The sequence below is a fragment of the Lepisma saccharinum genome, chromosome 9, assembly GCF_977018435.1.
Source record: "Lepisma saccharinum chromosome 9, izLepSacc3.1, whole genome shotgun sequence".
Classification (NCBI taxonomy): domain Eukaryota; kingdom Metazoa; phylum Arthropoda; class Insecta; order Zygentoma; family Lepismatidae; genus Lepisma; species Lepisma saccharinum.
In genome coordinates this window covers 58735403-58807491 of record NC_139237.1, presented here as the reverse complement: position 1 = coordinate 58807491, position 72089 = coordinate 58735403, and the positions used below count along the sequence as shown (strand labels likewise).

At 39.6% G+C, this 72089-nt stretch overlaps 3 protein-coding genes across 4 annotated transcripts in view; 1 reads left to right on the top strand and 2 right to left on the bottom strand.

The window, feature by feature from the left end:
- The window catches only part of LOC145992684 (microsomal glutathione S-transferase 1-like), an 11247-nt gene extending 3257 nt beyond the window's left edge, over nucleotides 1-7990 (bottom strand). The window contains exons 1-2 of the mRNA XM_083129064.1: nucleotides 7764-7990; nucleotides 1789-1877 (exon numbers count right to left, since the gene is read on the bottom strand). Of these exons, the coding sequence (XP_082985190.1) occupies nucleotides 1789-1877; nucleotides 7764-7892 (218 nt within the window). The 5' untranslated portion in view covers nucleotides 7893-7990. The remainder of the gene's footprint in view (nucleotides 1-1788; nucleotides 1878-7763) is intronic.
- Nucleotides 7991-15070: 7080 nt separating this feature from the next.
- LOC145992068 (microsomal glutathione S-transferase 1-like) lies at nucleotides 15071-42579 on the bottom strand. Of its 2 annotated transcripts, none has more exons than XM_083128238.1 (3): nucleotides 41996-42579; nucleotides 19112-19191; nucleotides 15071-16105 (listed from the first exon to the last, which is right to left on the bottom strand). In XM_083128238.1, the coding sequence occupies exons 1-3, from the start codon at nucleotides 42077-42079 to the stop codon at nucleotides 15862-15864; spliced, it is 408 nt and encodes a 135-aa protein (XP_082984364.1). In that variant the 5' UTR covers nucleotides 42080-42579; the 3' UTR covers nucleotides 15071-15861. The 2 variants fall into 2 exon arrangements, with proteins under 2 accessions (XP_082984364.1, XP_082984363.1); XM_083128237.1 differs by lacking the exon at nucleotides 41996-42579 and adding an exon at nucleotides 32483-32882.
- A 27839-nt stretch (nucleotides 42580-70418) lies between these two features.
- The window catches only part of LOC145992067 (uncharacterized), a 91346-nt gene continuing 89675 nt past the window's right edge, over nucleotides 70419-72089 (top strand). The window contains exon 1 of the mRNA XM_083128236.1: nucleotides 70419-70839. The gene's annotated coding sequence lies outside the window, so the exon portion shown is untranslated. The remainder of the gene's footprint in view (nucleotides 70840-72089) is intronic.

The window sequence follows — 72089 nt, the reverse complement described above, 5'->3', positions numbered from 1 at the left end:
AGCCATTAGCTCAGACCAAACGTTCAAATGCATCATCCAAAAAGATGCAGGAAAATGCATCAAGGTGCATCTCGACTGAAAAAAATCCTCACTTGAATCAAATGATGCACTTTGCTGTTTCTTTCACGACATACAAAAATGCACCAAAATGCATCAAATGTCAATCTGATTCTTTGAAGAAGCCATGAAACACACTTTAGTGCATCAATCGATGGATTCTGGTGCATCAATAGATATGATGCATTTAGTTTTCTGTGTGTACTGTTGCCTCGGCTCGGCGAAATTGATCAGTAGAAGCAGAACAATGCCCTTCTTTAATCTATAAGGCTGCATACTTTTCAGCATGAATATCTTTGATGACTGGACGTGAATGATTTTTCAACTGTGTTTCATAGTTAAGAAATAGTATATATGTTTTCAACTCCATTTCCTTAGGGCAATAAAAACATCCCTGGCAGGGATAAATACTCATTTAGTCTTTGCTGGGATATTTTTTGTGAGGTGGAAATCCCCTGCATCCCCCCCCCACCCCCGTTAATTCGCACACTGCTAGCAGCTATCATTTAGATAAGTACAGTGGGATCAATTAGTATTGCTTGGCAAGTTGTCCATGACTATTTTCATTATTTTTTCTCTTACATCCTATGTGCTTTTAAGCGATGGATTATTATGTATGCTGGTGCAGAAGTTGTCGACAGCTTGTATTGACTTTTCTTTGAATTCTTGAAGCTCTTATTGGGTCATATAAAGTGCACGAACATGGTGATGGGCAATTTGCACGGTAATACTCATGGATCCCACTGTACAGCTTAGCCCTTGCTCGAGCTAAGAATGTACAGGGACATCTTAAGAGGAAAACACTTTGTGAGGGTGGAGGTCTTTTTGTTATTTCTTTTTTTTTGTTGTTGTTGTTATTTTACGTCACTTTAATCGCGACAATCAGAATAATCGATGATTAGAAGGAATTTATGAAGTGGCACACGAAAATCTTGTCTGTACCTGGACACGAACCGTGATCGTCAATTGTGAATCCAACACACTGTTGTGCTAGGTAACCAGTGATTAGAGATGAGAGAAATCAGTCTTCTGTACGGAACACGCTTCTAATTCTCTTTGAAACCTGCAGTTGTCCATCAAAATGTAAGTGAGTATTCGTGTAGAAAGACATACTCGAAATCTAGACGACTGTGAAGCATAACATTTTCCTTGTTGATCATAAGAACATGAGGGAACGATGAAGTGCTCGTAACGAAAGAGTGAGAGAACAAATGCAAATGATTATTCGTCCCTTATGGCCTTGTAACCACTAAACTACAAGACGACTGTTGAATTTGTATTAATAAATTTATTTCATGCATCTTCTTTTCTTAGATTTTCAGAAAGGAAATGCCATTGACGGACAAAAATATCACCTGTTTCATGGATTATAAGCTGCCAAAAAATATAGGTATAAAATAATATCAAAAGAGCCTCCAGTAGATACGCGAATGAAGTGGGTTTTACTAAAGAATCAAAGCAAGGAGTGGAGATCCACCAAGACATTTGAAACCCTGGCGTGGAGGCAGTGACGCTAGTGTCGCTATGATAAGTTACGGGGAAGTATGTAGTTCTCATATTTTCCGAGGTTTCAGAAAGCTTGGTGGATCTATAGTTTGCAATCTAGTATCCACAATGAAAACATATACGCCACTGAGCGTTCATGGTTCATCCTTGTTTTATCTAAATACATTGCTTGTGAGCATAGAAGACTAGGCATTTTAACGGCATTGTTACTCAGACAGTACTCACCTCCTAATACGTTCTATATATGGATGATCGTATCTGCAAACTCCTTTCTTAAATAGGAAATTGTGGACATCCTCTGGGCTAATGAACACCTGTAATTGTTGAAGAAAACCGTCATTATCATGACCACATAACAGAGGGCATAGATGGAATACCACACATGTTGCTGGTAAAATAAGTTAATAATGTAAGGTAATATTTACTCAATATATTTCTTGATTAGCTTTATTTAAAATGTTATTGCAGTGCTAGTTTAAAACAGTGCTGCATATATAGATCTTTTCCTCCCTACAATGGAAATTTGAATAGTGTGCAGTAATGGGATTCCAGTTATGTCGCAACTCATCATAGAACGAAATTTGTCGCCAGACATCACTGTTACGGGCCAAAGTTTAATGCCGAGTCTTTCTTAGAGAACCGTAATTCTAATTCCTCTCTAATTCCTTCTAATATGCTTTAGCCTCTCTATATACAAACTGCACTGCAGGAAAATTCCATGAAAATGAAAATTTAATGACTGTCCGACACATTACTTTCGGGTTCATATAAATCCCTCATTAGAATTCTTCAAAGCTCATCCGACAATTTTGTTTTAAGATTATTTAGAGTCAGGTTTCAAAATGCTCTCTCTAATTCTGGTTTAATTAACAAAGGTGTACCTCAATGATCTCCATTGGGCCCTCTTTTGTTTATTTTATTTCAAAATGAAATATAATGTGTTGTGAAGTACTCGAAATGTCTTTCTTATGCTGATGATTTCAAGCTGTATGCAGAGATCAATGATGTAAACGACCATTTAAAACTACAAAGGGTTATAAATGCAGTCAAGAAGTGGTTAGATGATAATTAACTTTCTATTAACTTATCTAAGCCAGACGCAATGACTTTCTCACGCAAGAAACAGCACTCGTCTTACAATTATAACATAGACAATGTAAATTTAAATCACCTAGAAAATGTTAAGGATCTTGGAGTTTTTCTTGACAGGAAACTTAGCTTTAAAAAGCACTTTCATCATATATCAACAAGTAGGAAAATGACAGATTGAGTCATAAACAAATGGCCAGGCCTTCTTTTATTTATGTAGGCATTCGTCAGACCCATTGTATTGTGACATGGAAATTTTCCTGTGGCATTGTATGAAGTGATATAATTGAATATACAAAATAAATTTCTTTCCTACTTATATTTTAGATTTGAATTGTTTAAATTATTTTATAGCTATGACAATCTGCTGAACAAATTTAAACTTGAATCCCTCTCAACTAGAAGAAACAAAAATGATCATAAATTTGTTGCAAAAATCGTAGAAGGTTCTTTTTCTGTCCCCAATACATCTATACGAGCTACGCCGTATCGTATAAGACCATAAGGAGCGTCATTAACATGTAAAGATTATAAAATCAATGATTTCCTAAACTCTATTTTCAGCAATTCCAACGATTTTAACGAATCCTAAAGATGGTATTTTAATGTATCTATTGTGTATATTTTAATGTTCTTGATAATGTATTTTGTATTGCTCTTTTATATTGTATCAAAAATTTATACGTTTTGTATCCTTACATGTATACGTACTGCTGTACTAAGCCTCGTCAGTTGTTTTTCAGCAGGATAATATCAGCATAAATAAATAAATAAGTGCATTTTATGCCCAAATAAGCTAATCGGGACTGCACTTACAGTTTAAAGTGCTATCCGGAGAATTGTGCAGTGTACCTCCAATCGGGATGCATCCCGGAACCCCTTTATTACAAGGCAGCGGTATTACCACTACGGCATCCGAGAGGCCGAAAGAAATCTCATTCGAAGATATGCAACCAAAACCATGGTACGGAAGACATGGATTGGTTTTGGGGACCATCCCCCTCTCCCAATTTCATCATGGAGAGGCATTTACCTACTCCCTCCCATAATATTTGCTAAAAAAAATAACAGTTTTTATTTTAAAATGGATGGAGAGAAATCTATGTAGAACTAAACGTTGGGAATCTTCCCCTTCTTAAAGTATCATAGATTAGAAATTCGTTTAGATGAAAGTTTCGTGACCGCAAGAGATTGATTCCTTCCACAGGGAGCAGAGTACTCAAAGATATTCCTTCAGAGAACTTATTTTCATAATAAATGTTATTATTGCACTTACTTTTATACTTTCAGTATACAAGTTTATAGTTTACAAATACAGGGTGTCCCAGTTAAAAGTAGCCCGGCCTCCGATCAAAAGTTCCATGCCAGGGATCATGAAAGGAAATTAAGTGTGTGTACCTGATAACCTTGAGTACTACCTACCACGGTTCACGTTACAATGGACTATTCCATTGTATTGGTGCAATGTAGCCGTCATTTGCCTCATATACAGGGTGTTTCGTAAGTTCGTTTACAACGCTTGGGAGGTGATTGTACGAGTGAAAATAAGGTGGAAAGTTCATGTAACGAAATTCCGGGAACGGCTTTGTTACCGAGTTATTGACGTTTGAAAACGTGGGAAAATGATTTTCCGAAGTGAATAATGGCAAAACGGGTGGAGAAAAGTCGTCGGTGTTGGGCGGTCCACTAAGAAATTGGGTACGCTCTTGTCAAAAAATCACGAGGCAATGTTGTACAATGTCGGCGCAAGGGATTCCCCAAAGGACGCGAACGAAGATGTTGACGGGAGTGGGGTGGGTGTGCGTTCTGCGTGAGCTGGTATCGACGAAAATTGGCATGTGCTGAATGGCACCAAAAAACAAAGAAAATTTCCTGAGAGAAGGGCACCATGACGTAAAAACGAAAAAAATGAACTGTCATACGTTGCATACCCTGAAGGGCACACAGTATGCTTAATGGAGATGTGAAGGGAACCTCATCAAAGACGGTTTTCAAAGTGTCCACCATGTACTTCCAAGCAGAGGCGACAACGGCAAATCAAGGATTGTCTAGTGCGACCCAACAACACCGGCGTTTCTGCTATCGATGCTGCAGCTACATTGATACGGGCAGCGAGGTCCTCGGCTGACACGACAGGTGTTTCGTAAACGAGGCGTTTCATCTCTCCCCAGAGGAAGAAATCCAGGGGCGTAATAACAGGCGATCGATGTGGCCATGGCACAGGCCCTCCCTGCCAATGCACTGGTTGTGGAATACGGTATTGAGGAAATGGCGCACATTCCGATCGAAATGTGGGGGTGCACCGTCATGTTGAAACCACAGTCTTTGTCTCAGTGCCAAGGGCACGTCCTCTAGTAGTTCAGGCAAAACCTCACTGAGAAATGCTTGATAAGTGGGTCCACATAGGCGAAAAGGGAGAATGTACGGTCCAATCAAATGGTCATGCAGTATCCCGCACCACACATTTACTGCAAATCTGTGCTGATGATGTGCCACTAGCAGTGCATGTGGATTTTCATGTTCCCACACATGACTGTTTTTACTATTGAACACACCAGTTTTCGTGAAGATAGCCTCATCAGTCCATAGTACCGTATTCTGAAAATTGGGGATACTTTCAATTTGATGAACAAACCATTGGCAAAAGTCCTCACGTGGGCCAAAGTCCCGAGGTAAAAGATCTTGAACTTTCTTCAATTTGTACGGGTGCATCCCCTCTTCTGCCAGGACTCGCCACACATTCACATGGGAGGTGTTTCGTTCGTGGGCTAGTGCGCGCGTACTGGTGCCTGGATGATCCATCACTGCAGTTAGCACATCTTCCACAAACCGCACACTTCGCGGTCGTCCAACTTCTCGATGAGGATGCAACACTGATCCTGTTTCCCGAAGTCGAGTGTCTACAGTTTGAAATAAGGTGTGCGATGGTAACACCCTATTTGGAAAACGTGCCCCATACAGACGCCTTGCAGCACGGCTATTACCTCCAGCCTCCCCATAAATCAGATGCATGTCCGCCAGCTCTTGGGACGTGTATGCAGCCATCCCTTACGCCGGGCTACAAGTGTTTATGGCCTTTGGGGAATCCCTTGCGCCGACATTGAACAACATTGCCGCGTGATTTTTTGACAAGAGCGTACCCAATTTCTTAGTGGACCGCCCAACACCGACGACTTCTCTCCACCCGTTTTGCCATTATTCACTTCGGAAAATCATTTTCCCACGTTTTCAAACGTCAATAACTCGGTAACAAAGCCGTTCCCGGAATTTCGTTACATGAACTTTCCACCTTATTTTCACTCGTACAATCACCTCCCAAGCGTTGTAAACGAACTTACGAAACACCCTGTATACATTTCTCTGAGCCGGCTACTTTCAACTTGGACACCCAGTATAGAAGCTCTAATAAATAACAGAAGCTTATATATTAGTCTGATAGAATTCAATACGCAAGAGCAGGCATCTGTGACGTAATGGTTAGCACACCGCGCTAAGTCGCCGGGGGTCCCGGGTACGAATCCCGGCCTTGGCATGGGTGTTCGTGAGTGTCCCTTGATCAATTTCATCAAATCATCACACATCCCCATCTTCGCGATTAGTCAAAAGTGGCAGAAAAGCAAATCAAAATCAATCGATTCAATACGCAAGAACTTAACGAACATAACAGTTGGTGAATTTGCAGATTAAGAGATCCATAATACCCAGGGGATAGATCAATATAATTGACAATAAATATTCAGTGAATATATTAACATGAGGAAAAGAGGTAATTAATGTCATCTGTCCAACCACATCTCCCCCATAAAGGCTTTGGCGATTAAGAACAAAGGGATAGCTTATGTTGTGGAAGGTTGAGTTTGAATATCTGTTTTTGGAGGAAATGGCAATAAATTAACACTTAGGAGAGCTAATATGTATAAAATATATTGAAAATATATATTCTCCAACTTCTAAAATAATGAAGTAGTGACCCCCCCCCCCGTAATAGTCTTGCCCCCTCAAGAAACGTTTCTTCAGTTTGAAGTTATCATGTTCCTGCAATGCTCGTTTCAATAATAAATATAGGCTACAGGATGTTACACAAAGTCCGTGAAATATTTCAAACAGACTCACTCGCTGACTCACTCGCTGGATTATGATTTCCGACTCCACGTCCCGTTGTAGACTCGCTTACAGCCACCGGCAGAGTCTACCTGAAACGCAAGTCCAATATGGTGTTGACACAGCTCGAGAAAAAAAATTGTCTACCTAGATCACCAGACTTGACCCAATGTGACTTCTTCAAGTAAGGATATGTCGAAGGAAGGGGCCTAGATACAAACCACCCCTATCACAGAACCTCCAGGATCTCCGACGCCGCCACAGCTGCGTCGAGAATGGAGTGAAATGGACCATGGTAGACGTGTGGACACAATGAACATTTGTAAGATATGAAATCATTATTCGGTGGGTTCGTCTTTGATTTTGTAACCATTTGAGAGCATGTTTGTCTCTCGCTGTGAAAATACAGGCGTTTGAAATGTTTCATGGACTTTGTGAACACCCTGTGTATTGAAAGGGGCGTTGCAAGGACATGGTAACTTCAAACTGAAGTAACGTCGTGTGCCTTGATTGTCCCCCCACTCCACTGGAAAAAATACTAACTTCCTTTCCCCCCTCTGGAAAAAAAATCATGCACGTTCGAAACCTCGGAGGGAATTATGAATGACCATGTATTATATTCTGCTTGCATTATCTTATATAAAGCGGTGTTTCGTACCCCCTTTGTGTTTGACATTCCTTCACACTCGACTAACTATATATATTTTAAACGTTTCACAGACTTTGTGGATACGGTGCGACTGAAATGAAATTATATATGTGAAACATAATTTTTGCTTCATTTTCCAGGGAGGCGTGGCCCCCCCTTTCCGGATTATAACCAGGACTGTAAAACTGTTAAACAATCGCTAAATTTATGAACTGCAGATGGATACAAACTTGCACCGCTCAAAAAAAGACCAACTTCCCACCCTGATATGAAATCATGAATGCGCCATAACAAATTAATAACACAGGGGGGGGGGGAATATTAAAGATAAGTATAAAACAAGGAGAAGGCATCTACTTACTCTATTCATCACGCGGATTAACGATGTGTAAAGACCCACAGCAAACATTTTGAAAACCAGAACAGCAGAATAGAAGGCGTATCCTCTAAGAACAGGATTGTCGAACGAAAGGATATTATCTGGAATCATCTTTCCGTCGTTCTCTTCTCCAGCAACAAACCTAGCCGCCACAGATCACAGTGATTTCACCTCTGAGCCGAACACTGTTTAAAATCTTGCTATCGAAATAGCTCTGTATCTCGTCTTACCAGAAGAATAACGGTGAAGGACAGGTGGAGTAGTCTTCTTCCTCCTCTCTCCCCCCTTGATTGGTTACCTAGCGGCTTTTTAACCGTTCGGGTCATCTGTGACAGGCAAGCCAAGTGTTGCAAGCTGCCTGTTGCTCTGAGGCCATCCATGGTTTCGTGTGAAATATTCTCAAGAAAAAGATGCTTGTGTGTCTCTCCCTCCGCCCTGCCATCTAAGGGGTTTATCCAGAATTTATCATCTGGGTCATTCAGTTCATATTGGGGGGGGGGGGCAAGGTCTCCCGCAGGAAAAATCCTGGGGGTCAGCAGTGCACATAGAGAGGAAAGGTTGAGTGATGCTTTTCCCCCAGTTAAGAAAAAATCTCGTAAACACTCCCCCCAATTGCATAGACATGCCCACACACACTGCATTTTCTCCATCTTGATCAATGCAAGCATCCCCCAATCTTTCTATTTACTGGGCAAAGTATTCACCCCAGGCAGGAATTTTCACTTCAAGCACTGGGGGGCAGAGTAAGATTTCATATCTTGCCCTTCAGTCTTAAAAAGACTCATATTGTACCTTTTATTATTATTATTGTTTCACAAATCATAAAATTGACATTGAATTGAACATACCATAGCGTTTTTGTGAAGTTCAGACTTGAATTAAAAAGAAACTGGATTGGACTTGCTTCCATTCCATAAACATCACTTTGTTGATGAACAGTTCTTTGACGTTCTGTACTTTTTCACAATGCACAAACAGATTGGGTGCCAAAACTTGGGGGGAGGAAGGTGTTTACTTTTAAAGCCCCCCCCCCCCCAAATCACTGTGCACAAATATCAATCAGAGACCACTTGATATACTGTCCTTTATGTTTTCAAGCTACACATTCACTATTCGAATTATATGAAGCTTTCCAGAGCTCCCCACCCCTCTGCTGGTGCCCTTGAGGGGACATGCAAATATAAATTTAGAGCCGAAATGACGATAAGTCTGGCCTTTGTGGAAAATTGTAGGAGGATGAGGACATTTTGGAGGAGGAGGTGGTGGTGGTGTGTGAATAAACTACTGATGGTAACTGTGTGTACTGTATACACATGAAGCCATTTTCTATAGCTGAAATGAATAGTATGTAAAAAAAAAATAATTACAATTTGTGTCCTAAAGAAAATATATCATTTGTAGTTCTGGAATGAAATTCATAAGGTAATGCATGAGAAATCAAGAAATGCAAGAAGGTAATATACAATACATACTATGTGCCAATAATTACATACGGAGCAGAGACTTGGACAATGATACAATGACAGAGAGAGACAAAAGAAAGATGCAGGCAGTGGAGATGAAATTTTTAAGGAGTATATTGGGGAAGACTAGAAGGGATAGAATAAGGAATGAGGAGATCCGACAAACAGTGGGTGTGGTGAAGCTTCAGGACAGGTAGATCAGGCACAGATGAGATGCTTCGGACACATGAAGAGGATGGATGCAGAAAGACTAACAGTAAGAGCTTACAATGCACGAGGAGTGGGAATAAGGCCAAGGTTGAGACCAAGATGTCGGTGGAAAGAGCAGATAGTGGAGAGTGTTAGGAGAAGAGGACAAGATTGGAACACCGTGGAAAGAGAGGAGTGGTGGAAGACCAGGAAAAAATGGAGAGGCTTGACTCAGCCAGAGGCAGGAAACGGCGAAGGATGGTGGTGATCATGGGGACTCCGGTCTCGAACGCCAGAAAAAGTGCCAATGGGACTCGATGCACTGACCACGCGTCAGTCAATATAAAAGCAACTTGGTTCTCATAGAGCTATTGCGCCATAGAGTTTAGTTTTATATCTCTTGGAAACTGGGACATTAAAAAGTTAAATATTTTTCTATACCAAAATAATGTTCCCGAACATTCTATTTCAATATTGCTCTGAACAATAAGTATTCTTCCTGGCGTATTCTGAAAAATTGATGTGGTTTATCGCAACAACTCTTATTTATTGTATATATTTATCATGTATTAATGATATATAGCTAATATAAATAAAACACCAATGCAGACATGTAAGTGAATCAAAAGCATATGTCCGACAACTTCAAATTTTCGGGCAATTTTTATAATATAGAAAAATAAGTTGTTTTACCTGTAGTAAACCAGGTAACGGGTGAATACGCCAGTACGAGTATATCTAGTAGTTCGTTCTATTAATCATTTCGAGAGTTTCAGTATAAAGAAGCATTCACAAGTTAACAATGGTTCTTCGATTCCATGTTTGCTTCTGTGTGTGTGTGTAATAATGTCAAGTAATGTCATACCACATATAAACATAATACGTTTATTAGTGGTCATACAAATTCTCACATTTCCTGTTGTCATTGTAAGATAGGATTTCGAAATTTTTCCTTTCCGAGTCTCTTCGCTGCTGCGATCTGTCTTTCTCGAGCCGTAAATATATAAGTGCAGGGTGTCAAGTTTTTACCAACCTTTTCTATACAATCGGCAGTGATCTTGTTGGTATGGCGTCTGACTGCCACGCGAAAGACCCGGGTTTGATTCCCGAGGTACGTTATCTAAAGTCCATTTTTTCCGGAGTGGTTAGGACATCGTGCTATGACGCCAGGGGTTCCCGGGTTCGAATCGTGGCCTGTGTATGGATGTTTGAGGGTGTCCATTCATCAATTTCATCATATCATCACTCATCCCCATCTTCGCAAATTAGCCAAAAGTGGCACAAGAAGCGAAGTAAAATAAAGTAAATCAATCAAATCCAAATTTTTCAGACCTTGTCCCTACATAAAACGGCTCTGGGTTTCTGGGGGCAAGCCTGGCGACATCGCCTAAAAAAAAAAATGCTGAGATCGAGAATGTGTGCGGCTACCCCCACATCCTCCATAAATGTGCCTTCAAGGCACTGTGCAATGGAAACTTTACCTTATATTAATTTCCATATTCGATCCCCTCCCAAAATTACTATCATGGGTACCCTACTGTGTTCTGACAACGTTTATGCCACCTTTAAGTTGAATAGGAAGATAAACATAGTTTTCCAACAAACTACAAGGAGCTGGCAACGAAGCAGCTTCAATTGGCATGCGTAATGCGTGAGCGCGTACAGAACATTTCCTTATTGGCTACTTTAAACGGAGGGAAGAGGAAAAGGCCTCAGGCCACTATTATAAAAGAACACTATGACAGTTGGGACATGTGAACTGGGACAATTTCTTCGTGACTTTGCAGTATACCGGATGTTAAGTGTTCTCGAGTCAGCTGATGAAAGGTTATGTAACTAATTGCCTCAGATATGCAGTAATTTCAAGGTCACTAGGATAGGAGCATATAGTTACATATCGTGTGTCCGCTCAGAATGTGTTCCCTGTCGTCTTCGCATTTGATGATTTTTCAATGAAGTAGCCTACATATAAGAGGCACAATACTTTTTTGTGCACATTTTTTGAGGATAAAGCTTTATCAGCGCAGCAGTGAATATTATAATTAATTTACAGTATTTTTTTAAAAAAAAAAAGTAATATATACTTTCAACAAATAACTTTACCTAATCTAAATAGGAAGGAATACATTTTCATCTTCTTCGTTAAAACCCAGACATTCGGCTAAAGAGCTAAATGAAGTCATTTGAAACCTCATCTAAATCAGAATCCCAGTTCTCATGTAACAAATTGTCCTCTGTACCATCCAGTGCACTAATTCAACACTTCTTCAATAATGTAACCACTGTCTTAGTTTTCAGAGCATTCCATGATAAACTTTCCACATATGAAGGTAATCATAACTGACTATCGGCGTATATCACCCTGTTTTTCGGACCTATTTTTAAAGGGAAAAAGTGTGTCTTACACGCCGGCAAATACGGTATTTCCTATCTTTCTATTTTAATTGTTTTGTCCCTCTTCTACCTCTTGGGTTAATCGCGACGATGGGGATGAATGATGGAACAAACACAATAACTTACCTAGTTTCAAACCTGGAACCTCTGGCCACAGAGGCGTCCAGGGAGTGGTACTGCAACGCCTAACAGTAGCTAACAGTGTGAGTAGCTTGTTGCGATAATTATTTTACATTAAACTAGTTGATTACCCGGCGTTGCCCAGGTGTTTAATGAATTGTAACTATAGCGTAAAATGTAACTAATATTATTTACAGTTCCTTAAAAGTATAAGTACAATATACAAACTATAAAGTAATATATTTTACAAATTCACTATAATATAAATTTCACAACAATTTATGAACATTTTTAGTTCCACCTCCAAGGGCAAGAATAAATAAATTAATCGGCGTTGGGATTGTCACTATTCATGTTAGCGACCCCGAAAACGATGTATTCCACACTAATATCGGTCGTTTTACATGTCACTCCCTTCCCACCCGACCCCTAGGGGTGCCAGGGGTGTCTTGGAGTTGAACGGAATTGGGAGTGTCCCTATTCATCTTATCGACCCCGAAAGCTATGGATTCCACACTAATATCGGTCTTTTTCGAGGTTTTTTACATGTCACCCCTTCCCACTCCCACCCCTGGTAGTACCAGGGGTGTCTTGCAGTGGAACAGCATTGGGAGTGTCCCTATTCATCTAAGCGACCTCTAAGACTATGGATTCCACAATAATATCTGTCTTTTTCTATCATTTTTACATATCACAGCCTACACACCCCACCCCTACGTGTGCCAGGGGTGTCAGGTAGTTGAATGCATTGGGAGTGTCACTATTCATCTTAACAGCCCCCAAAACTATGGATTCCACACTAATATTGGTCGTTTTCGATTAAATTTAAATTTCACACCCTTTCTACCCCCACCCCTATGTATGCCAGGGGTGCCTTGTGGTTGAACGGCATTGGAACGATCACTATTCATCTTAGCGACCTCGAAAACTATGGATTCCACACTGATATCGGTCGTTTTCGATTATTGTTACATGTCACCCCTTTCCACCCCACCCCACAAGGGTGCCAGGGGTGGCTTGTGGTAGATCGGCATTGGGAGTATTCATCATGGCGACCCCGAAAACTATGGATTACACACTAGTATCGGTCGTTTTCGATTATTTTTACATTTCACCCCTTTTCACCCTCCACCCCTAGGGGTGCCAGCGTATCTCGGAGTTGCACGGCATTGGGAGTGTCACCATTCATCTTACTGACCCCGAAAACTATGGATTAGACACTAATATCAGTCGTTTTCGATTATTTGTACATGTCACCCGCTTACAACCTTCACCCCCAGGGGTGTCTTATCCCCATAGTATTTCTTTCCAGATTGCAAGTGATACGTGATCCAAGTTTGGTTGAAATCGCTTTAGGCGTTCGAGAGTTATGCTGGAACAAACATACACACCCACAAACATCCATTTTTATATATTAGACTCGCGTACTTTCGACGTGGCCTTTGGCCACGTCTTGTACGCTCGCATGCGTGACCTTCGGCCACGTTATGGGCGTAATCATATTATAGATGGGGTAAAATGTCTGCATGTTGTATTGGAATTGGATGAAAGGGAACAAATGTATAAGTTCGCTAATTTGAAAAGTTTAGAAAGTAACTCTAATAAGGCACAACTATTCAAAGTATTATTGTCTATTTTCTTAATAATAAACTAAGTAAGTAATAACCGTTTCAAGATTATTAGCTGGATGTCTTGCATAAACGAATTCAATAGCGACACTAAATTGGAAATACAATATTTACGTCTTTTGTCATTTTCACATTTTTAAACGTAATTGGAAAATTATTGTTTTCCTTTATTTCCCTCAAATTTCTACCTTGCCTCTGTAATAAATTCTGACGCTTGAATTTTGAAATACGAAAAGTCGAACATAATTCACTTACAGTAGTTTTCGGGGTGATAATAAACTTTCTTCAAGTTCCTTAGCAACGTCCGTTTCCATGGTGAACAACAAGCACCACAAACTCTCTAAATAATTGTTTGATATTATACCTCTAAACGTTCAATTAAAACAAGGACGATGTAAATATTTTCGCATTGAGTTTACTAATATACCTATGTGTAATTGTATCTGGGCTGAAACTCCTTATGCAGTAGAGGTCACCCTTGTTTGAAATACCTTTTCTAACCAGGAGTTGATTCATCTCTTATTGATCTGTGAGAAATATAATGTATCTCGACAATTAAGAATTGAAGGGAACAATGTGTGCCGCAAAAAAAATAAAAAATAAAAAAAAGCCCTTGGAAACGGTTGCTAGGGACGTGAAAAAATGGCATTTTCACCCTTAAAGAAGGGCTAATTGAGAGATTTTTTAATTTTCTCGGTCTTTTGGGACGATTTCATGGGGGGGGGGGGTCGTAATCGGGTGTTTTTCGCCTCCGGGGCTTCCTTCATGGAGAACATTCATGTCAGTGAGTCAGTCAGTGGTGGGATTGGGGCTTTATATATATTGGATGAATGTGTCACTTAAGATAAGGTTGTATTCACCATTTTTACTAAAATGGTAACCGGTATCCACACACACTTCGAGAGAGAGTTTCACATGCTCTTCTACATGGCCCTGAATTTCAGATTCTCCATAGTCATCATCATCGAAATCATTCTCTTCTTTCAAAATTTGTCACACAAAAGTAGCGAATTCATGGTCGGTCAATTTCTTGAATGCCATTTTGCACAAATGTAGAAAAACGTTTTGTACGCGTGGAAGTAACAGGGGTAATACAGCACCCCGAAAGGGTCGTTTTCTGGCACCAACAATGTTCTTTCCAACAACTGACTGTACCAACTAATAAAGCTCATTGCAGAGGAAGATTAAGTAATCTTGATTGAAAAGTTTCGCAGGAATACCAACACAACAAAAATAAAATTACTCCGGGGTGGTGCACCATGCCTGTCATCATCAAAAGGTTAAATATTCTATAGAATATAGTTGCTATTGCCATTGAACTTGTAATACTGAAACATACATTTATGTAACCTATTTCAGTTAGCGTGTGACTTTTTTACGTGTACTGTACACTTAAGTAATGTTGCATTACAAAATATTCATATCTAGCGTTCAATAAACACTATATATTAGTTGGCATATATTTAGGATTACATTTCATTAAAATTAAGACCCATTTCTATATGTATTTACCTTCTTTATTGAGCAATTCAACAATACCATATAATTTCGTGTAATTGTTCGGGTTATCTCCGTTACTATCAGTCTTGCGTGACAGCATTCACTGACACTGAGTAAATACTACAATAAAACAGTCATATACTGGTAACATAAAATGTCAAAGATAATATGAATTATACAAGTAACGAGCTATTTTTAAAAAACTGAGCAGTAAGCGAGGCATATAAGGTTTCCGGAAACACTTCTTGATTTCTTACCATTGAATTCACAGTTTCTTTATTAAAACATCTTTGGATAGCATAGTAAAGAATCAATATAGCAGAGGTAGAGAATATATTTAGTTATAAGAAAAAGTCAAGGTAATTTTTAACAGCAGTTTTTTGTACTGTGTGTGAAAATTGACGATGCTCAACCTTTTTGAATATGCTTTTGCAATCACAACCATAAATAACTAGGTAGTAATTATTCGTATTTTAGTAAACTTTATGTGAAAAAGACTACATGGAATCAAAGTATTGTATTCTGTTCTCATATTTCTTTCCAAGCCAGAAAATCGAACATATATTTCTATTGCAAATTGCAAATACCATATTTTTCAAATTGTGACCTTACCTAATTTGATGATCAAGTATGAAAACGTGCACTGACATTATAAAAAATATGAGTTTGTGCGTAGCTAACAAACTTTATGAAACAATTACAGTTAGTACACAATACAACCAACTACCGCTAATTCACATTAGCCTCTCACAGCACACGTACACAACAAAGTATTTCTAGGTTGATCTACAAACAGCGCAGGATCACTTGGGAAGCCATGAAGGCTGTGGATCCCACACCGGCGAAAAAGCTGAGACCTCTTGCGGGCTGAGGTAGAACCACAACGGCGTAGACAATGCTATGAACGATTCGTCCTATGGCGAACACACGGAATGCGTTGATAGCTGCGAAGTACGATGGGTTCGTTAACACATACAGGAATCCGATGACGAAGAAGAGAGGGATGTTCTCCATGTCATTTCTGTGCGCCCTGCAAAGAAATATAAAATTTATGTATACTCGTGTGTGTATATATAGATTGAATGAGGTTATTTTACGTAGCCTTTTCTGCCAGTTTTTCCTAATCATCATCATGAGGATATGTGATGATATGATGAAATTGATGAAGAGACAATCACAAAGAACACCCATGCCCAGACCGGGATTCGAACCCAAGAATCCTGGTGGCGTCGCGCAGCTATATAATTTTCAAAATTGGTTGTTGAGATTAGTACTTGCACAGACATTTGCATTAAGTTCGTTTTCATCTTCCGCATTCAAGTGTTACCTTAAACTATGACAAATGCACTCTCATCCAAAATAAAATGTACCCTTATAAGATTATATACCCCTCTCCCTAATTGGAGATCCAATAGAGTGATGCCATTGTGAATGTTTTCGTAATTAAATAATACAATTTTCATCAATGTTGCCATGAGATCAAGATCATTTTAAAGCTCTTAAACATTAACCTTAACAATTAATATTAATTAATATTACTTTGTAAGTGCTTATCACAGTTAACCTACAAGTTCTAGTGTCGTAAAGATGATAATATAAGATTGTTACTTCATTTTGATCATGTCATGGTTGCGTATGGAAATGTGCATAAGCATGAAGCTTCACTTTCGTTCCATCGTTTTCGCAACATGAATCACGCGATTCATAATTCGAAGATGACGTTGCAGAAGTGAACTTACAAAATTGAGAACGTGTTCCCGAAATTATAAAATTACTTGTATAACCAAGAAGAAATACACTAAAAATATTCAGTAATTGTTATCTGAGATATAAAAACAGTACAATTAAAATATTCCAAATGCCTTTTTTTGAAGGAAAAAAATCCATATATTCCTGCATGAAAATAAGCTTATGCTTCTACCTCTTTAAGAAGCTGTTGCTGTATTTATTATGAATTTTGTCAAAACTGAATTCAATTTTGTCAAAAGCTACCGACGTTTTGTAATGTTTAAACTTAAAATAGAAAGTAGTGACCATGTGGCTCGTTTCACCAAAAAAAAAACTTATGAATATGCAGGATTATATAAAATAATATCTACATTGTTAGTGAGGACTTAATAAGAAATTGTCAATATTGTTTTGTCGAAACTGAATTCAATTTTGTTAATAGCTACCGACGTTTTGTATTGTTTAAACCGAAAATATAGAGTAATATGACCGTATGTTCATTTCACTAAAAATACATATGAATGAATATGCAAGGTGATATAAAAGTGTGCAACAGACGGCCCCCCTCCGCGCAGAAACTACACACAGGGGCTACGCAGTGCCCTTACACAAGGAGCTACACAGAACCTTACAAGATGGGGGGGAGCGAGGCAAAAGTCTACCCATAAGTGCTAACTTCCTTCCAGTCGGAGAACACAGATTCTGGATATCTCAGGGCTTGCTGGGTGTAAAGTGAATAACAGTGAAGCTCGAAATGAAAACCATGAATATCCTTTTTGAGTGTGAGCAATGGTCATTTATATTTTACCGCAAAAAGTGAATACAAGGTATTTACAGAAATGGTGTGTTAAATAATAATCAGTTCGACCCCCGGGTAAAGCATTGACCCGTTAACAAACTTATTACATGACAAAATAATTTACCTTACATTTACTCTGGTGGTTGCATACAATTTTATCCCTGATATATTTCAGTTAATTACCGTACCAGTTGGATCCAAATAGCCAAAGTTTATTTCAGTTAGGGACCTCCTGTTTTCATGCCACGTGACAATTTTATTCAACTTAGGCACCAATAATAATAATAATAATACAAACCTTAGCCCACATGGGAACAACACACTACTCTACTTTATCCCAGTTAGGGTTTCCCACTTGATACAAATACGCGAGTTCCGTAATGTACTAATAATAATCCGGGGCCACGTGTCTAATTAACAAAAACCAATTAACAGTAAAAAGAGTCCCACGTGATTACATAAAAGAAAACCCCACGTGACCAAAAGAAACGTCCTCTATCAAAATTGCCAACTGGGAGGGGGGGGGGGAAGAAAAATAGAAGTTAAAGAAACGGGATGCACAGGGTCGGCGGGTACTTCCATTTGGGCGTGAGCCAGGTGACAAGCGTCGGTACCTTCCAACGAATCAGGACGGACGGTGTGCGAGAACCTGGTCGGGGACTCGTCCGAGGTTTGAACCTGGAACCAGGATCTACGGGGAGAACCGGACGGGGGCTGTCCAGGGTTTGCACCTAGGAATCGGTTCGTGAGGGACTCATCCATTTCCGTTCCTTGGTCGGGGACCTTCCCGGGGTTTGCACCTGGGAACCAAGGTACTGTTGAAGAAAGGACCCGGTCGGGGACTTGTCCGAGGTTTGAACCTGGAACCGGATCAGTAAGGGGGAAACATCACTTAGGGACGATCTGGCCGGGACTTATCCTAGACCGAAGTCTTGGGGACCAGATCTTCCGATCCTTCCGCAGTTGGCATCTGGCAGTCAACTGAGCTCTCGGCCCGTCTGCGCTGCTTTTATAACGTTTGGGAGTGGCGCATGGGCGGCGAAAAACCTAACTATGAGTACGCGTTGCCAACTCACTTTAATCAGAGATACAAACCGTACGTTCAAAATTCTCTCAATCCTACTCGGTAAAAATCCCTAAACATAAAAATAACTAAAAGCACATTGCGTTGTACCGATTCTATACAGAAGAAATAGACAATTCTTTATCAGTAACAAACCAACAACAATGGGAAGAACACATTCTTTGACCGAAAGAGAGATAACTTAAATCAATAGCGTCCTTCTTACAAAACTAACATGTGAGCCATCGACAGTGTGCCGGCAGAATGTTTTTAAATATATATACATCATTATACCAAACCATGCCACACTTTACCATACCACCATGTAACGGTGGGCACGTTACAAGTGGCATTTACATTGTTGGTGACTACTATGCAATGATAAGAAATTGTCAATATTTGCAGTAGAGGATACGTTATGCTAACCATTACTCGGTTACACTCACCTTCTAACACGTTCCACGTCAGGGTCATCGAATTTGACACCCCCCTTCTTCGACATCACATCCTCTGGATTTGCAAACACCTGAAACGAGGATATTAAACACTTAGCTGTATTTGATAATAAAATGCATACATGGCTGCATATTAGTATGGAAGTTGGCTGTGACAATGAAGTAGAGTTAAAACCTGGCATAGTCTCACCAATAGCCTTATTTTTAAAATACTGAAAGTGTTACTGTTAAAGCACACGTTTATTACAGGTGATTGTTTATTTAATACCTACATAATGCCATAAAAATAATAGCAATATCTTAGCCTAATTTGCTACATGATTATGTAATATACTTATTCAGGGTGTCTACAATTTCATTGAAACAAAATTCCCTGACTTTTCCAGGCCAAGAAGCAAAATTTTCCAGACTAATGCCATCAGGGCAACTCATGTATTAAAACACTTACCCAAGTTATTAGAGTATTCACTTCACATGTAAAAGCGATACCGAGAAGGAAAACTAAACAGAAATTGACTGTTGGAAAGTATGGAAAGTTGGTATCAGGGGTGAACTCTTATGTAATACTTGCACGTAATTACTTCTGGTCAACAAATATTTCTTTTTTACATTAAGATCATAACACTTATAGCATGAATAATACATAAACATATCAAAACTTGTTAATTATATCTGTATAAATCTATTCCTAGTGTGCTGAATATAGAATTTCGAAAGTAACTACCGGCAATAATCAGTACATTAAACTGAAGTACAGTTTGTCCGTAACAAATTAAATATTTCTTGCTTGTCCTTTTTGTTGTAGTTGGTTCAAAAAAACTACTTTTACTGCACTACTACATAAATGTTGATTTTTCCAGAAAAACAGTAAATTTCCCCGACTTTTCCAGGTTTTCCAAACTAGTAGACACCCTGTTATTGTCAAAAAGTAGTCAAAGAGCAGAGGAAGAAGATAAAAAGAAAAATGCAAGACCAACTAGAGTCGAATTACTTTCGGAACATCTCCAGCGGACTGCGAGAGTCTGTCTAGCGAGCCTAGTGGGCGTGTAGAACCTGAGCAAGGGGCTTAGCGATAGATTCTGGGTTGAGATGACGTCAGCGGCTCGCTTGGTTAATTGGCTGCTGCGAGAGTTGTGACTCGTTCCGAAGCTTCAAATGCATAACAGCCAAAGATGTTACGGAAATAATCTCACTCTACCTCGGGATAAAAAGGCAGGGAAGAGATACAAATAGAGAAAAGGAGAGAAAAAAAGAAATGAAGAGATAGATTGAGAGAGATAGAGATAGTCATAGAGAAATCCCCTTAGGTCTCTTCTTCCTCTCTTCTCTTTCTTTCTATGTTTACCTCTGCCCTTACATTAGTTTTCTCCCCTCCCCCCCCCTCTCTCTCTCTCTGAAAAGAGAGTGGAAAATGCATAAATTGTTGAGAGAGAAAGTCCAGCACATCAGCTTTCCTATTTACACTGGACTGGAAAAAATTGGCTGAAGGAATGTCACATTGCACTGACTCAAAATTACAAGAGTGCCAGGGCACCCTTTTGAAATGAAAGCTGATACTAAACTGTTCAACCTTTAGAACAAGTGCAGGAATAGATTTTAACATTCTTTACTTATAAAATATTGTGAGGAAACAGTCTAAAACTTGAAGACATTTTTTTAACCTGCTGAAAATAACATAAATCTTGAAACATATGGCGTGTGATATCCTTAAAATGTATAAATAATATTACTTATCTTTCTCGAATCAAAGGGGTTATAAAATGCGTCACTAACCACACGTTCATTACATGCATAAAGAGGTATAACACAAGAGCCACATAAATATGATGTGCTTATTGTCAGGTGTATTTTCTACGGGATATATTTATTTTTAGCAAATTATGCGAGTTATTTTTATTATACAAAAAGTATACATGAATTCAATGAGTTTTATGGTACTAATTTTAAAAATGCTGAAAATAGAATGCTTATAAGACAATTTGTCCGTCTGTCCTTCTGTGCAAACTATAGATAGATATGTCAGATACTGCCAGAGTTAGAAAACCAATATTTGATGGATTCATAGCCTTATCAAATAATACATTAATACAGCGTGTTCAAAAAGTGACGCAACTTTATGGGAAATCTCATGCTGCGTTGGTAACATCTCACAGATAACATTGAAAAGTAAGTTTGGAAATATACATGTAGTTCGTCGTTGGATTGAAAAATCGAATAACTGTTGCCCGGTAAAAAGCGTGGAGGATATAACCACTTGTGTGAAGAACAAAACGGCAGTCACTTCCAGCACTTAATGTAAAAAATGTAATAAGAAACGTTTTCCCATAATGTTGCGTAACGTTTTGAACACCCTTTACAATATTAACATGATCAATACTCCGTCTCAGGAGCATGTGGAGCAATACCATGCATAGCCGTACAGGGGAGAAAGCGAGTGGGCGAAGCAAAGCAGTAAGCGCTGTTGCAAACTGTTGGCAGCTGCAGCGGCGTTGCTTCCTTCCCTCTCGCGTGTTCATTGGTCGAGCCGTCTCTAGTCACTACTTGCGTAGAGGACTTGTTTTCGTTCGTTAGCTCCATAGATTCCTTGGACAGAGCATAGCTGCCAGAGATAAGAGTGCGTAAAGGTCTACAAAAGCATAATTCACTAAACTCCACCATTTCTAAACCTGATGTGATAGAAATACATACACATTTCCCCCTCTAAAATGGTTTCACTTTATATGGACAAGGAAGCTTGGAGAGGTTAAGACCAGGATGATATAAAAATCAAATTTAGGCGTCTGGTCTCTCGAATATCTCTCTTGAAAAAGGGAAGGGGAAATAAATCATTAATTAAGAAGTGTTGGAAAAGAACTGCAGTCCGATAAGAAATTTAATTAGGCGTGAAACAGTCGCATGTTGAACATATCTTCGTTGCGTCTACTCAGATAATATATAATTCAGTTTATTCTTAGGGAATGACCATTAGCTTCTTCCCAATCCTCCTTCGCAGAATGTCGTGAATTGACGTGTGCTGTGAGCAAACGGGTCCTTCGAATGGATTATGGCATTTCTTGGAATGGAACATACCCTTGCTTCCATCATTGTGTTGTGAATTTCCGGGTTGTCAGCTGAGTAAAATCCTTCTCACTTACTGAGAATGAGGGAACTTGCCCCCAGTGAGGGGGTGCCTCCCTGCAAGCTTTCTCGTCCATCGTACAATTTCTACTCCAGAAAAAGTCTCGCTTACAAATTTTTCCGGGTAAACAACCTACACGATGCGTTTTTCCTTGTTCCCTCATTGTTGAGTTTCTACCGTTGAAGATTTCTAACGGTTCGCCTAAGTCATTCAACGCTATTTGTAAAACGGACATCTAGTAATTCGCGAAGTTGAAAGTTGCCCCTAAAGCTGAACAACTCAGGAAACACTTGGAAACCAGGACACTAATTAATAGCATGGCCACGTTATTCTTTTGACCACTAGATAGTTTTTCAGTAGGCACTTAAGCCGGCTTTAGACGAAAGCATTTCCTTTAACATTTTTGCTAGCATAAATGCTATGTAAATGCTTCCAAAAATCTTATAGCAGATAGCACTTTACACGAAAGCATTTCATGGAACATTTCGGTTAGCTGTTCAGATTACATTGTATGATACATACAGCACGATAGACACATCGAGACCATATATGGCGAGTGTACGGTGTTTACAATTGAAAAAACTAAAATATTCTTCCATACGTGTACAGTAAACGTTGTAAAGTATATATTTAATCTGCGCCATGCTTCTCTACCTAAAACCATTTCATACAAAGCGTAATTCCTCTCGGTTGAATAATTATCGTGTTTTAAAAATGTGAAGTGATACGTTGTTTAAATCTCACGCGGCCGCCATTACAACTGTGCTCGTGACCTAGAGGTCGCTTCTGATTGGTTATGCTACGAAAAATGCTACGGAAATAGGACGAATCCTATCCTTGAGAAATACCATGAAATATGCCATGGCATCTGAAATGCCATAAGATTTCTCACTTTACACGGTAACATTTTGGTCATGGCACAAATGTTAAGAAAAATGTTAAGAAAAATGCTTTCGTCTAAAGCGGGCTTTACCCAAAGGGGTGAAGACTCAGGGGGATGAAGCCCCCATCGAAATCCTACAAATGTTTCGTTAGTTTCTAACTCTGAAATGAAATTCTGCGTACACATAGCATATTTATTTGTTTTATGTAACGATTTACACGATTCTAAACATTCAATTCACAAACATTAACATCTACCCGTCCCCACTTTTTTGCCTTGAGATGGCGGCAGCTGATAGGGGATGAGCCTCACCCCTCTCCCTCGAAATAAAATGTTGCCTACAGGTACTTTTTCGCTTATATCATAAAAATTACTACCTGAATACTATAAAACTGGAATAAGTTCAACATCATGTGTGGCACCAAAATGTAATCATTATAGTTAATAATAAATGCGATGGGAACTGTTTTGGAACGCGTAACAACAGTGTAATTTCAAAGTACACTTCTATTTCAAAATGTGGGGTACCCAAATCTTTGACGATCATCCAATGGCCCTACTCACAGTAGGAAAATTGAAGGGAGGAAAATATTGCTTAATATCAGCCACACAAGGAATCTTAGTCTCTCCAGTAGTAGTCCGATCGATACCGTACCGACAGGACCAATGACCGTAATGGAAAATTAACACACATGCAACTATAGCACGTCCCTCTTGCTGTACAACTTTTTCTTGATCCCGTCTGCGCTTGCATTACAACAACTTCGCATGCATGATCACTAAATTAGAAAGAGAAACAAACGTGAACAGTCTGTTTGTACCATACAAGTGACGTCAGAACTTCAGCATAAACAAACACTGAGAGATCCTGTTTCGTCTAGGTGAAGTTGGCTGAAGGGGAGGGGGCGGAGGGAGAGGTCTTTATTCTTTCCTCTCTCTCTATCTCTCTCTCTCGAGAATGAGAAAACGGAAAGAGAAGATAAGCACAAGAGACGGGATTCAGGCAAAGTAGAAGAAAGAGTACAAAGTTAAGTGGAGAGAGAGAGTGCAGAGGCGTAACCACAAATTTTTGTCTGGGGGGGGCAAGATCCAGGATAAAGTAGCAATAAAAATAATAATAATAACAAAAACATTAATATATATATATATTACAATGTTATACTAATATAACAATAATAACAACAAAAACATTAATAATGGCATTATTATTATTATTTCTACTACTGCTAGTAGTAGTATCAAATACGTTATTATCCTCTTAAATTACGCAAATAGGGGGTAGAAGTCGGTGCTAAAGCATTTGTTTCGAACAAACGATTTGAAATATTTTTCGACACTGTCAATTTCACATTAGCTAATAATGAAAAACAAGCACACAAACTGTATTTTTAAATGGCAGAACTAAGTTCATTCAAAACATATATACAACAAATATTATTTAAATACATTACAGACATTACAGAAAACAAAAATTTTTAGATCCAACTTTTGCAAATGAAAGCAATATTGACTTAATAGGGTGCCAATAATTTCACTGGACGCCATGGCATTATCTTTTTCAATACTTTCTTTTCATTTAGATCATTCGGCGCGCATGGCCGACTCCCAACGCTCCCTACCTACGGCACGCGCGCAAGAAAATTTTACGAAATGTATTTCTATTTTCATAAAATTTGAAATCGAAAGGGGTAATTGCTCCTCTGTGTTCCCGTACAGGTGCTCTTGGCCGTCAACGTTTGTCCCCCTGCACCCCTAGAATTGACTTCCGTCGAAGGTTGGGGGGGGGGCAATGGCCCCTTGTGGTTGCGCCACTGAGAGCGTGAAAGAGAAGAGAGAAATCTTAGAAGAGAGAGAGAAAAAAGGGGAGGGCCGTGGACGGCGTTGCTTTCTTTTCTTTCTTTCTCCTGTACTTTTTCTTCATTTCGAAAGAGAGGCAGCAAAGTGTGTCTCTCTCTCCCTCTCTGCTTTGCTTCTTTAATTTTTCTTTCTCCCTGTCTATAAAATAAAGTGGAACATCTCCTCTCACTATCTTTATTCAGTTTCTCTCCCCGTGTTGGCCGAACACCCTGTACCTTTTCTCTTCTCTCAAGAAAAAAGAGAAGAGATCCGTTTCCCGAATCTATACAGGGTGTTTCCGGGCTGATGATACAAACTTTCAGGGTTGATGGAGAAGGACACATGTATCAATTTGAGATAAGGATCCCTGGTCCGGAAACGACTTAGTCGAAAGTTATAAGCGAAAATCGGTGTATGAAGATGTAATACTTTTATTACCTGCACAAGTTTAACAAGCTGCTACATTCATAAAGGTTGTTCAAAGTGGCGTCCCCCGGCATCGCTTCAGGCATGACATCGTCGCACAAACTTTTGGCGTACCCAGGCAGCGAGAATTCTTGTGAGGAGATCCTCTGAAGTCTCGCTTCCTGTGACATTGTTCGAACGACCCCAGGGTTGTTCCAACGGGAACGCGAGAAGATTGTGCGTCGATGTCATGCCTGCAGGGAAGCCGGGGGACGCCACTTTGAACAACTGTTATGAATGTAGCAGCTTGTGAAACTTGTGCAGGTAATAAAAGTATTACATCTTCATACACTGATTTTTGCTTATAACTTTCGACTAAGTCGTTTCCGGACCAAGGTTCCTTATCTCAAATTGATACATGTGTCCTTCTCCATCATCCATGAAAGTTTGTATCATCAGCCCGGAAACACCCTGTATAATAGAAAAATAAGAAAGAGGGGGAAGCACAGAGAAAAAGAAAGAGGGGGTGGAGAGATACCCGGGCACAGGAAAGAGGAAGGGACAAGAAAAAAGAAATGGAAGAGAAAGGTGCTTGCGCCCCCCCCCCCCACCATCCAAGTGGGAGAGAAAGAAAGAGAGAGATTTGGAAGCTGGGGACAGAGGAGGAAGAATCCGCTCCCTCCTCTTTCTTTTTACTCTCTCTTCCTTTCTATTTTTCTCTTACTGCGTCAGATTTATTGATTGATTGATTTGGTGTTTTAAATCCATTTTATGCACAGTAAGACTAATAGGGACTCGATCTACAGTTTAAAGTGGAATCCGAACCACTGAGCCATGTGCCTCCACCGGGTATCGAACCCGGGACCCCTTGATTACAAGGCGACGACGTCTTACTACGTCAGAACTTTAGCATAAACAAGCACTCCGAGAGCCTATTTCACATCTTTGACTTTGATATTCGTACACAGCTAATGCAGATAAAGTAGCACATTTTCAAATCTCAGACGGGCACCGAATTTCGGACGGGTGGCTTGACAAGGCACAATCTTCCCCCCATCCAATTATTCCAGAGGTGTGTATGTTAATGTTATATGTAAGTGGTTAAATAAATAAATCAAACTATTATGAAATGCAAGATACTTCTTCCAGCGTCCGTACCAGGTATCAAAACAGCCCTCCAGGTCATTTTTTGGTGATCTCTGCAGAGGGCGCATCGTAGATGTCTAGAGGCCTCTTCCATCGAGGCCAACCTGCGCCCCTTAGTAGACAGGCTGTAGAAGGACGTACTTTGAGCTGGTGAGATTCTGTCGCCAACAGGGATCAGTGCGCTGGAGTGTTATCGTGGTGGAGAATATAGTTGTTTCCCCGCCACACGTGGGGCCACACTGCATCACGAAGACATTGAAGAATGGAACATAAGCCTTCTCTTGCCCAGTTTGACGGTTTACCTATTTCCCTTTCTGCTTCATCATTAAAATCCGAAAGACCTAACACTAAGGACCGCATTAGACGAAAGCATTTCTTTTAAAATTATTGCTAGCATAAATGCTACGTAAATGTTTCCAAAAATCTTATGGGAGATGGTAATTTACACGGCATTTAAAGTAACATTCCGGTTTGCTTTTGCAATTGCGCTGTAAAATATATACAGCAAAAAGGCACCCAGAGTTACACCATCTATGATGAGTGCACGGTGTTTTCATTTGAAACAACTAAAATATTATTCCAAGCCCCACCATTGAATTGTAACCAACACCTTTTTATGGGAAACGTTATTAATTTTCGTTGAATAGTTATCGGCTTTTAAAAATGTGAAGTGATATGTTGTTTACATCTCTCTCGGGCGCCATTACATGCCCACTCGTGACCTGGAGCTTGTTTCTGATTGGTTACGCTACGACAATTGCCTCGGAAATAGGACCGATCCTATCCTTGAGAAATGCCATGAAATATGTCATGGCATCTGAAATGCCATAAGATTTCTCACTTTACACGGTAGCATTTTGGTCATGGCCATAGCCGTAGTTTCACACGTCTGCTTGGGGGGGGGGGGGGCTAACTGGGGCTAACTTTATTCATGCCTTTATCCATAACAAACATCATCACGGGCATTCTCCTTTGGGAGACAGGTGATCCCCACAGCACCTTATCCAAAAGAAATGGAATTGTTAAAAGGAATAAATATACTATTGTAGATGGTTGTAAATATATTAAAGAACACATTTCTTCTTTACAATAAGGAAGGTATAATTTTAATATGTGATAATATTAATGGATAATCCTGTGTTCATGGTACTGAGGAAATTATAATGCTGCAAGGCATTTAAAAGCACAATCTACATACGTAATGAAATAGTAAAAATTTAAATTTCCTTAATATCTGTACAACGAAACTTCGCATCTTCCTAATTTTACTACAACTGAGAACCACTTGCGACTAGATTCGTGAAGAAAACTTTAAGATGAACATAGAGAGGAGAGAGAGGATGAACTTAATTGGTTTGCTATCTTAATAATCTTATAAATGAATGCAAAGAGCTCCCCAGAATACTGTTTAGTAGGCCGTAATTAGTTTCCATTCATTTAAACCTCACATGCAGATCTTCTTTTTCTTTACCAATATACAATGCATGCGTATAATTGAACATTATATTTTCTGTTATTTACTTAAATACCTTGAATCGTAACAAAATTGTAGGTATTCCGAACTGTAGTGAATAAAACAATATTTTACATCCGAAAATTTCTTTCTTACAAAATCTGTATTAGTGGTACGGTTGTGTCTAGGAATTTGTGCCTATTCTTTAACATGGCTTTAGAGCCCCCTTAATCAAGACCACCCGCAAGATTTTTCTCAGGGTGGAGGGTAGCAGTACTTAAAGTGGAGGAAAGGTGGGGTGATGCTTTTCCTCAGTTTAGAGAATTCTCGTATAGCATCCCCACCAATAGGATAATTTGCATAGGCACTTAATCTGTTGTCTTTCACCGCATGTTTTCACGCTACAATTTCAAAATCTGAATTTTGTGAAGTGTTTCCAGATATCTCCACCTCCCTCTGCGGGCGCCCTTGTGCTTAATATCTAATTGAACAGAAACCAATGTCATTCTAAGTTTCGTCAATTCAGATTATATTCCAGCACCGCCTATTCGCAAATCAAAACCAAATAAGAATGAACAGCAACGTGTAAGTTTTGCCAACATTTAATGAGCAGCAACATATAAATAATAATAATAATAAAAAAAAATAGCATACCGAAATTAACGTATTTTTATATGTAGATACGTATGGGACTCTGAAATTAAGTGCACTAAACTGGAACACTATAAGTATTATGATGCTTTCGGATCTTAAAAAATGACTATTGAAGAAGTGAATTAAGGAAACAAGGAATTACAGACTATTACAAAATTGAGAACCTTAAAAGTTACTGAATTATTGCAAAAGGTGCGCTATTCTTTGTGTCTATGTAGGCTTAAGGATAAATTCATTTTTTTATTAAAACAATTACCATTTGTGGCTGAAAACAAGGTCTGAATGAAACAAAATATGAAAAAGAGCATGCACTAATAAATCATGGCATGACAGATGTAGAAAGTTGCTATCTAGAAGCGAACTATTAGTTAATTATCCTTGAAACTAGGCTTTTAAATTAGGATCGTCGACCAAATAACTTTTATATAAGCCTGGCCAAGTGAATTCAAAAGAAAACTGATTATGACATTCGAAGCAGGTTTTATATGATCACTTGCCTATATATTTTTTAAATTTATTTCTGAAATTCAATAGTCTAAGCTTGTTTTTCTGACTTTTACTATTAATAAACTCTCTATTAAAAGGAATAATCATTCTGTCATCTGTGTCTTAATTTTACAAACAGTATGAGCACAACATCAAAGAATGATTTTCCGAAAATTTCCAATCTCCAAAAGATGATTAAGATTTCTTGCTGTTATTCAACCAGCATAAGCACGTGTCCTTCCACGATAATCTTCCTGTGGGTTATTCGTGGGTTATTCGAAACAACAAAAAATCTCGGATAAGGATGGGCAACAGAGATGACGAACCAGGCAAGAACAAGGTATATGATTGGTCCATAGCAACATGGAACGTTCGAACAATGCTAATACCAGGTAAAATGCAAGAAATAGCCAATGTAATCACACAACGCAAAATTGATATTGTAGCACTGCAAGAGATCAGATGGCAAGGGCATGGTAAAATAGACAAAAAAGATTACAGTTTATACTATTGCGGAACAACAGTGAAAACAGGACAATGTGGAACAGGGTTTATAATAACACAAAACTAAGAGAAAGAGCGGGCGAGTTGTTTTCGTCCAATCACACTCAACCTTCAGCCAATGGGCGCAGCTGTCATTCTGCTTGTCTATTTCACGTGGAGTCCTTGAGCCAATGGGCGCAGCTGTCATTACGCTCGTCTAGTCCACGTGGAGACTAAACTGTGCGGTGAGTGTATTGTTGGAGATGGTGGGCGTGCTCCGTCGACTTCAAAGCCAGCAGCTCGTTAACGTAGCTAGCGCGTCGACTATACACGATATCTTTGGTGTGGGTAAATCTAATCCACAAATGTCCTTTTCGTATCCAAAATATGTGAAAAATATCCGAATAATGCCCAAACGATGCCCAATAAATGTCCAGTTTAGGTCCAATCTATTCCACCAGAATATATATTTTCTTATCCACAATCAAATAAAAACATACACATAGTAACTGTTCACGTGAACCCAGTAGCCACTGGCGTGCTCAAGGGAGGGTTGGTGGGGGTATAACCTCCCCTTTTGGTCCAGTATTTAAAAAAAAAAAAGAACGTCAAAGGCTGGAAATATGGCAAAATAATGACTGTCTACTTAAAAAAAATGTACACATAACCCCTCCCTTTCGAAAATCCTGGGCACGCCACTGCCAGTAGCACTGATGTAGGAAAAAACATCAAGAAATGGTCCTCAGAATATCCGACACGTTCTTCCTGGATACAGGCCTGTAGCCAGAATTGATCTCCAGGGGGGGGGGGGGGCTCACAGGTTATCAGGGGGGACTGTAAATCAAGTCCATTTTTCAAAAGTTTAACAGTGTTAAATGAAGGTAAATTATGTGTGTGGGGGGGAGGGGGGTCATTAAGTTGCATAAAGTTTAGAAATATCACACAAATACTACATTTTTCTGTATCATTTAAAATATCACTTGAAGTGTTAATTGGCTGCTACTGAAATCATCCCTTACTACACATTCCATACTACGTTTGATGATACAGATATTTATATTACACAAGAAAAGATGGACAATATTCAATCGTAGGGCCTACCTTACATTCCACTCCCCCGGGCGAAACAATAAAACTCCCCTTCGTTCCCAAAACTTGGGAGTTGTTAACCTTTGACGCAGATGCGGAGGGAATTTGCATAATGACATCAAAGTCGCAGATTTCTGTATAAACGGGAGGTCGCAACAGGGGCAACGAAGGTACAGATGAAGAAGCTCCGCTGTGAAGGAACTTTCTGAAGTCTAGAGAAGAGAATCTTGCCGCTACCTAAGCCTCGCGACAGATTAAGTTTGCAGCAGATTTTATGTATCAATCCACTCTAGAGCGGCACTCAGCATCCCCGTGCCAGTCTCACCTTAACCGCTGAGCTGTTCATATCACAGACAGTGAGAAAATCCGCAGTATTGCAGCGGAACTATTTTCTGCGCGCACGTTTGGGTCTATATATGTGAAAAGTTGCTGCAAGGTTAACCTGTCGCGGGGCTTAAGACTTCTTCTTATAAATAAGATGAACTCCTTGAATTTATCCTTCTTCAAAGTTGTGAGGAAAATAATGTATGCTGTCCATATTTTTTTCACTTTTCACTGCAAACAAATTACACAAAATAGTTTTACCTAATGTCAAGGGGCCTGACCTCAGTGCCAGGGAGGCTGACGGTAGTTTCAGGGGGAGCTGAGCCCCCCCCCCTGCCCCTGCCTGGCTACGGGCCTGCCTGGATAAACTATAGATATCCCCTTGACACACAAAGATATTTCAGGATATCCAATGTATGTCTAATGGGTATTCCAGGATATCCAACGTCAGCACGGATATCCATCCAAAAGACATAAATGAGATGTCCCCTGAACATTTATGTCCTCTGTGACAAACAGAAAATGCTGTTTTCGCGCCTTTTTCATGCATTATTCAGTAGAATAATATTTTTTTAAAATCGTTAGGACTGAAAGAAGAAGAGGGAGGCGGGTCTCCCGATGGCGCAATGGTAGCGTCGTCGCCTTGTAAAAAAGGGGTCCCGGGTTCGATACCCGGTGGAAGCACATAGTGGTTCGGATTCCACTTTAAACTGTAGGTCCAGTCCCGATTAACCTTAATGTGCATAAAGTGGACTTAGAACACCAACTCAAACCAAAACCAAGAAGAGGGAGGCGGCTTCTGAGGATAGCGGAGCTCGGTGCTGATGATCACATCACCTAAGGTCATGACACGATGCATGCGCAGACTTTTTACACCTTTTATCGCCTAAACTTATTGGGTTTAATTTTATTTTACGTCGCTTTGCTTCCACTATTGGGCTAATCGCGACGATGAGGATGAGTAATAATACGATTAAATTGATAAAAAGACATTCACAAATGAGCCCAGGCCGGGATTCGAAACCGGAACCCCTGTCGTTGTAGCGCACTGTGCTCTTATCGACTAGAGTAGCACACAATGCAATAGAATAGACCAAACTTACAGAAACTATATTTCATCTTGCGCCTGTTTTTCTTCCTGGTCTTTTGTTCTGTGCTCGAGAACCAAATTGAGCATGAATATTCCATAGTGTATGTTATTTGATTTCATTTAATTCATCTAATTGTCATTCAAACTCACTGTCAACGATAAGATATCGATATTGAGGATCAACTATCGATTTATATAATCGATTATTATCATGCCGGTTTATCGAGCTTTCTTTAACAGAGATACAATTACTTAATATTTATTTATCTATAAAATTTCGTTTACACATACTGATACATTATAAAAGAATATAAAAGTACAACGGTTCGGAAAGAAGTCGTGAGTGACAAAAAATAAGAGATGAAAACTTAAAAAAAGAAAAGACCTGAACTCACCTTTTTGGTTAACCGATGCTTTGCCGTCAGGAAAGACATACCCAACATTTTCAAAACTAGAATTGCTGAATAAAACGCGTATCCAACAAACACTGGATTGTTGAAAGAGATGAGATTTTCTGCTGCCATTGTTCCGTGACCTCGAACTTCACTATTTTGCTTCAAAGAGGGCGCAGGAAGTTGGTGAACCACTCACGAGATAAGCGAGCAATGAAAAGGAAATATGCTTCCTACTAGCCCGCAGTTCTATCTATAAATGTATTCACCGACTGGTCTGAAGCCTTTTTGATGAACAAATTCACGTTCAAAAGCTGCACTGAACTCCTGCACCACGGTAGATTACTTTTTGTAATCAGCTGCTCTTGCAAGTCATGCTTACTGCGGAATTCGAACCTGTAAGTGTTGCCAGCGCTCCCACACCAAAAGTAGCTATTTCATAAACAAAAAGATTACGTAATCTACAACTGAAATCAAGTTGCTTTCCTTCCTTGCTGTTTATTTATGTCCACTGGAAACACTGTCAACAATACCATGAATAGCCAATTTTGCTGTAAAATTTCTGTTACATAAATAAGTGAGACTTCGTAACTTTTCAAGACTTTGTCAATAAAGATATGGATCTTTTATCTTTCTTCGCTTTCATCGCTTCTATTGAGAGCCTGTGGTCAGTTGGTTCATTTCGATTGCAAATAACCTTGAGTTGTTGAAAGTGATCCAACGAGGGGCGTACTGACCTAGATACAGGGGGCCGGACACAGGCCCGGCGCTAGTAATTTTGCCGCCCTGGGCGGTGGCGGCAAATGCGCTCTCTTTTCGAGCCCTCCACCCGTCATCACGCAGCAACGGGATATTGAAAATCAATATATTCCTAAGTAAAACATCAAACTGTAAAATAAATAGTGGGACTTGTTACGCTATTTCAATAATAATATTAAGCACACAATCTCGCTCGACCACAGTTAAACTTAAAAAATGCGACACAAATTTAATATAATTATTATATTTTATGAAAACTCTCTCTCTCTCTCTCTCTCTCTCTCTCTCTCTCTCTCTCTTAAACGTATCTTAAAGAAATGAAGGTTTTACTTCATATGTTTACCGTTGTAGATCCGTTGTATATGAATGAATTTTTAATAGAATTACATATAATATTCCCGGATCTCCCGCGTGGGTGATCTAAAGTATGAATTCTTTCCTGCGTTGTCCCCGCATAAAGCAACTCTGGGGTTCACCCAGCCTCAAATTAATGGGTACCTGGAGGCAACCCTGGGAAGTAAAGGCGACCGGAGAGTGGTTCTGATCACATCACCTCCAAAATGGCCGAGGTCGAGAATGTGTTGGCCCTACCCCCACATCCTCTAAATGTGCCTTCATGACATGGTGTTACATGCAAGGTGAATTGCATAATTTCTTTTTCGTATAATGCTATCTTGCATAAAATGGAAACAAGCGTGTTTCAGACATGATTGGCCGAAGATAGTATTTTTATTAGCTTTAATTTTAAAAAAAATTGTTCACCGCTTGCCACGGTTACTAGTGTTGCTCACGGGACGGGACATGTCCCGTCTCGTCTCGTGTCTCGTCTCGTTTTCGAGACGAGACACGAGACGGGACAAGCCTTTTCAAATTCGAGACGGGACGAGACGGAATGCCTTTCTCGTCTCGTTTTCGAGACGAGACACGAGACGGGACGGGACGGCTTTTGAAAAGTCTCGTCTCGTCTCGAATGTCTCGAAAAAATAAAAGCAAGATATTTAATCAGTTGCAAATACTTGTTTGTTTGGAAAAAGGTGTTTCAATTAGAAACGTTGATAAGCGCGTGTTAAGTCAAAAGAAGACTATTCTAGAGAGAGTAATGAATGAATGAATACTTAAACTTATTTTCAATACTCTTTCGAAACACAGGGTTACTCCCCATTTTTATTTTTCAATTTATTTCAGGTCAATAACTTTATGTTACGATAGTACTCCAGATACTAAAACAATTGTGAATAACATCAAGTAAAAGGGCAGGTAGATATGGTGGAAGGAGGGGCCGAGATTTATCTTGTAAACATAGTCTCAGCTCTATAGGTTGGAAAGATAAACGGACCGACGGATAGGGTTTATTATTATTATTTAATTTTTACATCAAAGGGTGTACAGAAGTGAATGTTATTAGGAAGTAGGAAAAAGATTGTGGGAAACATGGCAGTACAAATTGAGAAGGAGTTGTTGGGAAAGTTATTAAGGAATCCAAGATATTAGCAAGACTAAGAGAAAGATATAATTAGGGACAAATAATCTTGCATTATCCCACTCCGAACAACTGAGAGCTCAAGAGGAGGAGAAAATACGGGTGTTATGGAAAGAAGTAATTTGGTGATTTTAGTGTTTACAGGGAACCATGACAAGATTTTACCACGTGATTATTTGCACGGGTTGCGAAATTTTTAGAATGTTATGGTGACGACGCCAGAGGAGGCAGGGGGACGCCCCATGTCAGACACTTCGCCACCCCCCCCCCCCGGGCCCTCCAACTGAAGTTAATTAAATATCGAATAATAAGAGAGTTCATTTATAAGAGTATGACGATTTTCACCTTTTAAAAGTGGTGTATTGTGCATGATATCACTTTCCTGCTTATAATACCAACTTGATTAACAAATATTAATTTGTTTAGTATATATATAGCTATGTGTATGTGACTTTCGTTCAAGATTCGAGCACCGACCTGGGCATAGGTGATTTCTCATTCATTTATGTCCTGTAATAGCCGAGATTAACCTAAGTTTTAACCAGTCTTAAGAAATTCGAAAAAGTGTTGAATGTGGATGGTTTTAAAACATCACGAATATTTTCAGGACCACAAGACATCATCTGTATTACGGGCAAATTATTCTAATCGTGGTCGTTAGTGACAACGCTAATTATTAAAAGACATTGAAAGTTGATTCAAGATTTGGTTGGTTGGTTGATTTGGTGTTTTCAGTCCACTTAATGCACAGAAAAGCCAATCGGGATTGGACTAATAGTTTAAAGTGCCTCCACTGGGTATCGAACCCAGGACCAAAGGTGATCGAAGAAAACCCGACACTACATGTCAGTTGTTGTGGATTCATCGCGGTTTCTTACTATTCAGGGACTTGAATTTCGTGATGATGAGTCTGAGGAAACCGTAACAAAGAGAATTTCTTCGATACTCTTGAAGCTAATGAGGGGATATTTTTTTGGAAATGTATTGAACGTGAACCTTAAAATGCAAATTACACTTAAAATTCGATTCAAAACATATCGCGGGCAGGTAAAAGAACGCTTATTAGGATTTGCCACTCTTCAATCATTGGATGCAGGTTCGCTCTTTCTCGTACATATCAAAATTGAAGAACTTCTTCCCATGAACCCCATAGGTGCCTGTAATTGTGTAGCACAGACATACGTTGGAGTGGTAGAGTAAGAGTAAGTAATGCCAGGGTTAGAATATTTCTTAAATTATGAGATAACTGTAACCTTTGTCTGATTTTTTTATCCTGTGATAACATTTCCCTGAAAGGTGAAACACAAATTTTGCCCAAAACTCTTCAGCATTACGAAGATGGTTGTCCTTAAAATCTTTGAAAAGGCTTGCTCGAAACAGGATGTTGGATGCAAACTGCCTCATTTGGCTGTTCTTGCCATTGAGAAGAAATGTCAAGTCCTGGACATACCAAAGGTGCGCAATGTGTTCTCCAAAGCACATACAGCAGAATTCTCCTACAGGAGAATTGCACTTCACTAAGTGCCTCACATTGTTTCTAATACTTAAGAAGAATCTTTTCTTCCAACGTCACGTTTATTTTGCAAGAAAATTAAACTCTTCGAAGCATTTTTTCGTCATTTATATTATAATCTTATAACTAAAATATTTATATCAGTAGTTTCATCTCAAGAAAAACGATGAATTATAAAATTATGAATGTCTTCCAATACTGTAATAGGCCACTAGAGGCAACGCAACTTATCAATAAAAAAGAATTAATGTCTTTATTAAAACGAATCATGTGGAGATAAACTCGTAATCAAGAAGTAAATTTAGGCAGTAAACGTCCACTCTAAATAAAAGACAAACACAAATCACCATACATGAATATAATAATAATAATAATAATTATTATTATTATTATTATTATAAGTATTATTATATATGTATATATGTGTAGTGTTTTCGGGCGTTTTAATGTGACTGCCCCTTTACAATATTTTGTTGCCAGCCTTCCGCCCCCCGCCCCCCGCCCCCCAGTCACATTTCCCTGGCGCCGTCACTGGTTGGAAGTAAATTTATTAGGACGAGGAAAGTAACATCATTAGCTGTTGACAGTGTTGCACCAAAGGACATGATGTGTGCTACTGTTTGTATAAATTATAGGAAATTTAAGCAAAGAATTATAATTGTTGAGACTTGTTTCACATACATTATTTTACACATACATTAGAAAGGGTGGTTGTTTAAAGATAGAGACGTATTTTGCACATTTTTTAAAAGTTCAGATAAAACGAGAATTTAGCCTTACTCTTATGAAAAGAAATAACGCAGTACAGGGAAAGAATAACTCTTCACATTTCTCGCACCTGGTGGGATGCAACCCACATGCACAAGAGTATTGCAGGAAGTCTATGAACGAGGATGAAGAGGGATATGTGAAATTTGACTTAGATGCGGGTGAATTAGTGGGTTCTAATATTCTTAAGGTTGATATTGGGTTTTAAGTCCACTTGATTCACAAATAGGCTAAATCGCGAACCGACCTACAGTTTAAAGTTTTCCGATCCACTTTGTGCCTCCATTGGGTATCGAACGCGGGGACCCTTGATTACAAGACCTCGACGTTATTACTACGTAATCGGGGAGGCACCCAATTTACACAAATATGTTGATTCCAATAACACCTTATATGTATAATCTGATAATGATGCACTTTTGGTGCATCTAAACATATTTTTTTCAACTATAGCATGTCTAAAAGAATCATTCAAGTTGGGATTTTTATAACTTCAGGAGGCACGGCTCTGTAAATGTGCGATATAAAATATATGCAGGTTTGTCTTCCATACGTGGTGGTTTTGTCACGTTTCTTCGCTCCGTAAAACATACACTTTTGCAGGAACGGCTTCTTGCATCCTCCTGGGGACTTTCTCTAGCTAAACAAAAATATATTTCTTTAGCATAATCGAGGGTTACTTTTTCATGCCGAACAAGGATTTTATTGCGATCATACGGCTTTGAATGACAGTATCAATGAAGATTTATGTACACTACTACTTATAATAATGAGAATAAAATATTAATCAGGAATTTTATTTTTCGTCAAGTGGACTTAACATCCTTTTTTGTTATTTAGCAAATATTCAATTTATCACCTTTTTTGACATTAAACTTCTTGCCAGGACAGTTGTTTTTATGCAAATTTAGGCGATCTTAACTACACGTAAGCTAGATATTAGCTAATATTCGTGCTGTTATATTACTATTCTTCTACAATCTTTGTAACATTTTATGTAATAACAATAATAGAATTGATTAATTTACATATTCAAGTGAATAGACCTATGAATTATATTAATGTATTAATTTAAACATTTGCTTAATTGTTGTCGTTAATGTTATTATTATCATCTTTTCTGAAACACTTGGCTCGGACACCCTCCCCCGACATATATTTCTAGATGCGTGCCTGCCGAAGGATAAATTAGATCAAGCGGTGGTGGTATCTGACTTAGAGGCTAAAGAGAAAACAAAGAAGTATGTGCGTCATAAGCTGAGCATAAGAAACAGCACAATATCACAAAGAAACACTTTTTGAAACTTATGTCATAGAAGATGTTTAACAATATTAAAAACAATAAATGCTTTCTATTTGTAATATACTAAGTATTAAAATTTTAAATAGTCTTTTGTGTTCGTACTACACATTTAAAAACTTTTTTGTTGCTCCCGAGCGCCAAGCTTAGAATTTAAAGAAGAAATGTACATTTTCATAGTGCACGGAAGTTCGACATTCAGAAAGAAAGAAGGTCTAGTGGAAAACATTTCAAAACTTCCAAAAGGTATAGCAGTAATGAAAAGAGCACTCTTCTATGGAAGTCAGAAAAACCACAAGGTAGATTTCATAAGATACCTAGCAATCAGTAACCAACAAACTGCATTTTTAATATTAATGTCCTCATGATTAACGAACCTTATTTTTTCTCACCACGCAATGGGTAAAATATTTGGAGCTTTATCCCACTTTCCGGAAAAATATTTCGTGTTTCTGCTACTTTTGACTTTTGTTGGCATGATATCCCGGATCACTTTTACGAGACGAGACGAGACAAAACGAGACGGGCCAGAACCCTTCGAGACGGGACACGAGACGGGACAAACGAATATTTTCGAGACGAGACACGAGACGAGACAGCATTTTCACGAGACGGGACGGGACAGACCAAAGTCTCGTCCCGTCTCGTCTCGTGGGCAACACTAACGGTTACCGACAAAGTTAATAAATTCGAAGTTCTACAATCACATTAGGTGCAAAATCATGACCCTTTATCAGTGTAAGGTCTCCTTTGGTGTAATTGTTTTATTATAGCAAAAAACACTTTTAGTTCATCTTTTAATTCAGTAGCCTTCATGTGTTAACATTCTGGCAAGTTTTGTACACTTTTCAGACAAAAGATCTTTATGCTTACTAATATCATAAAGGAAATTGAAAATTCACTACGATGTTTAAGCCTTAGAGCTAAAATAATCGTCTAGGACCTGGTAATAAAAATCAACCTTGTACCGTTTTTGTGGATCTTCAACAGTTTCATCACACTGAAACTTTTTCTTCTTTCGATTTCGGTCCTGTACAGTGTTGCCTATCTGTGGATCATCTATATCTAAATTCGATGCCAATTCTTTCTCATCAACCGGGACTCACAGGTCGCCGCCCCCCGATGTCTCCACGAGTGGGGGGAGGGAGGCCTTGCCAGGCTGTCAAGTGGCTTCTATCATCACTCCTGCTTTTTTCAAAGCGTTGATATGTTTGGAAGAAATCATCTAACACATCGTAGACTAATGTTTTGAAGAAATTTGCTCATTACATTACGTGGAGTAAAAAGTCATACCAGATAACTAGTGAGCTTAGGAATGTAAAGACACACAACTGGTTTGCAATACACTGAGTCTCATGGGCGACCATTTGGTCAGTTTTATTGTCGGCAATTATTTGAAGGAGCGCATCATACACCTCTCCCACTTGATATCCCAACCGAGTTAAGACATCGAATCTGCTTTCCCACCTTGTGGTACAGTGGGATCCATGAGTATTATCGTGCAAATTGTCCATGACTATTTTCATTAAAATTTATCTTACATCCTATATGTTTTTAAGCGATGGATTTTTATGTATGATGTTGCAGAAGTTGTCAACAGCTTGTTTTGAGTTTTATTTTAATTCTTGAAGCTCTTACTAGGTCAAATAAAGTGCGTGAACATAGTGATGGACAATTTGCAGGGTAATACTCATGGATCCCACTGTACTCAGTGCTTGTAAAGTGAGACTACTAGTGGCGTGCCCAGGATTTTCGAAAGGAGGGGGTTAGGTATACATTTTTTAGTAGTCAGCACTCATTTTGCCATCTTTTCCTGGATTCGATGTTCTTTTTTTTTAGGAATACTGAGCCAGGTGGGGGGAGTTATAACCCCCACTAACCCCCCTTTGGCACGCCACTGGAGACTACTGATATGTTCCTTCAAATCCATTGGTTGGCATATATTAACTTCCAAATTATACAGGGTTATTATAAATGATGGACCTATTTTCAAAACATCATATTTATTGAGGTACAAATCCATAGTGAACAAGCTATATACCAATGGAAAGAAGAAAGTTCAAAGTTTGTTACCACAATGTTTGTAACTGTTATAAATGTTCAATGTGGCCACCATTGGCTGCGTGCACGGCAGCAGTGATCCGGTTACGCAGATCGTTCAGTTGGTGGTTTGCTACCGAATTTGGTACGGAATGTCCGCTGCACTGCAATTTGCGACTCACTTTTCGCGAACTCAAGGCATCTCGCTCACAACTGACAGAGACGGTCCTCTCGCGAACTCTACCGGCCGCTTCCGCAACCACCACAGCCCGCCGGCCGCTGCCCGCCAGAAACTTTGAACCTTCCTCTTTCCATTGGTATATAGCTTGTTCAATTTGGATCTGTACTTCCCTACCTATGACGTTTTGAAAATGGGTCCATCATTTATAATAACCCTGTATAATATAATAGGTATAATATAATATTATAAATTTCGAGTTTTTAATAGGCTTATTCTTTGATTTTCTTCTCTGTCGCCAGCTTCGATAGCTCTTTCTCTCTCTGGTCCGCTACTGTATGGAATGCCTTAACGGGTGATATTTCGTCTGCTACCTCAATCAAACACTTCAAAGAAAATATCATACCATACTTATTGACAAAACAACGATTAAATCACTCTTCATATGGCTAAACCCTCAAAATATACATACACCCGCCTGACATCACGATAAGTACGTACTGTGTACACTTTTCTTTCCTTTTTTTTCGACACGATTTTGAAATATGTATATATGTGTGTGTGAATTGGTATGTGTGCTTCTATTTTTTAGTTTTTCTCATGTATCTCATTTATTCTAAACCATGTCAGCTCTCATTTTGCCATCTTTGCCTGGATTCGATGTTCTTTTTTTTTAGGAATACAGGGCCAAGGGGGGGGGTCAGTTATAACCTCCACTAACCCCCCTTCGGGTTAATCCTACCTTGTAATACCTAGTCCTGAGTTAGATGGTAGAGCAGCCCAAGGCTGGAAAAGGCTGTTCTATTATATTATATTCTATATTTTGTTCACCGTAATTGCAAAGGTCACTAATGTCAACTATTAACCGGTGGCACGTGATTGAATACTTCCAGGATAAAATTATATTTATTGGGGGTTCGTAGCCTCGAAACGAGACGTCAAACAGAAAACGGTTATCAAGAAAATGTATTTCTTTTAAGACACGCTGTAGATCTGTGTTGCTCATACCATATTTTCATGAGGCGCGAGACGAGATAGAGAAGACTTCATTCAGACGAGACCGAGATCACTACAGACATTTACAACTCCATACGAAACCGAGAACAAAACTCTGCCCATCTTCTATTTCTGTTATTTTACGTCGTTTTTCTGTCTTGGGGTAATCGCGACGATGAAGATAAATTGTAAAGTGATGGTAAGGATGAAGGGACCAATACAATGATAAATCCATGTCTTGACCAGGGTTCAAACCTGGGACCTATAGCTTTGTAGCCCGTGACGCTAATGATAATGTCTCGTGTCGTTCTGAGGGCCATGGTGTAGTGATAACGTAGTCGCCTTGTAATTAAGGGTCCCTGGTTCGAAACTCGATGGAGGTACATAGTGGCACGAATTCCACTTTAAACTGTAGCCTATCAGTAAATAAAGTATAAAGTTGACTTGAAACAAACAAAAACAAAAAACAAAAAAAATCTTACCTTGTATAAAATACTCCTTTCCAGAGATATTTGCAAATTCATCGAAATAAATATTACATCATTTTTCTTGGCACATAAAAGCATATATTTTCTTCAGTTACGATATGTAATCTGTTTCACTTAATAAAAACAGCAAAGTATTTCAGAGCAAGTTATCATTACACTAATCCAGATTATGTTATCCAAATTTCTTGACACACTTTCCTGCACTGTTTCGCACGTAACCTTTCGTACAGGGCGAATTCTGCCCGAAGAATCTATCAACCAAGTCGATTTCTGTCGTCGTTTCCACTGACGGGTCTTCTGTTTCCGTCTGTGCGTCATCGCAGAACACCGGGTTCTGACCAGGAAAGACAATCGCTTCACGATCTACGCAACCGGGGTCACCGCTACCGCTGACCAAAGCCTCCAATTGGATGAGCGTGAAAATGAGTAAAAACGCTGCAAAACTCGCACCGCCTTTCATTTTCCGTCAGGACTGTCAACACTGATTTCCACGGGCGGAATATCAAGGACGTCTTGGTAACTTCTACGGCGATGTCAAAGCTCCCACTGCTAGATGTGAGGATTGACAGCCGCCTTGAGTCGATTTTATCTCGCAGTGAAATAAGAACCAGGACACGACAGAAAACTATTAGAAGCAGTTCTCTGCTGACGCACCGAAATAATTGACGGTCCTGCCGTAACAAGAGCCTTCTCGCGATAACCATCAGTATTGCCAACTCCCTTGCCAAAATTACTCTAACACTTTGCACCGCGGCTTGAATCTCGATTCAAACTGTAGGTCCATTTCCGATTAGGCTATCTGAGTATAAAGTGGGCTTTCAAAAACTTTGTCAATCTCTGCGTCAAATAATATTTCCCGCCTTGAAATCAACTTTCAAGAAAATACGACACTTCTATTTTAATAAGGGGATGAAGTGTTTTGCGCCTTTTTTTGAGAAAATCCAAGCAAGACAAAAATTAGCAAGAAACTTATTTCAACAAACTCTAAGTAAGATTTCAGACCGAAGCGACACGCGATACAGTAGTTTCACATCGGGGCGACAAGCGACAGGAGCACCTACAATCTGTATGCACGAAATCAGCAGACCGAGGGGACACGATACAAGCTACGAGAAAGGTGCCAGTAAGAACCCATACAAGTGACAAGCAACAGGTGCATCCAGTGGCCGCGATTAGGGGCGTGTGGGGCCCCCTTTTTGGCACTTTAGCCCCAGTACCATGCTAAACCTTATTTACCAAGGAGAAGTAAACTGTCCTTGCCCCCTCCCCGCCCCCGGTTTTGAAACCCAATCGCCGCCACTGCCGTGCTTCTTGACGTGCCCCTTCGGTGCGAAATGTTACATACATTTTTGAAGGTTTGTTTCTAAGTAACACGTGTCGCCTGACGCCTGTCGCTTGTCGCTACGGTCTGAAAGCTACCAAAATTTATTTTGAGCAGTTTCACTGACAAGTGTGATCTAGACCTAATTACAACTCATTATCGCAGATTCTTAAAACGAAAAAGAACAGGGCTGGATGTGTACACACACTATATTTGTATGAACAAAAGTTGAGACATTTTCACGTATTTTTTTTTTTTAATCGGAACAGGAATTGAAAACAAAGAATTCTCTCGAATAAATCGGGACATATCCTCAATAAAGGATAATGAAAAATGGATTGGAATTGTGATTACAGCATCTCCTGCAACCCAACGATAAGTTGATTCACTTTTGTCCTGTTGTGAGAATGAGGAATCTGCTCTTTACTTCCATTTAATGAGTTTTACCTTGAAACATCCTTTTGGAAGACAAGCCAAGATGTGGTTATTTACTCTTCTTACACGGAAATCTCACAAAAATTAGTTTCCTCTCACTCTCTGTCTCACAATTCCCCATAACTGCAAAATCACGTTTGGAATGTTACTATACGAATAGTTTGTTCCTTTGCGTCCACAGGTTGTAAAAGATAATTAAACTTGAAAACATTTCTGTCAACACTCAGTTCTCAGGTTTTTCCAGGCAGTTAAGTTTTGCTTTCTTCATGGATACTGAACGTGCGTTCCAGAATGCTGTCTAGAATTCTGTCTACTGTGGACAAGACTTTTTTTTAGAAGCGTTGAAGCTTTTTAAAACTACTACTTTATACACAGACTGGCTAATCGGGACTGGTTCTTCAGTTTCAAGTGGATTTGTCTGAATGAATTAGATTATTTTACATTAATTTTCTGCTACTTTTGGTTAATCGTGACGATAATGATGAGTAAACCGTAATTTTTATGTAATATCAAAGTACAAAATATGTACAAAAATTTGTAACAATAATTGATAAAATATGTACCTAAATATGTATTATCAAAAGGATACATGGCCTTCCCGATGGCGCAGTGGTTGTGTCCTCACCTTGTAATCAAGGTGTCCCGAGTTCGATACCCGGTGGAGGCACATAGTGGTTCGGACCCCACTCTAAACTGTAGGTCCGGTCACGATTAGCCGTACTGTGCATAAAGTGGACTTAAAACACCAAATCAATCAAAAGGATATGTAGCAAAATAACGTTATGTAGTATCAAATAATATGTAATATTAATAATTATCGAGTATCCAAACAATTTCAAGAATTCTGCTACATACTTGAACATATTCAACATAATTTTAAGGACATAAGTTATTCAAGATAAAACTCAAATTTATAAACTCAAAAAAGCACAGCAACGTGTACATATTTAAGAGACCAATTTTGTTAACTATTAATTAAATTTCACATCGCAAATTATTGTAGAATATGAAAGAGAGCTCTTTGTAACTTTCGAAACAAATTGTAAATAAAAAGCATCTACAGAAAGAATGAAACTACTTTGGTACTTTTTGTAACTCGCTACGTAGAGAAAGTAGCTTTCTTGTCCACCTATGACAAGTTTCTAGGTTCTTTGCCTGAACCTAAAAGTGAAACCAAAATATATAACCAGAAGGGGCAACTGTTCCCGTATTTCTTTGGTCTTCAGCCTGTCTTTCGACTTGGCAGTCAATTTTAGGTGACCGTTAGCACTATACATCTTATTGATTAGAACATATGACATCACATGGGCTACAAATTTTTTTTCATCATGTATATTTACAGATAAAAAATATACGAAAAAGGATAAGGATAGGTGAAAAATACCGAAATATGTTGTTTTATGTAAAGTAAATTATCCTCGCAAATATGTAAAAATATGTAACATAAAACTTACGCAAAGTCATGTCAGTTACATAATTCGTTGACATTATCCTGTTGAAAATATGTATCTAGAAAGGAATAGAATATGTAATTACATACAAATCCGGGTTCTAATGATGAGTGATGATGTGACGAAATTGTTGTAGGAACAGTCACAAAGATCAATCATATCCAGGCCGGGATTCGAACCCGACACCCCTGCCGTCGTAGCGCGGTGTGTTAACCACTCCGCAACGGAGGTCGGTTTATTTCAGTTTATTAACTAATATCCTGTGATATGAAAATCATGAAAGAAAAATATACACTTGTTACTATCCTGCCCCCCACACTTTACCTCCGCACTCGAGGTTCGGTGCACTTCGTACTCGGCTCAGATTTGTCTAGGGGTATCTTTCTTTGTACGACAATGCACGTGGGTTGCTACAAGTCAACATAATTATATAATTAACTACAAGAGACAACGGAAATCCTTTTGCGAAACCTTTATGATCAGGGGGATAAATTACCTTGTCCAGCATGTGTGAAATTAAAAACGGAAATTTTGGATAATTTCTATAAGTTTAATTAACGTAAAATTTAAAGTATATACAAGTCGTATCCGAACGTTCATTTCTCTAATTATATATCGGGCCAAAACTCTAATTTTTGATGTTGGAATCTCTATTGTTTGTACCTGGATGCTTTACATTTCATGAATTACATCTGAAGTACGCTTGTCACAAGGTAGACTCGCGTTACTCCAAGAAACGTCTTAACAGGCGCTAGGCCGCCCGACGTGTACATTTCTCAACCTCCACGGTGACAAGGCACTAGGCTGCCCGGCGCACCGTAATTACTTCAAAATAACATCCAGTACAAACTACCTTTTTACCTGTAAACTGGACACCAAGGCACTAGCCTGCCCGGCAATCCAATCTCTTACAGCATCCGTTTCGGGAGACCTGTCCTCCGGTCCTAGCTAACCGAAGCAAAAACGGCCTCTCCCTTCCAAGTCTCAGTTCCAACAGCCGACCTCCCCTACTCTCATCTGGGAGTTTATATACGTTTGGTTGGCGTCTGTTGCCAACCGCCCTTCTTTCAAAAATTTTTAATCTATAACAGCTAAACTGCCCGCCTTTCTTTTGAACGTTCGAAACACGAAGCAAGAACAGAGAGCTACATGGTATTTATACATGGAATAATACGAACCTAAAAATGCATAATAAATTGATTTACACTAATCACACATATATATGTTTATACACGTAATTACCTAATTAATTAACATATTAATAAAGTATTTAAATAAAAAAAACACTGTTGCCCTGACACGGGGGCAGGGTAACAGATTCCCCCTCCCCAGCGTTACAATTCAATCTGAAATTTAATTTTCAGTCTATCTGAATTGTCTTTCAAAGTTACTGAGAAAGTTAAGCACTTTATCTGAAAAAGAAAAATTCACTGAAAAAGTTATTTTCACTACACATCACAACCCGTCTCACTGAAAAGAAGAGTCTCGATTTCACTGCACTAAATATCCTATTTCCACACGGTTTCTTCCTCCGGGAATTCTGGAAACCTGGACATCTCGGTCATCTAGTCATCAGAACAGCTCCCAGGTGCAGACGGATTCAGCTCCTCCACCTTCCAAAGAACATGTCCGGCTCCCGCTCTAGGGTCGACTCAGCCTCCTCCTCGGTCCATCCGAAGAACTTCCGGCTCCTTAGTCCCCTAGTCCTTGCATCTGGGACATCCGCGGTACTCGGTTCGACTCCTGCCGAATTTCAGCTTCAAATGCTTTCCAAGGTTCTATCGTTCGATCACACGACCCGATTTTAAAATGGCTTTCCCATTTATTATCTATAAGGAAACTTTCCGTTCCTTTTCCGGGCATCGAACTGTCATCCTCAGCATTCTCTTAGCGATGAAAATCTCATGTCTTCATGTTCACAATTGTCACCACCCTTTATCGGCAAAAGGTTGACATAACATAAAATACAACAGTCCGTAATTTAAATCTTACATTCTCATGAAATAAATTTACCAGGACACTAATGTGTAGCGACAATAAATCAGGAACTTAATTACTACTGTACAAACTAGAAGTCGTTCACTCGGCTTCCTTTCCTTCATTTTTCACAGCCCTTCTACCCCCTCCCCTTGAGATGGATTCTCAGGGTAGAATTTAGGGACGAGTGCTTTCCCTCACACTTCTCAAATTTCTTCTCGGAATGACCTTCAGCTGGTCAACGTTAGCCAGAACTCTCTTCCCCTCACCTTCCTTTTCCAAGACAACATTATTTGGAGTAGTGAAATTCAGAATTCTGTAGATCCCTTTGAATTTCGGGAAAAAGCACGCAGTTTGCTTATTAAAAGCAGACGAAATTCTATGCTCTTGAAGCAGTACTCGATCTCCGACACGAAGATTAACCCTTCTTCTGCCCTTATTGTAGGCCCTTGACGCCTTTTGCCTCGTCTTTTCTTCTTTTTCTCTTGCAAATTCGAAAGCCACACCCATTCTTTCCTTTAACTGTATGACGTAATCCATCTGTCTCTCCGCCGTGACGTCCTCCTCGGTTCCATCTTCCCTCTGAAGCTCCATTTTCCGAGTGTCATGCGGTGTGTACAAATCACGTCCAAAGAACAAAAATGACGGCTTCAATCCAGTCATCGAATTCGTTGCATTATTAATGGCAAAACTTATCGCGTCCAAATTTTCAGCCCACGACGAGTGTTCTCTGCAGAACTTCCCAAGTGCTTGCTTGATTATCTTAATAGCTGCTTCTGATTTATTTCCCTTCGGTCTATATGGCGTAATATAGACAGACTTGCAATTCACAGAGCGCAACGTTTGTGAATACAGTTTGCTTCGAAATACACTCTGGTTGTCACTGACAACGTATTTCGGGAATCCTGACTGAAAACAGTACTTCAAGAATGCTTGCGAGATCGTCCTCGCCGTTGTAGTTCTAAGAGGTGTCAAACTTATGTGCCTTGAGAACTCATCTTGAATGACTAAACAGTACTTGTATCTCCCCTTCGTACTTGTAGGCAGTGGTCCAAAAATGTCCAGAAACACTTTGTATCCAGGCGCAGTAGATTTCCTCGAGTTCATAAATCCCATTTTTCTGCTGTTGTCAGGATTATACTGAAGACAAGTGATACAACTTTTGCAATAGTTACTGACATCTTTGACTACTCCATCCCAAGTATAATTCTCTAGGACCTTAAACAATGTCTTTCCATGTCCTAAGTGCGCAGATAATAAATCATCATGCGAAGATTTAAGTACTTCACTCTTCAACTTCTCTGGTACCCACAGCTTCAATCTGGAGCTAAACGGTGGATAAAGTCCAGTGTTTTCGTCAACGAAACGGTAAAGCAGTCCATCATCGTCGAGACAGGAATGCTGCAGATAAAAGTCAAATTTTCTCTTCTCTCGAGAATCCTTTATTTCAACTTCTTCTCCATTTAAGCTTCCAATTAATTTCGACAAATAAGGATCACTCTGTTGTCCTCTTTTCCATATATCTTTATCGTTAAGATCTACGGGCGGCGAAGTTTCTTTCTGTCCGTCCGTCTGTTTTCCATTTACAGTGTTGCCAGTTGCATCTGTAAACATCGCTTCCGTTTTCCTTTTCTGCTTCCGGTCGAATTTCTGACACACTTTGCCTTCGACTTTAGGAATCTCGTGGTGTTCCATTATCGTCCCATCCGGCATCTCTAATCTGAAATATCCATCAGGCTTGATGTCCTCTATCGGATAATTCTCTTCTGCATCCGAAGATCCAATGTAATTCTCCCTTTCAGAGAATCCCGCTTCGATCCTCGACAAGTAGTCAACCGCTGTGTTATTTCTACCGGCAATGTATTTTACTGTAACTGGAAACCTGGTCACCCTGTTTATCATTCTGTTTATGTGGCTCGGAATGTGAGAAGATTTCAAGATATCCACGAGCGCAGAATGGTCAGTGTAAGCTATCACTTCCGGTGCTTGCAGAAAGTAATATTCAAATTTCTCCAGACCCATGGTCAACGCAAATAACTCTTTCGCTGTGACAGAATAAGAACGCTGAGTTTCAGACAGCTTCTTACTCCCAAATGCAACAGTCTGCAATTTTCTCGTTTTGTCGTCCTCCTGAGCGACGATATAGCCAAGCGCTATGTCAGAGCAGTCTACAAACAAGTGAAACGGTTTCGAAACGTCAGGAATCTTGAGATCAGGACTATTTACAATTGCATCCTTCATTTTCTGCAAACTCTCTTCTTGTTCTTTTCCCCAAGAAAATTTCCTATTTCCTTGTAACAAGTCCGTGATCGGTTTGGATATCTTTGCTTGGTCCTTTATGAAATCCGACAGAAAATTTAAGAAACCTACTAGTCTCCTAACCTGCTTGATATTTCTCGGGCGCTGCAATTGCTCTGCCTGTTTCCTCTTACTTTCCGCACAAGATATGGTATTTTCTGAAATTGTAAACCCAAGAAAATCAATTTTCTTTCTGAAGAGACGCGACTTTCGATAACTAATCGTCAGTCCTTTGTCTTTCATCTTTCCCAGAACAGAATCCAACACTCTCAGTTGTTCTTCCTCGGTAGCGTTTGCAATAACTACGTCATCATAATAACATATTGCATCAGTTTGATAATGCTCTCCTAGCGTCTTCTGCATCAGTTCCGCAAGGTGAAAAGGTCCACTACGACAGCCATAAAATAACCTTTTGTATCTAAACGTCCCCATTTCTGTCAAGAAACCTGCATATTTTCTTGTATCTTCAGAAATCTGCATATTTGCAAATGCAAACGGAATATCCAGAACTGTAAATATAGTTCCCCCAGAAAGCTTACATATTGTCGACCTAATATCCGGTATTTCTCTACGTCTAGCCTCCAATCTCTTATTCAAGCCTTTGCTGTCGATTATCACTTTACATGTGTTATCTCTCTTCACATGAAGAATAGGCGGTGAAAGGTAATCTGTGTCACCCCTTTCAATGATCCCGTCTTCAAGCATCTGCTCAATCGCCTGATTCATTAATTTCCTCTTTTGCTCAGAAAGTGGCCTAGGTTTCGCTCGGAACGGCTTCTCGTTATTCACATCCAAACGAACCTCGTAATCCTTTGCTAATCCCGGTTTATCTTGAAAAACATCAATATGCCGTCTCAGTATGGCAATCAATTTCGGCTTGTTTTCCTCTGAGATATCGGTACCCTCCATCAGCATGGCAATCCTTCTCTCTTCGTCAACCCCCACCTCTTTGATGTCGCTGCTACGTGTCTCCGCTCCGCAAGCAGAAACGTTCTCTCGGACTCCTTCGACTCCATCCGTGGTCGAACACAGTCCCCTTGAACCAACAGCATCAACGCTGTCACGTGTCGGCGGCGAATCAAAAGGCACGATTTTCGAAAGATCAGGCTCAATTGCCCACCCGTTACAATGAATCATGGGTACAAGTCCCAGCTTAGCCATTAATGTCCTTCCCATTAACATTTCATGATTAGCATTAGATAACACAAATATCTGATCCCGAGCCTTGTGTCCGTGAAACTTAATATTCACGTAAGCGCTCCCCAGAGATTCCACATTTCCTTCCGCAAGTATTACTTTTGTTTTGCAACCCTTCAATTTTACTCCATTTGTCTTCATTTTCTCGAAAACCTCCAAAGACACAAAGTTATTGGACGACGCCGTATCAATACATGCGTGTACTTCTACATTAGCCACGTTGCATAAAACGATAGGTTCCCTTACATCTTTTGCATTTACGTTGTGAGGTGAAAAATTTTCCTTCCGCGTAAAATTTGCAGTTTCCACGCCACGAACTTGACAAATTCGTGGCGACTCTACGAGTTTTTTGTTACTCCATTCCCACGTTCATTAATCTTGTTTTCCCTACGGTGATTTGAAGCTCTGCAACCTTTCTGTCCACAAGTGTAGCATAATTTATTTCTCTGGCAATTTTCCATCGAAAAGCGGTTCTGTTTGTTTTCATCCCTCACCGCAAGCCGCGAGGGTGGAGGGCGTGAAACCACATGTTCAGCCCTCAAGGGCTCGACTTTCGGGCGGTCAAAACCAATGCTCACAGGGTCCAAGAAAATATCAGATTTCTTTCTCCCCCTCTCCTCTTCGCATTCCTGGTTAAATGACTTTCTTAGCGACAAGCTGCGAATTTCGTCTTCCGAAACGAAAGATTTGAATCTCTGCCTTTCCAAAAACTCCGCTTGTAGCTCTAGGGCGTACTCGCTCAATTCTCTCATAGAAGTGAATGTCTTGTTGTACAAATAATCCCTAAATACCGGATTGCAGTGCGACTTCACAAAGTCAATTCTCTCCTGCGCAGAAGCCGAATTCTTTATCCTACTAAAATGCCTGTCAACCTTGAGAACGTATTCCGCCAATCCCTCGTTAGCAAGTTGAAACCTCTGAGACAAAAATAACTCTGCTTCTCTCTGATAATCCAATCCGTGAAAAGCCTGCAAGAATTTATGCCTGAATTGTGAAAAATCACCGAACGGTTCCGTGAACAAAAACCACTCCCTCGCTTCATTTCTCAACGAAAGAGGAATAAACTGCTTCAGAAGATCATCTTCAGCAATTTTCAGCGTTCTCGCGTAATCTTGAATCCTATCCAGATACGAGAAAGCATCTTCCTTCCCTACATTTCCCTCAAATGTCGGAAGCGGCAAACGAATTTCCTCCATTGTCACTCTTGGAACGCACCTTTGTTCCTCAACAACAGAAAGTTCTGACTCGGTCGGGCTGGACCTGCTCGAGTTACCAAGCCACATTCTTGTAACTTCCCCTTTTCTGTTTCGCAAGATCATCGGTTCGATCCTCGTCCGTTTCTCTCCTTAACTTTCAAAGCAAAAATATAGTTCAATATCCTACGACAAGCCCTCAAATAACTAAGTTCAATCGCGGACAGAGTCCCCAAATAAATATTCAATCCCGGACAGAGCCCACAAATAAATATGTTACTATCCTGCCCCCCACACTTTACCTCCGCACTCGAGGTTCGGTGCACTTCGTACTCGGCTCAGATTTGTCTAGGGGTATCTTTCTTTGTACGACAATGCACGTGGGTTGCTACAAGTCAACATAATTATATAATTAACTACAAGAGACAACGGAAATCCTTTTGCGAAACCTTTATGATCAGGGGGATAAATTACCTTGTCCAGCATGTGTGAAATTAAAAACGGAAATTTTGGATAATTTCTATAAGTTTAATTAACGTAAAATTTAAAGTATATACAAGTCGTATCCGAACGTTCATTTCTCTAATTATATATCGGGCCAAAACTCTAATTTTTGATGTTGGAATCTCTATTGTTTGTACCTGGATGCTTTACATTTCATGAATTACATCTGAAGTACGCTTGTCACAAGGTAGACTCGCGTTACTCCAAGAAACGTCTTAACAGGCGCTAGGCCGCCCGACGTGTACATTTCTCAACCTCCACGGTGACAAGGCACTAGGCTGCCCGGCGCACCGTAATTACTTCAAAATAACATCCAGTACAAACTACCTTTTTACCTGTAAACTGGACACCAAGGCACTAGCCTGCCCGGCAATCCAATCTCTTACAGCATCCGTTTCGGGAGACCTGTCCTCCGGTCCTAGCTAACCGAAGCAAAAACGGCCTCTCCCTTCCAAGTCTCAGTTCCAACAGCCGACCTCCCCTACTCTCATCTGGGAGTTTATATACGTTTGGTTGGCGTCTGTTGCCAACCGCCCTTCTTTCAAAAATTTTTAATCTATAACAGCTAAACTGCCCGCCTTTCTTTTGAACGTTCGAAACACGAAGCAAGAACAGAGAGCTACATGGTATTTATACATGGAATAATACGAACCTAAAAATGCATAATAAATTGATTTACACTAATCACACATATATATGTTTATACACGTAATTACCTAATTAATTAACATATTAATAAAGTATTTAAATAAAAAAAACACTGTTGCCCTGACACGGGGGCAGGGTAACACACTGCTATTCTTTATTAAAATATCATTGGGTATAGGGGTCACGCAAGGCTGCTATAACAACAATAGCAATCGTTGTTATACATTGAATTTTAATTAAAGAATTGTCACTCACCTTAAAAATGGCTGTCTTGCTCATGGTTACGAGGATCAGCAGAGGCTTAGCGTGGCTCAGGACAAACTTTTTATATCATAATATACAAAGAACGGAAACTGTTGTGTTGATAATTTATGCAGCGCGTATCATAATAGAGTAAAACACTTATCAGGTTTATTGTTAAAAAAAATATCTGAAACTCAACAATGAGAAAATCTTCAAGTTTTGTTTTCATGCGCAAGATTTTTATAAACCCGGTCATTGTGGCGCTGGTGTAATGTTAAAGAAAATGACGACTTTCACAGGTCCCCAGCCCTTACACCCGTAGACTTTTGCATAAAGGGCTTTGTGAAAGACAAAGTCTATGTGCCACCTATGCCACAGAATGTGCAACAGCTAAAGGAGAGAATAAGAAACGCCCTTGATTTGGTGGACAAGGAGTTCCTGGGCAAGAACTCGAATTTCAATGGGATGTGTGTCGCATAACTGGTAGAAGCCACATTAGACAGACATTCATAGAAACTTGAAATGTTACTGATTGACATCATAACAAATATCATTGTTGTATTCCATATAGTTTAGTCGAAATACGTTCTTAAAGTTGTTTATTCTATTGTGATACACCCTGTACAATCAGACATGTTTCCATAGCACTTCATTAAGGGAATGGAGAGAAATTGCCTTTGCCTTGACCTTTCTTAAAGTAACCGTACAAGCCATTCCAGTTTGTTACCATTTTCTTTATGGAGTCCAAGGTCATCTGGATACGTTTTTCAACATGCACGAGTAGCAACATTTCATATGCTGCCAGCCTTTCTGATCCATCCACATCTAGATGAATGAAATTCAAAGATGACTTTTGTGGATATATCTGTCTTCTATAAGGACGATTCTCTTGAGGTTCAAGCATTACCGTATCTAGTACTGACCTCTATGAAAGACTTGCTTTACCAGGGAAAGCTTTGTAGATTGCAGAAATTTCAGCGAAAAATGCAGGACTCGAACCCGGGCATCTGCATGCTGTACCAACTGAGATACAGAGCAAAGCCTGATTTCGCCCGATTATTCGCTTTAAAGTATACGTTAAGTCCCGATTAGCCCATGTGAGCATAAAGTGGATTTAATTTTTTTTAAAAAAATACTTTGTTTTACAGCCAATAGAATGAAAGATACCAAAATCAGTTTAACACCATTTCTTTGTTTGATTTTTGCTATCATCAGAAAAGTAATCTATTTTCTCCTCACACAACCCTATTTTATTATTTCAGATTGTTTTCATCTTCAGTATCAGCCCATAGGGCAGGGCGTTACCTGATGAATGAAACTGAAAGTTCATCTTAAATTCAGCCTGGCAAACAAGCAGATCAACTGGACTTTCTCTTTGTAGTTTTTGTGAGAAAATCATTGCCGACTTTATCAGAAGATACACTTTCTACAAAATATGAAATTACCGCATTTCATCGCATAATTGTCGCAGATTTTTTTTTCAAAAAGTGGGGTGTGACCATTATCTAAATCTTTTTTTAATTGTGCCGGTATTACCGATACTTAAAAATATTACTAAACTGTCTCCTACTGCTGGATATAATATGTTAAAATTGAATAGTCCAAATCGAAGCATATAATTTCTTCGTGACAGTTTAGCGAACATTATTCCGGTCTGAAAAAATGAACACATTAGTTGTTATTGATTTGTGCATTATAGTCGAAATATTACACTTGAGAAAATTTACTACAGAGTTGCGAAGAACGCATGTACAGAATTTAATCTTCTGTGACCAAAAATTCTGGGCTGCCATCATTGGCTTCGTTTTTAGACGCGTCGGACAAATTTACAATTCATTATGCATGGGTTAAAACAAGGAGATGCATTATCTCCATTGCTCTTTAATTTTATCTTAGAATACGCTGTTAGGAAGGTAAAAGAAACTAACGAAGGACTAAAATTCAGGACTCAGTTGTTAGCATATGCGGATAATGTAGACTTACTCGGGGATGATATAAATAAAATTAAGAATAATGCTAAAATATTTTTCAAAGAAGCTAAAGAAATAGGTTTGGAAGTTAGCAGAGAGAAAACTAAATATATGCTTAGATAGCTTACAGGCCGAAACCAAGTGGTATGTAATAATCAAAATCTAATTATTGATATCAACTTGTTTGAACCAGTTTCCAAATTCAAGTACTTGGGAGTAATGCTAACAAATGAAAATGATATTAAATAGGAAATAAAAAGCAGGCTTATTCAGGAAATGCATGTTACTTTTCTCTTCATAAACTTTTGTCTTCTCGTTTAATATCTAAGAAACTAAAAGTCAAAATATACAAAACAGTAATTGTGCCTGTAATATTATATGGATGCGAAACTTGGTCCCTTACATTGAAAGAGGAACATAAATTGAGAGCATTTGAAAATAAGCCCTTAGGAAAATATTTCGGCCTAAAAGGGATGAGAAGACAGGTGAGTGGAGAAGGTTACATAATTTAGAAGTACATAATTTGTATTCATGTCCAGATATTATTAGGACGATTAAATCAAGAAGGCTTAGGTGGGCAGGACATGTGGCACGAATGGGAGAGGAAAGAAGAGTTTACAGGATTCTTGGTGGGAAACCTGATGGTAAGAGACCAGTAGGAAGACCAAGACGAATATGGAGGAATAATGTTGAGATGGACCTTAAGGAAATCGGTAGAGATGGAAAAAAAGTATATAGATCTTGATCAGGAAAAGGACAGATGGAAGGCCTGTGTTGCTGCAGCCATGAACCTTCAGGTTTAAGAAGGCTAGAGAGTTAGTTAGTTATTAGACGCGTCGATGCGACATTAGGCAATGAAAGATTATAATTCAATTTTGGATTAAAAAGAACAGGATGCAACAATTATGCGTTGGCGATTATGCCGGGAAATAGGTACGTCGCTGAAGTTACTATATCACGTGATGAGGGTCCGTTGCCTCAGTGGAAATTGAAGTCCCAAATCTGCAAAAAATTGTTAGAAAATACTGCGTATCTACTGCATCAGTATTTAATTAAAGAGCATTCAAAACAAGTAAATTACATCTAAAAGTGCACTGGGGGTTGATATAAAAGAATTGGACGAAGAAATCTAATATTTCGCCCCACTATTTGAAAGACATTTCGGGGGCACGCTATTGTGCTCAACATTAGCCTAAAGAGTCAGAAAAGGGACGTAATATTAGGAAAAAATATATATATAAAACGAATGGAAACTCTTACCTTCATGCCATGGTTGCCGCGAAGTGCAAGGGAAGGGGAGGAGGGGCTCGAACCCGTCAGTCGACTCCCTCCCCGGAAACTGACATTATTTATTTCAAGTTTAAAATAAAGTTCATAAAGTTTATAATTTCGATAGTCGATAACAGAAATAAAGTTCAATTACAGCAGAAACTCTTTGTATTATTGTATTTTGACATTTAATCAAAGGGAAAAATGAACTTAAAATTTTCACAACTGAGGCTTTTGAATTAAGAGGTCACACAACATAAGATTTGTCTGAAATTTCCTCCTTTCAAAACTGTTGAATACGGTGTGGAAATGTTAATAGATGAAATATTATGCATTTTAGCACTGTACTAACGATGTGAATCGTGAAATATATAAACAGTTGTGATGAATATTTACTTATCACCAGCATGGAGTAGAAGTTTCACTTAGGATTTAATAATAGCAAATTGGCAATAAAATAATGTTATTATTATTAGTTCATAATAATAATTGTTGTCATTATTATTATTATAAACGACCTGCCCCTCTTCGGGAATTTCTGTCGATACCTATGTTCATAAAATTCAAGATGCCGAGATTATTTTTATCAGCAGATACTTAAAACATAATTGTTATTTTTGTATAAATTTTATCAATGATTAAAACAATTGTACTCAAGAATTAAAATAAACTATTTAATTCGAATTAGAAACATTTTTCTCTTTTAAAACAAACATAATTATCTTATCACAAAGACAATGAGTAATTTTCATATTAATGCGATTGAAAATATGGTAGTCACATTGGCATTTAGCAAATGTTAGTCTGCTTTCCTACCTAATATGAAAATTGTACGTAATTTTCCTGTCATCTGTTTGATGAAGTATCACTGTACGCGATAATGTTATGCTTTTGTAAACAGTTGACAATAAATTTCCTCACCTTTGAATGATCCTTCATAGAGCATACTGAAGCGCCTTTCGAACACGTGACTAGATAGTAGGGAAGCTGTTTCATGCAATGAAAAGCGAATGGTTTAAAGGCAATAATTGCTTGGTTGTTGCTTAATCGTTTCCTTAAAGAGAAAACTCAAATTATTGAACCACACACTTGTTGCTTTTCAATCACTCCGAATTATAAATATCACTCACTTACTCCTCTTAACGTTGTAAGCTGGGTAAAAAATACTACCCAAACACTTTTACACAGTCACCAACAGTATTCCTCCTGTAACCTTTTGGGCATGGGACATTGTCGCCGAAGAATCTGTCTACCAAATCAATTGTTGTTGCCTCTATGGGATCTGTAATATCCTTTGTAGTTCTGTCCGATGTAGATGTAGTCGTCGTAGATGTAGACGTGGTTCTTGTCGTTGTAGATCTCCTGTGCCCGGATGTTTGGCCTGGAAACACGATTGCGTCGCTGTGTACATTTGTAGAATTGCTTCTTCCAATGCTCCTACTGCTTGCCTCGTGTAGCACCACCAACATGATCAATGCAAATGCCGAAATGTAAACTACAGACTTCATTGTGTACGCTTGTACGAACGAACTGGAAATGCCAGATGGATAGCTTGCAACGCAACAGCACCCTGAGGTAAGAATACTCCGTGCAAAGAATAAGGACGCTACTTAAGTGGTTTTGATTGCCGGGCGCTAAGAAACCGAAGTAAATGTTTTCGCCGTAAGGAGACGTCAAATGACATGACTGTTTGTTCCCCACGTGTGCAAGGCAGGGTAACCAACTCACGAAACAAAACTTTCCTCATAGCGGTTGCAAGTTGTGGTGCAACGTGCCTGCCTAAACTATTTTTTTACGAAATTCAATAACATATAGCCTAGAACTGGTGTTATGATCCATTGCCGGATTTAACTGAAGGAGCACATAAAATATACATCAAAGGAAATATCCTATTATCATTAATTTGTATACCATACCTTTTGTAGAGCCTCCTCGCTGCAGCAGTGATAGCGTCGTCGCCTTGTAATCAAAGGATCCCGAGTTCGACACCCGGTGGAGGCACATAGTGGTTCGGATCCCACTTTAAACTTTAGGTCCAGTCCCGAATAGCCAGTGTGGATAAAGTGGACTTAAAACATCAACTCAACCAACCAACGATGATTTTCTACTTCTTCAGGTTATTTGCGGAAATGGGAATGACTAGTGATTCGTTGGTTAGAGAAAATATAAGGAAGAACAAGCACAAGAGGGGGAAGATGAGGTCAGATATGGAAAATTCTCCCTCCACCCTCTCCTACAAGTACCATCCGTGATTGTCGTCGAACGGTGAATTTGCCAAATTCAGGATTTGTCATCATAATCTCGAATTCTCGATTCTGTCCTCCAAATCCTGTAGATACCTGAATTTTCAAAATCGTATCTGCCAATTTGAAATAGCTAATGTAGTACACGGATGGAGTACACTACCGTAATTGTTGATTTTTTTTTGGGGGGGTGCGTAAGTACTGAGGCAATTTTGCACCCGTCACACTATACGGGGTCCAGCCCCTTATCATAACAAAAATAAAAGCGTCTCTGATAACTAAAATGTCCTTACCTTGGTTAAAAGCTGAGGCTAAAAAAGGGCGCTCAGCACAAATAAGGACAAAACACAGGACGACACAGAATTATACTGGCCATGGGGCCAGTCGCCAGAGCTTCTTTAGTCTGCAGTCCAGGGTGTACTACGTGGAAGTCAGGTTGATTATTGGGTGCACTACGTGGAAGGAGCACCCCTAAAACCCTCTACCGTATTTGTACAGCCAGTGCTTGAAGTAGAAATTGCTAGGTGTGGGGATGTTTGTACGAGCCATGGGGCTATTCTGCGGGTCCCTATCGCACCATGATTTAATGTGCGATGAGACGGGGGAGGGGGGGGGGAATCGGAATATATTTCCTTAGGAATTCATTTATAGTTTCGCTGATTCCAAGTCTACTAAGTTCACCATATTTAATCCCTTAGATGAAGATATGGAGCAAAGTATAAGGGGGATATCAAGTAAAGTGCTCAGTAAAGCCAAAAAAATTTATTTCAGTAATAGTAGTAGATAAGTAATTAAGTACTTAAGGGGAGTATGACATTATCTGGGGGGAACGAGCCATTGGCCTTGGGAGGGTGGTTACCCTGGACTACACTACAATTCACTAATGTCATAAAATCATTAATATGAATCCAAGATTTGGTATCTTCGTTGTGGAATTGGTAACACTGTCCCTGAGGTCAATTCGCACTTCGCAGTAGAGAGTGACGTCAGCGTCGGTCACGATGAAACATCTTCCACCACTTGCTATCCTTGGTTCTATTTAAGGCATCGTCCATACATGGGAAAAGGAAAAACGACTTGTGCTTCTTTCCTCTATCGAGAAAAGGAATTCTTGTTTCTTTTTTCTCCTGGGCCCCTCTCTTCCGGTGACGTCACGACACTAATGAACTACGAATCTCGTGATTGCTCGGAAATTGGGTTACTCGGAAGAGTTCAGGCGTATGTAGCGAAATGGAAAGTTCCGCGAACTGAATTGAAAGAGTTGAAGTAAACGGGTGGTCGAATGAGAAGTAAAAATCACTGTGCTCCGACAAGAAACATATGTTGTCACTAACAAAACAACATCAACATCTATCTTTCTTTCTATTTCGTTATTTTACGCTTTTCTACCTCTTTGGTCAGTCACAACGATGAGGATGAATGATGATGGGACAAACACAATGTAACACCCAGGGTTCGAATCGGGTTTCGGGGACCTCAGGCTTCGTTGCGCGTTACGCTGACCACTCCGCCACGAAGTAGTCAATGACATAATCCATCACACACTATTACACGTAATTATAAAATTACGCGTATTTTTAACTAAAAGTAGTATCGGATTCGAGTGATCCGTTTGAGATGTCAGAAAAGTAAACCGTTGTGTACAATAGGTTAATGTAGGTATCTCTGAGTAGTTTGTTGTAATATATGCAGAAAGGATGTAAGTTTTGAGTGAGTGGAGGTTTACAGATTTCATCCGCGTGGTGCTAGCGTTCATGGTAGATAAAGATAGTGGTCACGACACAACAGCGCACAATGTATCGTATGGTATGTGAAATTAATGTTGAGATGGACCTAAAGAAAATTGTAGGGATGGAGAAAAGTATATAGATCTTGCTCAGGATAGAGACAGATGGAAGGCGTGTGTTGCTGCAGCCATGAACCTTCGGGTTCAAGAAGGCTAGAGGGTTAGTTAGTTAGTTATTCATTTATTCATTACTTAACATGAACTAAACCTGTACTACCTCTGAGGACTAAAAACTCCTTAGCTATGTTATAAGCTGAGGAGGGAAAAGGGTGCTCAGCACACACAAGAACAACACAACCCCGCAAAGAATTGTCCTCGTCGTGAGTCCAGTCGCCAGAGCCTCTCTGCCCTCCAAGAAGCAGTTACCGGGTGTACTAATTGGTAGGGAGGTTGGCTTCCTAACCCCAGTTCCTCCACGAGTGGATAACATTACAGTAGATTGGTAGTTTCCTCTCGTTCCCTCACCTTTGAAGAAATGAATGGAGAAAGAAGTACAAAAGAACCTACATCATTGCTCGATAATGAAACCCACTACCACTATCTTTTGCAACGAGTTATTGTAACCCTTACAAACTGCTAAGAGTCCATTTGCAGCTACTTATCTTCAAAAGGTAGTTGATTTGGTTTATTTTGCTTCGCTTTTCAGCAAATTTTGACTAATCCCGAAGATGAGTGTTAGTAACGATATGATGAAACTGATGAAGGGATACTCACAAAGATCATCCATGCCCAGACAGGGATTCGGAACCGGGGCCCCTGGCGTCACCACTTCACCACGAAGGTCGGCTAATCTTTCAAAGTAACTACATTTTCCTTTGAACTAAGAAGATTGTTATTTCTAAGACCACAGCATGTTACTTGGACCACATTAGATTGTCAGCATTCCTGCGTGACATGATTTCATATCATTTAGCAGCTGGGTAACATTCCCCATCCCCCAGGCACGTATCCAGGAATTCCTTTCGGAGAGGGAGGCTGAACATTATCTTTTTAAGGGTATAGATAATAGAACCTCACAATTGTATGTTTAAAGCCTGTAGTGGCGATTGGGTTCCAAAACGTGGGGGGGGGGGGGGGGGCAAGGAAAGTTTACTTTCTCTTGGTAGACAAGGCCTAGGATTAAGAGGCAAAAAAATGGGGAGCAACTATACCCTAAATCGTTGCCACTGTTTAAGGCTGCCATTTTAATCAGAACGTGAAATCGGAATGTTTTTTACCACTCGACTCCCCTGTTTCCATGCATTAACATTGTGTGCCAGAACCATCTGAGTGTGTGTGTTTGTCCATTTCCTCTCATCAGGCATCAACACATATATGGTCACTGAGTGTTTTTACGAAGCCCTTCCACATGCACGGGATGGACAACCCACTCGACAATTCGAGATTCAAACTGTGGGCTGCGAGGTGTACGCAGACAGTTCTCGAATATTTCTCTGATTCGAGCCTGAACACCACTACTGTTTGTTCTCCCATGTTTGCAGCTCTTATAAAAGCCAAAACCCACTAAATTGTTCATGTTCAGACCTCTGAAAACCCTTCCGTTCCCAACACATCTAATGTTTCGTCTCCCAATATGATCAAATGCTTACTCATTTAGTATTTCTAGTGACGTGCCCAAGGGAGGATTGGTGGACTGACTACCAAAAGTCGTAACCCGTCTCCCTACCAACAATCCTGGGCACGCCATTCTTTATCTCGGGACACATTTTTTTTTTTAATTAACTCAAAAGCACCAGAAGTTTTTATCATTTCGTATTCGAGACTTAGGTAAAATGCGTTCTTCCTGCAGGTTTGGATATTATCATTTAGGGTGCTTTCGCCTGCCTTCGCACCTAACCTTAACAAAGCCCTAATTTTCCATCCTTGTGACTTGGATCTTCAAGACTTAAGTAGATTTCAGACCGAAGTGATACGCGATACATGACGTATGAAATGAGCCAATCAACGAAAACGTTTCACACCGTAGCGACACAAAAGGCCTCACAAACCCGTTCGACTTGTGAAATCCTCAGGCAACAGTGTGAAGTCTCCCTTAGTAGGCCACTGTCATCGTCACCTCGAAGCGGCAGCTCGTGTTGACCACCGAAGAAAAATGTCTCCTCAACCGGTGGGAATGCCCCTGTTTTCTTCTTTCTCCTTTATTTCCTGTGCTTGTTAATAAAACAGGTAACATCTTAAGATTTGACATACACAGAACATGTACGTACTATGTAGCCTATCAGTGGCGTGCCCAAAGGGGGGGGGGGTTGGTGGGGTCAGAATTCCTAAAAAAAAAAAGAACGTCAAAAGCAGGAAAAGATGGTAAAATGAAGACTGACTACTAAGGAAATTACACGTAACCCCTCCCTTTCGAAAATCCTGGGCACGCCACTGTAGCCTATACATTTTAGCGCAAACTCAGTCGAAGTCAAGGGTGGCTCGGTGGCTCAGTTGGTAGAGCAATGGCATCTTATGCCAGAGCCCTGATTCGGGTCCTGGTAGAGCCTGCAATATCCGTTAAAATTACTACATATGCAACATCTTCTTGCTTTCTCTTCTCGACATTCATAAAATTTTCGGCTGTCCCTTCATGGTAGTTAAGTATTTGTGTGTGTGTGTGAACCCAGTAGGCTTAAACAAAATTATTTCTTTTATGCCATGAAATTCTCGGACTGCATACATGAAATTTTGTTCGGGCACAACTAAATCATCACTCAAAACTTTGATTTTCAGTTGATCTGTGAAGCTTATTTCTGTTTTAATAAACCGCTGAAATATTCACTTTAGAGAGAGAGAGAGACCTTCGATCTCTTCGGCCCTCGGCCTGAACTACCTGCGCTACACTGAGGCTCCAGAAGTTCCGCTGTCGTCAATATCTTCAGCTTTGGACCCGAACTAGTAGACATCGTTACTTTACGATATTCAGTCCTTTTCATTTTCGAATCACTAGATCTTACAAAGCAAACAATGGACACTCACAGATCACTAATCGACTGTATGAATTGCCATACTCTGAAAATTCTGAAGTCTCATTAACAGATTCTGTTGTACAGATCAACCGGTAAATTGAAGCCGCATACATATATCCTCATTATATTCTAGAACGATCCGCAGACGAAACTATTCGTTAATATTGCCAGTGGTTCGACTCCTTCTCTTATTCAAGAACGTTCCCTCTCTCGCTTTCCAGAGATTAAAAAATTACAACGAATCGTCCTACTTGTGGCGCTACCTTGCTGTACAGCTTCCAAAAAGTTCGCTGCGACAATATCGAAAGCGCAAGAAAAGTGTACGTGCAATATTATCAACAACAGGGTTATATACATTCTCCATCGTTATAATTATGTATCTCTTTAAATTATCGTCACATTATTCAAGAAGCCAAAAACCTAATTTTATCTAGTGTAAACTGAAATTTTCCTGGGGGAGGGAGCTCGATCCCCCTGAATCCGAACTTGGATACGTGCCTGCCATCCCCACTCTGATAGTTAACCGCGTTGCAAAGTAGTACATCCGTCAATGCCAAGGTCAGATTAATACGGATGGCTTGCGCATTATAAACTTACGTCAGAGTCTCTGGAATGCGGGGGATCACATGTAATACACTTATAGTTCCTGGAAGTTCTGTTTTGCCGTGACTGTATATTTTTTCAAAGAGCAGGCTCAGAAGATGAAACACGGATATCCTGTGTTTTGTGACATTCAAAGTATGATTGTTTAAAAAATATCAAGCATATATGTATTTCCTGCGTTGCTAAATGTCCAACAGCAACGAATGCGTCAGAGCTTTGGTACCTGAAATCTAACATTAAACTCAGTACTGCATGAGACCTTCCAGTGAAAAGGAAACGTGTGTTGACTATAATGGTTAACTATGAACTTCAAGCAAACATGGTAAATGTTGTTTATACTGTGTTTGTCGAGTATGTCGCTGTTTGCGTCTGGGAGTAACTGCAGTAACGGAACCCCACCAAGAGACGAAGCAAGAACTGCCCCTTCTTATGGACATGCCGTCAACGCACCTAACCTAAATTGCCCTGACGGATACAAGAGGGACCAAGGGGGAGATTGCAAGAAGATCTTGAACATTACAAATGTCGGGGATGACTTTGACGATACTTCATGAAATCAGCAAGAAACGGTCACAAACTCTATTGAACAACTCCTCACTGTTTTAAAAACATCTTACTATTGACTCATCTGTGTGATTTTGTATCGTGCCCAAATAATTGTTTGGAAACAAGAGAGAGGTGAGTAGAATCTTAATTTCAAGTTGGATGTATGTCACATTTTCCTCACCCAAAATTGAACGAAAAAATTGTGGGATGAGACCTATATTCATGATATTCAAGTCAAACTTAATTTCAGAACAGTTGATTTTTAATTAACGCTAGTGTTCGAATTGAAGGGGGGAAGCTAGGAAATTTCCCCCCTTCTACTTTGTTTCATCCCAGGCTCTACATTTATATTTTCATTCCAAACCAGGTATTCACTGTTTCTATAAGTTTATAGATATTTATAAATAAATATTTATAAATTTGAGCTTTCTGTTTACGATGTTGTGAAAAAGATACACCGTCATAATATTTTATGGATGCACTTTGGTGTTTGTTGAGAAGCAGCAAAAATCAAAGGGTTCTCTGTTCGAGAATGCTCAAGTATGGGCGGGGCAACTTCAATGATGAAAATGAACAAAATGTTTGACATTCTCTTGGTGGCATCTTATTAATCTGTGTCAGCAGTAATAAAGAATTATCCGGACCTTATTTCTTTTCAATTCATCAATTCAGTATAGTTCAAAAGAAAAAGTGTAAAGAAACGCTAACGAAGGTGCAGACTTGTTCATTTACAAGAGAACGTTGTATTTTCCTTGATGTATTTACAGATCTCCCCAAACACTTTTCATTGTTTCTACAAAGGAGAAGGGTTCGATACCCGGTGGAGGCACATAGTGATTCGGATCCCAGCTTAAACTGTAGGTTCAGTCTCGATTAGCCTTACTGTGCATAATGTGAACTTAAAAACACCAATACAATCAATTAATCAATACAAAAAAGACTAGGGGCCATTACTGCACCTAAGGGACTGGCTGTGGTAATAAAATCACTAACTTCAACGAAAGAGCAGCCTACAGAAGGTGTAAAAGATGTAGAATGACTTTACCTAATGTCAAAGGGCTGACTGCAGTGCCAGCCCCCACCCCCAACCCCCTTCTGGTCACTTCCTTGCTACGGGCCTGATCTAAACCACTATATCTCCACCGGGTGCGTGCCTATTTGTTTTAAAAAGATTGATTGATTTGCTTTATTTTACTTCGCTTTTGGCTAATTGCGAAGATGGGGATGAGTGATGGTATGAAATTGAAGAATGAACCCTCACAACACCCATGCCCAGGCCGGGATTCGAAGCCGGGACCCCTGGTGTTGTTTTAAAAAGAGTTGGATTGATTGTTGATAAGCAGTGACGGCGCCAGGGGTGTGTTTGCACACCTCTTTAATTTTCTTTCGCTCGACTTTCAGCACACCCCTGTCAAAACCTCAACTTGAAGTACTATTTACATATTTCATTTATTTTCAATGGACAAGGGTAGAAAGGTGGGGAAAGAGTGGAAAGTAGATACGGGGGCGCCAAAAATTCACCTCGCCAGGGTGAACATTTTATTTTGAGCCGCCCCTGCTCAATGAATAAAAAGTCCGCAAACTTGTATTAATGAGTTAAGGCACTCTTCCGAATTTGCAGAAATATATAAAAATAAATATAATAATTGTTGATTACATTGAAAATATGTGCAATTGTTATGTTTTGAACCTTGCAGGATTGAGGAGAACTGGAGAAAATGTGATAAGATGAATGGTCACAGGGATTTGAATCCCCGACCTCGAGAATGTTTTTTGTTCCTTTTTGTGTTGCACTGGTGTATCAAATGCTCGAAGCGAGGGGAGATGCAGGGGGATGATATTCCCCAGCTAGAGATTTTTTTGTATAGTGCATCCCTCCTGCTGTATCATTGTCACCACGTTAACCCTCCGTAACCCTTTTTCAAAATTTTGAATTATTTTCCTTACCAGCGCAATAATGATCGGGAAAGCACCAGGTAACTTATCTTCACTATTTCCCCGAAAACATAGAGGCGTTGGTGCCTTTTTTCTGTCGATCTTTCAGTAGATTACACGCCCCTCAAGTGACCGGTCCCCCTTTGGCGGCACTCAGTACCGCGCGCGGAACGTTTCCTACCTTAAATCACAGCACGCCAGCCATGAATTTGGCGGAAATAAGAATAAAACCACGCTACGCTGTTCGGAATGCAATTTATTTGTATGCAGAAACCGTTTCAGTACCCGTACAAAATGTCGGAGTTATCAAAATAACGATATTGAAAAGTGACAACATTCGGTTCCTTATATTTCAGTTAATGTGTCTTTCCTTAAGTATACCTCGTAAGAGTACGAGAAACAAATTGAGATTTGAACATTTTAATAATATTTTGTAAGTTTCTTCGAGGTGTGTTTTCTACATTCCATTGTTTTTTCTGGGAGTTAGAGAGATTTTGACAGAGAATTTTGGAATAAATAGTTCCTTTCTAAGCCCATATAAGTTGTATGATTTCAATTCGTTTTGAAAAATACCTTGAGAAATTTGAAAAAAATACGTTGAAATGTTTTGAAAAATACGTTGAAAATTTTTGGAAAATACTTTGATATTTTTGTGAATGGTGAGTTCACTTTTTAGTGCCTTCATTATATGGAAAAGTTTAAATTACTTTTATAATAATATTTTGGTGCATTTGCTTCAAGAGTCATTTTTGTTTACTTTTCTTCTAATAGCTAATAAAAATGTCCGAAATGGACATGTTTGCGTTCATGTACATTTTCCTCTGATTTACATTAAGTGCTAGTGTAATTCAACCTCAATTTGCATCAATAATTCATGTAAATAACGTTGGTTTTTATGAGGCGGCACTGAGTGCCGCTCGCGGGACATTTGTGCTGCTGTGAGGACGCGGATGAAGGAGGGTTAAACCATTGTTGCACCCCCACCCCCTCAGCTAACCCCAAGCATAGGGCTAACCCCAAGCCCCAAGGCTTGACTAAACATCCCCCAACTAAACGTATGATTGGAGACTGTGGACGGAGAAAGTTAGAGGCATTAACCGGGGGGGGGGGGGGCAAGGAAAGTTTACTTTCTCTTGGTAGACAAGGCCTAGGATTAAGAGGCAAAAAAATGGGGAGCAACTATACCCTAAATCGTTGCCACTGTTTAAGGCTGCCATTTTAATCAGAACGTGAAATCGGAATGTTTTTTACCACTCGACTCCCCTGTTTCCATGCATTAACATTGTGTGCCAGAACCATCTGAGTATGTGTGTTTGTCCATTTCTTCTCATCAGGCATCAACACATATATGGTCACTGAGTGTTTTTACGAAGCCCTTCCACATGCACGGGATGGACAACCCACTCGACAATTCGAGATTCAAACTGTGGGCTGCGAGGTGTACGCAGACAGTTCTCGAATATTTCTCTGATTCGAGCCTGAACACCACTACTGTTTGTTCTCCCATGTTTGCAGCTCTTATAAAAGCCAAAACCCACTAAATTGTTCATGTTCAGGCCTCTGAAAACCCTTCCGTTCCCAACACATCTAATGTTTCGTCTCCCAATATGATCAAATGCTTACTCATTTATGTATTTCTAGTGACGTGCCCAAGGGAGGATTGGTGGACTGACTACCAAAAGTCGTAACCCGTCTCCCAACCAATAATCCTGGGCACGCCATTCTTTATCTCGGGACACATTTTTTTTTTTTTTTTAATTAACTCACAAGCACCAGAAGTTTTTATCATTTCGTATTCGAGACTTAGGTAAAATGCGTTCTTCCTGCAGGTTTGGATATTATCATTTAGGGTGCTTTCGCCTGCCTTCGCACCTAACCTTAACAAAGCCCTAATTTTCCATCCTTGTGATTTGGATCTTCAAGACTTAAGTAGATTTCAGACCGAAGTGATACGCGATACATGACGTATGAAATGAGCCAATCAACGAAAACGTTTCACACCGTAGCGACACAAAAGGCCTTACAAACCCGTTCGACTTGTGAAATCCTCAGGCAACACAGTGTGAAGTCTCCCTTAGTAGGCCACTGTCATCGTCACCTCGAAGCGGCAGCTCGTGTTGACCACCGAAGAAAAATGTCTCCTCAACCGGTGGGAATGCCCCTGTTTTCTTCTTTCTCCTTTATTTCCTGTGCTTGTTAATAAAACAGGTAACATCTTAAGATTTGACATACACAGAACATGTACGTACTATGTAGCCTATCAGTGGCGTGCCCAAGGGGGGGGGGGGGTTGGTGGGGTCAGAATTCCTAAAAAAAAAAGAACGTCAAAAGCAGGAAAAGATGGTAAAATGAAGACTGACTACTAAGGAAATTACACGTAACCCCTCCCTTTCGAAAATCCTGGGCACGCCACTGTAGCCTATACATTTTAGCGCAAACTCAGTCGAAGTCAAGGGTGGCTCGGTGGCTCAGTTGGTAGAGCAATGGCATCTTATGCCAGAGCCCTGATTCGGGTCCTGGTAGAGCCTGCAATATCCGTTAAAATTACTACATATGCAACATCTTCTTGCTTTCTCTTCTCGACATTCATAAAATTTTCGGCTGTCCCTTCATGGTAGTTAAGTATTTGTGTGTGTGTGTGAACCCAGTAGGCTTAAACAAAATTATTTCTTTTATGCCATGAAATTCTCGGACTGCATACATGAAATTTTGTTCGGGCACAACTAAATCATCACTCAAAACTTTGATTTTCAGTTGATCTGTGAAGCTTATTTCTGTTTTAATAAACCGCTGAAATATTCACTTTAGAGAGAGAGAGAGACCTTCGATCTCTTCGGCCCTCGGCCTGAACTACCTGCGCTACACTGAGGCTCCAGAAGTTCCGCTGTCGTCAATATCTTCAGCTTTGGACCCGAACTAGTAGACATCGTTACTTTACGATATTCAGTCCTTTTCATTTTCGAATCACTAGATCTTACAAAGCAAACAATGGACACTCACAGATCACTAATCGACTGTATGAATTGCCATACTCTGAAAATTCTGAAGTCTCATTAACAGATTCTGTTGTACAGATCAACCGGTAAATTGAAGCCGCATACATATATCCTCATTATATTCTAGAACGATCCGCAGACGAAACTATTCGTTAATATTGCCAGTGGTTCGACTCCTTCTCTTATTCAAGAACGTTCCCTCTCTCGCTTTCCAGAGATTAAAAAATTACAACGAATCGTCCTACTTGTGGCGCTACCTTGCTGTACAGCTTCCAAAAAGTTCGCTGCGACAATATCGAAAGCGCAAGAAAAGTGTACGTGCAATATTATCAACAACAGGGTTATATACATTCTCCATCGTTATAATTATGTATCTCTTTAAATTATCGTCACATTATTCAAGAAGCCAAAAACCTAATTTTATCTAGTGTAAACTGAAATTTTCCTGGGGGAGGGAGCTCGATCCCCCTGAATCCGAACTTGGATACGTGCCTGCCATCCCCACTCTGATAGTTAACCGCGTTGCAAAGTAGTACATCCGTCAATGCCAAGGTCAGATTAATACGGATGGCTTGCGCATTATAAACTTACGTCAGAGTCTCTGGAATGCGGGGGATCACATGTAATACACTTATAGTTCCTGGAAGTTCTGTTTTGCCGTGACTGTATATTTTTTCAAAGAGCAGGCTCAGAAGATGAAACACGGATATCCTGTGTTTTGTGACATTCAAAGTATGATTGTTTAAAAAATATCAAGCATATATGTATTTCCTGCGTTGCTAAATGTCCAACAGCAACGAATGCGTCAGAGCTTTGGTACCTGAAATCTAACATTAAACTCAGTACTGCATGAGACCTTCCAGTGAAAAGGAAACGTGTGTTGACTATAACGGTTAACTATGAACTTCAAGCAAACATGGTAAATGTTGTTTATACTGTGTTTGTCGAGTATGTCGCTGTTTGCGTCTGGGAGTAACTGCAGTAACGGAACCCCACCAAGAGACGAAGCAAGAACTGCCCCTTCTTATGGACATGCCGTCAACGCACCTAACCTAAATTGCCCTGACGGATACAAGAGGGACCAAGGGGGAGATTGCAAGAAGATCTTGAACATTACAAATGTCGGGGATGACTTTGACGATACTTCATGAAATCAGCAAGAAACGGTCACAAACTCTATTGAACAACTCCTCACTGTTTTAAAAACATCTTACTATTGACTCATCTGTGTGATTTTGTATCGTGCCCAAATAATTGTTTGGAAACAAGAGAGAGGTGAGTAGAATCTTAATTTCAAGTTGGATGTATGTCACATTTTCCTCACCCAAAATTGAACGAAAAAATTGTGGGATGAGACCTATATTCATGATATTCAAGTCAAACTTAATTTCAGAACAGTTGATTTTTAATTAACGCTAGTGTTCGAATTGAAGGGGGGAAGCTAGGAAATTTCCCCCCTTCTACTTTGTTTCATCCCAGGCTCTACATTTATATTTTCATTCCAAACCAGGTATTCACTGTTTCTATAAGTTTATAGATATTTATAAATAAATATTTATAAATTTGAGCTTTCTGTTTACGATGTTGTGAAAAAGATACACCGTCATAATATTTTATGGATGCACTTTGGTGTTTGTTGAGAAGCAGCAAAAATCAAAGGGTTCTCTGTTCGAGAATGCTCAAGTATGGGCGGGGCAACTTCAATGATGAAAATGAACAAAATGTTTGACATTCTCTTGGTGGCATCTTATTAATCTGTGTCAGCAGTAATAAAGAATTATCCGGACCTTATTTCTTTTCAATTCATCAACTCAGTATAGTTCAAAAGAAAAAGTGTAAAGAAACGCTAACGAAGGTGCAGACTTGTTCATTTACAAGAGAACGTTGTATTTTCCTTGATGTATTTACAGATCTCCCCAAACACTTTTCATTGTTTCTACAAAGAAGAAGGGTTCGATACCCGGTGGAGGCACATAGTGATTCGGATCCCAGCTTAAACTGTAGGTTCAGTCTCGATTAGCCTTACTGTGCATAATGTGAACTTAAAAACACCAATACAATCAATTAATCAATACAAAAAAGACTACGGGCCATTACTGCAACTAAGGGACTGGCTGTGGTAATAAAATCACTAACTTCAACGAAAGAGCAGCCTACAGAAGGTGTAAAAGATGTAGAATGACTTTACCTAATGTCAAAGGGCTGACTGCAGTGCCAGCCCCCACCCCCAACCCCCTTCTGGTCCCTTCCTTGCTACGGGCCTGATCTAAACCACTATGTCTCCACCGGGTGCGTGCCTATTTGTTTTAAAAAGATTGATTGATTTGCTTTATTTTACTTCGCTTTTGGCTAATTGCGAAGATGGGGATGAGTGATGGTATGAAATTGAAGAATGAACCCTCACAACACCCATGCCCAGGCCGGGATTCGAAGCCGGGACCCCTGGTGTTGCTTTAAAAAGAGTTGGATTGATTGTTGATAAGCAGTGACGGCGCCAGGGGTGTGTTTGCACACCTCTTTAATTT

Excerpts from the sequence above, each read along its gene's own strand:
- LOC145992068 (XM_083128237.1), bottom strand. The coding sequence starts at position 32,611 with ATGGCAGCAGAAAATCTCATCTCTTTCAACAATCCAGTGTTTGTTGGA. Across the intron at positions 19,192-32,482 it reads AGCATCGGTTAACCAAAAAG|GTGTTTGCAAATCCAGAGGA; the intron begins GTGAGTTCAGGT and ends TCCTCGTTTCAG. Across the intron at positions 16,106-19,111 it reads GACGTGGAACGTGTTAGAAG|GGCGCACAGAAATGACATGG; the intron begins GTGAGTGTAACC and ends ATTTCTTTGCAG.